The following is a 63168-nucleotide window of genomic DNA, read 5'->3' as shown; positions in this document are numbered from 1 at the left end:
TTTTTTTTTTCTTTTTTTTTTTTTCTTTTTTTTTGCATGGATTTCCAGGCAGCTTCGAGATTTGAGCTACCAAATTAATTGATTTCAGCTCATGAATTTGTGGACAACAATGACTAAAATAGTAGCTACCTTAATTTCTACGAAACTCTACCTCTAAAAACCTCATCTAGGAATAGCTTCAAAGTTTCATGTTGGCTCTGAATCAGAAGGAAACTTTGAAGATCTTCATCTGGATTTGCTTGAATTTAGGTAAGAAATCCCTCAACTCTTTGCTTTATTTCATATAATTTGTTTGGTTTATGAGTTTACATCAAAAAAGTTCAAAACTTTAAAAGGAAAATGAGGAAGCTGATCCACACCAAATGGAGGGTAGGAAGAACAATGGGTTGCCTTCAAATTCTATTAGGAGGCCTTGTAATCACCATCACAACATTGAGCCTCTTCAAGTTCTACTCAGCTGGGTTCATCTTCCACAAGGAGGACGTTTGCCGCTACTTCTACACGCCGCCGACGACGACGACGACGAAACAAGTATACGAGGCAAGTTTCGACGCGAAAGCATTGTCGGATCGAGTCGAAGAAGTGCTAGATCAACTAGAAAGCTTGCAAGATAAACTCGAATCGGCTGTCGAGGAAATGGAAAGGGACAAGCAAGCATTGAGCAATGGTAATATGAGAAGAATTGAGCATAAAAAGTACTTGGAAATGGAAGTGATTAAGCCTCTTTATAATGCTCACATTGCATTGAGACAAATTAGATTACCCAAAGTTGAAAAAGTGAAGGAAAATTTGAGTGTGAAAGAGGAGCCTTTGATCAATAATTTTGTGGTTGAGGAGATAAGGAAGTATATCACTCCAAAGAAGAGTAGAACGGGGAAGGTGAATATGTATATGACTGAGAGTATATACAACACAATTGGACATGCTTGTGTGTTGGTTAGGAAGGAATTGGAAGAGTATATGAGTTATGACATTGGTTCTTATTGTAAAGATGATTGGAACGTGGGTCAGAAACTAATGCTGAATGGGTGCGATCCGTTGCCCCGTCGACGGTGCCTGACGAGAGCGTCGAAGGTGTACCAAAAGCCGTATGCGGTGAACGAATCGCTATGGAAAACGCCCGACGATCGGAACGTAAGATGGAGCAACTATCAATGTAGGAACTTTTCATGCTTGTCAAGCAAGAATCCCAAAAGGGGGTACAACAAGTGTAGTGGTTGCTTTGAAATGGAGAAGGAGAAGGTTAAATGGGTGAGGAATAGTTCGGTTGCGGTGGATTTTAGGATATCGGACGTGTTGGGGATGAAGGCGGGGGAGATTCGGGTCGGGTTGGATTTCGGTATAAGCACGGGGAGTTTTGGTGCAAGAATGAGAGAAGAAAATGTGACAATTGTAACCACAGCTTTGAACCTTGGAGCTCCTTTCAATGAGTTTATTGCTTTAAGAGGGTTGATTCCTTTGTATGTGACACTAAACCAACGCCTTCCTTTGTTTGATAACACAATGGACTTGATTCACACAACTGGTTTCATGGATGGTTGGGTGGACATGCTGCTGTTGGATTTCATTCTTTTCGATTGGGATCGGGTTCTACGCCCGGGAGGATTGCTATGGATCGACCGATTCTTTTGCGATCGCAAGGATCTCGACGACTATATCTACATGTTTCTGCAGTTTAGATACAAGAAACATAAATGGGCTATTGCTCCTAAGTCAAAAAATGAAGTCTACCTATCTGCCGTCTTGGAAAAACCTCCGAGAGCAATATGATATACGTGTGTTATTAATATATTTTAAGATATTTTATTTACTATACTAGCTAATTATGGTCATAAAGTATACGTAGTTGGAGACAATCATCTATTGAATGTTACACTTGATTCACAGTGTCATTGGTGTCGTACTCGTCGGAAAATAACAATCAACCTTTCGCCTTCTCCCTCGTTCTCTCTTTGTTACTCACACTTTCTCTTGCAAGTGCGGTTCTAATGAGTGGCTGAAGGTAGTTTGGCGTATTGTGGACGTTGAGGGAGCGTGTAGGTTGAGCGTGTACATCAATCACGCGAATACAATTAATTAATTATAAAAAATAAAAAATAAAACTCTAAAACCAAATGCTACCACATATTTTAAAATGTATCTATTATGGAGAGGGTTTAGCCCTATCCTGACCAATAACTTTGTTACCATTCTCATCGCTAGCAAATATTTTCCACTTTGCACTAGTAGCACCAGTAGCAGATCTATTATGTATCGGTCAACCTCATAGTTTTAAAATACATCTACTATGGAGAGGGTCTAGCCCTATTCCAACCAATGCCTCGCACCGTCCGATAACTAGCTCGAATACCATTTTGTATTAGTCCAAGCCCACCGCTAGCAGATATTATCTGCTTTTTACCACTATCAAATATTGTCCGCTCTGGCCCATTTCGCATCACTATCAGTCTCACAATTTTAAAATGTGTCTAGTAATGAGAGATTTTCACACCCTTATAAAGAATAATCACGTGACAAAAAATCCTTACATTTATAAAGACTCGCAACCTACAACACAAAACTATATAAAGAGCGCCATAAATTCTAGTCTTTTGAATCAAATTCAATTTGAAGAGAAGAAGGGGTAAGATGAGATACATTCAAACAATGAAACAACACATGATTAAATCATTTCAGGGCAATCAAGCAAGCAACAATCTAATGTCTTCTAAGAAAAAAGAACTGTCCGTGGGGAAAGATGGGGACTCAGTATCTATTTTGAACTGTCCGTCAGAGAGAAGAGGATATTAGTTCACCATGCATGACTGCCGAGTCCATATCCCTCCATGTACCCAGCTCCATGAATGTCGTGGCCGCCGTGATCGTGGTGATGGTGATGCTGGTCGCTGTTCCCCAATTCATCAAACACTTTCTGAGTATGTTCGGGCTCTTCGACAGCTTTCCTGACCGTGGGGGGTAATGAGGACACGAACTGAGCTATACTGTCGGCTACAGCGTTGGCTGCATCTTCCTGAGGTCCAGAAAGATGAACAACTTATCTCAAGTTCAAAGAGGGACGTATATTCATGCTTATTATAACATGGATGCTTCTACCGATGTTCGGCCAATCGTCTCAAGGACATCGAGCAAAATGTGATATCGAGCATCCATGTCCCAGTAAAAATATGACATAAACGTACATTAAACTAGAGAGAGATCATTTAGGCAAGCAAAGATGAAAATCAAGGAGTCAAACCGCAAAGACAGATGAAATCAGCCTGTTACCATGTAAAAGTCAAAGCCAAACTGAGTGCATTACAGGTTCTCTCCTAGCCAAAAAGTGACCATCTCAGGGAGCCTGAGCAATAGGCAAGGCTTAAGAACTCTCGATGCCTCAAATATGGTGTTCATGTAACAGTCTAAGTCTATCGCTAGCAGATATTGTCCTCTTTGGACTTTCCCTTACGAGCTTCCCCCTTAAGGCTTTAAAATGCGTCTGCTAGAGAGAAGTTTCCACACCCCTATAAAGAATGTTTTGTTCTTCTTTCTAACCGATGTGGAATCCTTCAATTCACTCCCCTTCGGGACCCAGCGTCCTTGCTGACACACCGCCTCGTGCCCACCCCCTTCAAGGCTTAGCCTCCTCGCTGGCACATTGCCTGGTGTTTGGCTTTGATACCATCTGTAACAGCCCAAGCCCACCGTTAGCAGATATTGTCCTCTTCGAGCTTTCCCTTTCAGGGGTCTTTAAACCTTGAGGGGAAGCCCGAAAGGGAAAGCCCAAAGAGGACAATATCTATTAACGGTGGGCTTGAACGTATAAGTGAATATTTTTCCTTTCTATCTGTCCTCACTCCTGTATGATCTAAATCCTAAGCCGTGTCTTCCCGACTCTCTTATCTCCGGAACAGCAAACACGACTGAGAGTCTATCCGTCTTTGTAAATCTTTCTGTAAAGCTAGAGATGAAAACTTTTTCCACCATCTCAGACTGCTGGTTGACAGAAACATCATCTCGAACTCCTCATCGACCGAGTCTATGCTTCCTCGCTAAGTTATCCAGTGGCACACCACTCATTTCTCTCCCCTCCCTAGCCTCTCTAAGTTCTAGTTTCACCTAATCTAGCAGAATTAATATCTCGAGCACTCTTTCAAAGTAATGGATTTCTTCTAATTTCCTTAAGCTGCATATTATGTCCCCTAATCCCTACTCGACACGAACTTAACTCGAACGCTGAAACAGATCCTATAGTAATAGGCAGGCCTAACAGTATCATTGATGTTTCATTTAAATGCATACCGCAAACTCACTACATAAAACACAAGCCAAATTCATACAACTTCTCAGTTCAAGTAATGAATTCTTACCTGAGCCCATCGTCCACCGGAATGCTTAACGAAAGCTGCCTGTGGAAGCAGATCAGCAACCCGACTTCCCTCCGCACTCCATTCGTCCGACCAATTGTTCGACCAGATAACCTGAATCGGCACACGTTTCAGATCATCCAAACCACCCCATTCTGCTATATCAAAGCTATGGTTTAACTTCTTTCCCATGCTAACAACCGCTCTCCGCCCGCCCCGACCCTTCAAAAGAACTCTATGAGCCTCCACATCCAAGGCAGCATCATTCCCTTTAGAACAACAGAAGTTGATCAACTTTGAGTATACAAAATTAGATCCCAAAACAATCTCCCTCGCAACAGGTAACTCCAAGAGCCATAAAGGAAGCGAAGGGTTTGATAAGGTATCAATGAGAGTTAAACTCCTCACAGATTGTGAATTCTCTGCAACCCAATATCCCGCCATTGACAAAGCTGAATCATGAAGAACTAAGTGCACAGGAGACAGACCAACAGTATCTATGATTTGCCCCAAAATGCTACCAATTTCTTCAGGACCTAACCCAATTGGCTTCAAAATCTTCCTCTGAGGAACATGTTTTTGAATTTCTTCATAAGGAATCTGCCCTGTTTCAATGATCTGATCAAATGCCCAGAAAATACCCTTTTCATGAATCAAATTATAGACATCCAAAAGCCTCCCAAAAACCCCATTTGAGTTTTCATCGATCTCAGCCGTGGATTTGTCGGAGAAGCCATTGCCGGGCAGATCAAATGCCACAGCATGAACTCCTTTGGAACCTAATGAGTCTAAAACCTTGCGAAAAGAGTAAGAGCTCAGCCCTAGTCCATGAACAACGACGACATTCTCATTCCCTTTTGCGCCATTTTCAACGGCGAAAACTTCTATTGGAGATAAATTGGGGCTAATCTGTACCTTTAGAAGACGGCCCTTTGAGTAATGGTGACGGAGGCTCTTAGGTAAGCTTAAGAACCACGATTTGGGGTCTTGGGGAGAGAGAGAAGGAACAGAGATGAAGAAAAAGGTTATGATAGACACGATCAAAGTGAAGTAGAACCAGAAGGTGAACGGATTCGGGTTCGGCGAGCGAAGGGTTTTTGAGGTTGCGGCGGCGGTGCTTGACGGCGGCGGCTTTGAGGACGAACTTGATTTGTTGGGTTTGGGCTTCGACGCCTTTGGCACTGGCTCGTCTGATTCTTCGGTAATGGTCACCATTGATGGCGATTGGAAAGGTTGTGAAGGGAAGCTCGCGTGAACAGGAAAAATGGATCGGGGGGAGAAGAAATGGGTAATGGAGAAATTGTGAGTGAAGAAGGAAATGGTATGAATTTGGTAAAGTTGAAATCGATCTGGTCCGAGGAAGAAAGATGAATATCTTTTTTCAGAAAAAGTATCATCCACTTTAGGAATTGGGGAAAGTTCTAAGGTTTAAACCTTTGGTTCAACTTGTTTCTTCAATTATACAACGATTTAGCTATGATATAAATTATAAGAACTTTATCGCGTATATTATGTTGCATGTTCATATTATGCTTGATATTAATATGTCAGGTAAGTTAACCATAAATGACATGTTCGGTATATGTATGTATATATCTTAAGAACTTTATGTCATGACAATAAATTAAGGTAACACTTGTATAAAGTATGTATCATGATTTGAAATAATGGGATCTGACGATTTTGTATGTCACGTACATCGAGATATTTCCATGTTATGATTAGTACGGACACGTAGATCATGATATTATACATGCTCCATTCCTTCTATGGCTTCTGGTAGCATGAGCGTACTTTAGCTCATAGTCACGCTAAGAGATGTATACGTGCTCCTTTTTCTAGGATTGTGTCCAGCTAAAAAGATGACATTGTCATCCTCTTCCTTTTCAACTCATTCATTCAAGATAAGGAACCCAACATAGGTGTTATAGATTTACACGATTTTATTTGATTTCATGATAGATATGTCTTTACTATTCTTGTTGTGTCAAATACGAGTGTATGACTAGTCACCTAAATCATGTTACTCCTGTCAAGACTAAAATGCCTCAAAATGTACTCTATGGGATGTGATTAGTGGTCAATTCTTTCTATACACAGTTTATATGGTATCAAAGCAGTGGTCTTTACTTATTCGTTTTTAGCTTATATGATTGATTTCTTTTAAATTATTTTCAACACATTTCCTCGCTCATGTTTTCTAAAAACATCTCTCTCAAACGTGATCTGAGGTTCGAGCATCTCCTATATTGTTTGTGAAGTATGAATCTCACATGGCTGACTTGTTTGTTGGTTTAGAACAAGTGTCGCACATCGTTGTTCTGCTGCTGTAAGAGTGCAATTGTGACAAGTGGTATCAGAGCTAAGTTGACTCCTTGAATCGTAGTACACAAAACATGTCCGCTGTAAAATAACTCGACAAGTCCCAGGCTAACCAATTGGAAGTGATCGAAGATCAGTTACTCTACCTGAGTAAAGTTCCTAATGGAATGGGACTTTTGAAGTCTCGCAGTTAGGTATTTGACCTTATTATAGGCAAATATCTTATATTCATTTATTATTTTTTCCATTCTTTTGTAATTTATTTATTCTATAAATTATTATAAATATAGAATTTCACCCATATAAGTGGGGTGATTTTAGCAAATATTCTCAAAGCCAACAAGATCGACAAGATGGTAGGCCGCCTTGAGGCAATGCATATCTGCAAATTAATGGTTAGTGTCGAGATCCTAGAAGCAAGGGCACAACTGCAGGTGGCTTTGAGGATATGGATAGCTTGATGGGTTGTTGCCCAGATAGAGGACACACATCGATTGCTTAAACAATGCCCAATAAGTGATCCTTCAAATGGTCTAAAAAATGTCTAAGGATTTGAGAGTAATTCTTGGAGTGGTTAGAGCTAAGGTGGTAGTGTCGGACTAAACCTCACTAAGAGAGGGTAGGGAACTAAACCCCAACTCAGGTGTAGTCCTTAGGGTTTGTGATGCCAATACTTTAGAGAACTTTATATTTGACCTCAAATAGTACTTTCGAGCCACAAATACTGTGGTAGAAGAAGCGAATGTCACGTTGGCAACAATACATCTTGTCATCGATGTAAAGTTGTAGTGGAGATCTAAGTACATGAACGTTGAAGATGGTCTATTTTACCATGGAAACTTGAGAGGGATTAATACAAGAACTCTGCTCTTAGTTCTTCGCAAAGAATGTTGACATAATCGCAAGAAGGAAGTTTAACTGAGGCATATTGGGAATATCTGAGACTATGTCAAGTGGTTTTATGAGCTTATGTTGGATATTCGTGACATGTCCGAGAAACTTAAGATCTTTAGTTTTGTTGGGAGGCTGAAGCCGTGAGCAATGGCCAAGCTTACTGAACAAAGGGTCCAAGACCTTTCCACCGCCTATACTATAGCCAAACAACTATTTAACCTTGGCAACAATCAATCCCAAGATGAAATGTGGAACCAGGCTTCCGTAAATGGGGGTAATAGAAATTACCGACTCAACTCTCCCAAAGGTGAAAGAGGTGCAGACTTGAAGACAAAGGAGGAGCGAGTCCCAATAGAGAAGTAGAACTCAATGGTAGAAACCTCACAGCCAAAAGAGTCATAGTCAAGGCTCCTTGTCTTGCTTCATATGCAAAGGGGCCCATCGAGAATCTAAACGCCCGCAGAAGACAACATTATATTCCTTCCAAGCAAAACTTGGAGTCAATTTAGAAGTTGAGTATGAGACGGTAGAAACCGAAACACCGGTAGTTGAGAACGTTGAACACCCCTCCCCCCCACCCCACCCCACCCCACCCCACCCCACCCAATGCTTAATAGTAACGGGGTCCAACCCGAAGACATTAAGAGAAATAGTTATCAACCAAGAGGGATGACAATGATGTCAGAACTACGGTTGATAAGGGATCTTTGCCATGATGAACCTGCGCTTGCTGCCGTTTTTTGTAGTTGAAGAGGGGAGCTTGAGTGAGCTAACCCAACATAAACCTTGCAATCACTATAGAAACATTGTGACACAAGACCAAAAAGTCAGACTAAGTATTTATCTCAGCATGGGCAAATAGATCACGAGATTGATTTTATGTTGGGGGCGAGAATGCTTGCCACAGATGTGTGTCATATAGCTCAACCCGAGTTAACTGAATTCTGCAAACAACTAAATGACTTTGGCAATTAGGTTCATTAGACCCACAAAGACTCTTGTCAATGATCACCCAAATAACCTGAGCTAACTGAGAATAGATCCTAAGCCAATAACTTTATTTGGGGGAGGGGAGAAGTAACTCGTGTTCGCTCATAAAGGCCATCTAGAGGGATGAAAAGAAGGGCCAGTCAAAAGCATCAACCATGACAATTTCAAAATGGAGATTGTCAAAGTTGAGGTGAGATCAACTCCGAGTTCAAAGCAATAAGAACCAACGACTGATGCGAAAATGCTATGAACCAGTCGAAGTGATCTACAAGGTCGAAAATACTATGGATGTGGACTAGCCCTCGTTACTATCCTGACCAAGAAGACACCAAACACAAGGAGAAGATGCAAACAGTTGGCAAACCAAGAAGTGGTTTTCAATCGTTCCTGACAAATTGGAAGAGACTAAGATCAGTTGGAAGCGCAAGTCAACCTCATTCTACATCGCTGAGTTCATGAAGAGTCGATTGATAGAGACATCAACCAATTGAAAAGGGGAAGGATGTCACGGTCATGGTGTCCTATGCATATTGCCTATGGCTGCATGTCGAATGTTCTGATCATACTTGTCCATGGACGCATGCCCATTACAAACCGCTCTTACTTGTTTTATTTTAGATATGACTTTATTATTCTTGTTGTGTCTAACACAAGGGTACTAAAATCGTGTCTACGTCCAGACTAAAATGCCACCCAATCTGAAAAATAGATGGTAATTCTTGCTAAGAAAATAAATGGTAAATTTTGTTTGATTAGAAATGAAAGTGAAGGTAGGTCGGACACTGTAAACATCTGGGTGGACATCTGTACTTTAAAGTGTTACGCTACCGCTCCTTGATGAACTATGATAGGGAACCCTCTTTTCCAATTTCCCCGATCGCCATTTCCATTTCCATTTCCATTTCCAGATTCAACATCTTGGTTTTTCTTTCCATTTCTCCTCTCCTCTAACAATGGCGGAAATCGGCAAGAAGTCGAAGCTCAATTCCGGTTGGCTAGCGGCGAGGTCAACAGAGGTCGAGCTCAGTGGAGCCCAGCTTACTACTACTCACCCCCCCTCGATCGGCCCTTCTTCGCCATGGATGGAGGCCGCAGTACCTGGAACGTAATTCCTTCTTCCTTATACTGTCATTTCTCTGCATTTCGCTTGAAATTGATTTCTAAACCCTCGTGGTTGCTGTGATTTTGAATTGGACTGAAATAGAGATTGTAGGCTTAGACTTTTTACTACGACTAGCCTTTTCTACTAGCAATTTTGACCTCAAGAAAGTCAGAAAAATGGAAATTCTTGCTAGTTTCTTAAAGATTTCCATTTGTGAGTAGCTACATTACAAATTTGTATTTGATCCCCAAACTTCTAAACTTCAATTTACTTCTTTGACCTTTTTGAGTACAACAAAATTAAATATCTAATTGAAAGTTTAATACATAATCCAGTTTCATGGCTGATAGATCGGTTTACTTTTAAAAAATGTTAGTATTCAAGAGATCTATTAGACACAATTAAAAGTTTAAGCACTTGTTAGAAACATTTTAAGAAGTGTTCTTGAACTTTCGAAATTTAGCGATGTATTATATATAAATTTGGAAGTTTAAGAACACTTTTTAAACTCGAAAGTTACTAATTTTGAGTTTTAACCTATGGATATATAAATAAGTTAATCTACATTTGATTACAAGATACAATGTTGATTTATTAATTTACATTTGACAGTGTGTTGGGGACTTTGGTGAAGAATAAAGTTGTTCCCGATCCTTTCTATGGACTACAAAATGAAACGATAATTGATATTGCTGATTCTGGAAGAGAGTACTACACATTCTGGTTCTTCACAACTTTTCAATGTAAACTGGTAAGTGGCTTGAGAATATTTCATGACGCCTGTGCCTTGTGTACTCTTTTTTCCTTCAATGAGGTTTGTTTTCTCTCTTTAGATTACTGGACTTGATGACCTTTACAGCCTACTTGAGCACAAATGTTTATTTATTACATTTTAAATCGCTCCCCTGGTGATTACGTTGTTGTCCTTGGTTGTGAGGGCTCTTTGTCATATGAATAAATTTGATGAGTACTGCTTGACCTGAGATGTTGAATAAAGATCTATTTGACCGGGCAAACTTTTGGCTTTCCCCGTCAATTTTGCTTCTAGGACTAGTTCTGCCTGTTCATAACCTTCTGGGCTTGTCCTCAACTTGCAGTCAGAATCTCAGCACCTGGACCTGAATTTCCGCGCTATAAATTACTCTGCAGAAGTGTATATAAATGGTCACCAAAAGGTCCTGCCGAAAGGGATGTTTAGAAGACACTCCCTTGATGTGTCTGATGTTATGCGTCCAGATGGTACAAATTTACTAGCTGTTCTAGTCCACCCTCCTGATCATCCGGGCAGAATTCCAGCACAAGGAGGTCAGGGTGGTGATCATGAGGTATGTAAGTCCTCCTCCTCAACTCTACATCCGAAGGATTTAGTATTAGATGTTTTAATGCTGCCTGATATCTTATATTTTACATTAGATTGGAAAAGATGTCGCGGCACAATATGTCGAGGGTTGGGATTGGATGGCTCCCATAAGGTGATTTACTTGTGTTTATGAGATTATATATTTAATTCTTGTTCTTTTATCTCTTCACGAATAATATTTCATATGATATCTACGTTTACTGCTACTTTCTTGGAATAATCAGACTAATTATTTTAATAGAAGTCGTGGAACAATTCTACGCATCATCTATTTCTACTCTTAGATACACAATCAGCAAGCTAGATTTGTACAAAAATGTCTCAAGTCTATATACTGATGTTAGAGAAATAATGCTGTTCATTGAAAATGGATCCCCGTAAGAATATGAATATCGAAATTCAAGAGTTCTAACTAGAGAAGCATTGAATTATCAGATTCAATTTATCATGTTCTAGCAGTTAAGTGAGAGCACTAATTCTTTGCATGGTGGGTTGAAGAAAAAAATTTGTTGGAGAGAAGTTTGGAAAATGAGTAAGTAATAAGTGTAAGATATTCGTGATGAACTTACTTGAATAGGTTCTGATCCAAGTTTAGATGTAAGATATTTTGGGTAATAATTAAGGTATAGTATCTCTCTCTCTCTCTCATCATAACAAAGTGTACCATCTTTTAAGAGAGAGCTTTTGTAGTGTAAAGTAAGCAAATTCTTTGAAAGTATAATTCATAAATCAGAAACGCTTTTTCCCCTTACCTTTTCTATTATATATACACGATCATAAATATATGAAGCTTGTCACTAGGTTCTAATATACTGTATGCTTCAATGCTAGAAAATGGTATACTATCATCTGATTGTAGTCAAAAGATGAAAGCATGGAAATGATGCGTATGGTAAATTAACAAAGTGAACAAGTTAATTTGGTTTATCTTCGAACTGAGACACAAAATTTATGACTTTATTTGTCTTTAATGGGTTGCTAAAATTTATATTCTGTTCATGTATGACAAATGTTTCCATTTTCTTGTTTTAAATGCAATATCTGGCTAGACTTCAGACTGTAAATAAACTTAAACGTATATTGTTCAAATACTCATTTACTGGTAGGATTAAAACTGGGAATAATTGAAAATTTCTGTGTATGTAATGCCTTTTGGTTGCTACAGGGATCGAAACACTGGCATATGGGATGAAGTATCAATTTCTAGGACTGGGGTGAGTTTCATTTGAATTATGCCTCTTCTTATCTGATTTGGGTTTTAATCCTACTTTAGTCTCTGAACTTTTGTACTTATTCCCCTCTGGTCTTGAAATTCTCAAAGATTCTATCTTAGCCTTTCGATTTTTATTTTTTCAGTTTTAGTCTCTACACCTTCCATAAGAATACTATTTCTACCCACTCCACTAATTTTTCATTAATAATTTAACAAAACCCTAAATTCATTTGAAAATCCAGCTCATGGCTGTGCCTTTTAAGCGAAATGTTAATGAATATGGTTGTGTCTATTAAGTTACTATACTTCAAAAAGTGATCCCAATACTTCCAAGGTTGTATCAATCAATTTCTTTTATCTCAAAAGACTCAAAAAGTCTTTGCTAGACTCCTAAACTTTCAATTTTGTGTCTAATAGGTCTTTATGTTTCAAATGTTTAACCGATAAAGTTAATAATGGGGACATACTAGACACAAAATATTTCTAATTGGTCCTTAAACTTTCGAGATTTTAAGTCCAACTCTGAAAGTTCAGAGTCAAACTTGTAACTTAACTAATTTTTTAAAGATTAGTGACAATGAGTAAAATGGTTTATTATTTGAAAGTGAGGAAAGAAACAAATTAATTGAACGTTCGGGGAACGAAATAGAGTAAATATGAAAGCTCATAGATCAAAGTAGGAATCATACCAAATATTCTGCTGGCAGCTGGATCAAACCATGGCTTAGTGGTTTACTTTTTGTTCTCTAATAAACTGATATGTTCTATTTATTCTCCATTTTGTATTTTTGTTTCTATTGTGTAGTTTCAATTGTGCATGCATGTTGAATAAAATAATATACACTCAAAGACTTAAAAGGTTTATTTCTTGAGTTCTACATATTTCTAAAGCATCAAACATAGATAGAATTACCAAACAATCTTTCTATTTCGCCTGAGAATTTCTCTGAATGCTCTTACTATGTGGTATATCTGTATGATTGGGTTGTCATTTCATCTCCTTAGTATGTCATTGCTGATTTTCTCCTCTATGAAAAACATTCCTTCCTATTTGTTTCTAACGTTCAAAGGTCGTATGTTAATGATTTCTTTTTGAACAGCCAGTGAAGATTATTGATCCTCACTTGGTATCAACGTTTTTTGACGATTACAAGAGAGTTTACTTGCATGCTACGTTGGAGATGCAAAACAAAAGCTCTTGGGTTGCAGACTGTTCTGTGAACGTTCAAGTGACCACTGAACTAGAAGGTAACATTTGCTTGGTTGAGCATATTCAGTCTCAGAAGGTGTCTGTCCCTGCTGGATCAACTATACAATATACATTTCCTCAGGTTGGTAATTACATCTTTCTTCGACAGAATTTCTGTATTTATCTCTTTATTGGTCCTCAGTATATATATATTTTTTTAAATTGGTATGAGAGGTCCCACTCATCATGCCACTTTGTACACTCCAAAGCTAGCTTCGGGAGACAGATTAACATTTGAAACTTGTAAGTTTTGCACCTCCTCTTGGTGGGGTGCTCAAACCCTTGGAAAACTTCTCTAGTCCTCCGTTATCCTCTTCGATAGATTTCTCCTTTTAGTTGATGTAAGTTTGAGGGGTAATGGCTCTATACCTATATGTGAGTTCCACCGCTGATACTGACCATGTATGGAACTGAATAGAGAAGAAAAAGACGAACTGCTAGGGCAAAAGTGATGTTCACATTCTTAATTAAGAAACAATAAGCTAGTGGTGAAGGAGAAGCTTCGCTTTAGAAGAGAACCACTAGGTAAAACTTGAGATATTCCAAAAAACTGAAAGAATATCATTTACTTCACCTCTTTCTCAAGATATTTGCTGAGACTTTTAGTAATGGAAGTTGGTAATTCTGAATTTACTCTAGGTTACTATGTTATTCTTTATAGTCTGATGGTTAAACTGTAAATAGGTTAGTTAGATACACATTAGTCAGGCTCAAAACTTCTTCTCAAGTAATTTTATGGTGAATGACAGCTCTATTTCTACAAGCCCAACCTGTGGTGGCCGAACGGAATGGGAAAGCAATCCTTATATAATGTTGTTATATCCATAGACGTAGAAGGATTTGGAGAGTCTGATTCCTGGAATCATCATTTTGGTTTCCGTAAAATAGAAAGTGATATTGATACTGCAACTGGTGGAAGGTACTTTTTATGTTAATTTCACATCTATGCTTGATCAAATTTCTTTTGCTCAGATTGTTCTTGTCCTTTATACTATTTCTTCTTTGCAGGCTGTTCAAGGTCAATGGGCAGCCTATATTTATTCGTGGTGGCAATTGGATATTATCTGATGGGTTACTTCGACTTTCAGAAAAGCGTTATCATACAGACATTAAATTTCATGCAGATATGAATTTTAACATGATCCGTTGTTGGGGCGGTGGATTGGCCGAGAGGCCAGAATTTTATCATTATTGTGATATTTATGGCTTGTTGGTAAGTTAAAAAATTTCTTATATGCTTTCTTGATTAATTATTGGCTATTGCATTCTCTTACTCTGTAGTTCTGTTGAACTAAGATCGAAATACGAATGTCAATCACTGTTGCAAATAAATTATTGTAGGTGTGGCAGGAGTTTTGGATTACTGGGGATGTTGATGGGCGTGGTGTGCCAGTATCAAATCCTAATGGCCCTCTGGATCATGATCTTTTCTTGCTTTGTGCTAGAGACACAGTTAAACTTTTACGAAACCATCCTAGTCTTGCTCTTTGGGTCGGTGGAAACGAACAAGTTCCACCACCTGATATCAACGCTGCTTTAAAAAAAGACTTGGAACTTCATCCTCATTTTCAAACGTCAAGTGAAAATGAGAAGTGGATGGTGGATTCATCATCAGTATCAGAGGATCCGAGCCAATATCTCGATGGTACGCGCATTTATGTTCAAGGATCCATGTGGGATGGATTTGCAAATGGGAAGGGAGGCTTTACTGATGGTCCTTATGAGATCCAATACCCCGAAAACTTTTTTAAGGATGATTTTTACAAGTACGGATTTAACCCTGAGGTTGGTTCGGTAGGCATGCCCGTTGTCGCTACCATCCGAGCCACAATGCCTTCAGAAGGATGGGAGATTCCATTGGTTAAGAAACTCCCCGCTGGCTATGTAGAAGAAGTACCAAACCCCATTTGGGATTACCATAAATACATTCCCTATTCCAAACCACATAAGGTTCAAAGTCAGATTGAACTTTACGGTTCTCCGAAAGATCTCGATGATTTTTGTTTGAAGGTAAAATCGAAATTTCTGGTCTTGAAGTAGTGCCATGAATTTTTTTTACAGTTAAGTTCATTCTCTAACACTCAAAACTTTCAGGCTCAACTTGCTAATTATATTCAATATCGAGCTCTAATTGAAGGCTGGAACTGTCGAATGTGGAAGAAGTACACCGGTTTCTTAATCTGGAAAACACAAAATCCATGGACAGGTCTAAGAGGTCAATTCTACGATCATCTCCTCGATCAAACTGCAGGTTTCTTTGGATGTCGTTGTGCTGCGGAACCTATCCATGTCCAGCTGAATCTAAGCACGTGTTGCATCGAGGCAAGTTTTTCGAGTATTGTAACATACTATCTTTTTTTTGGTTTGAAACAAACACAACTTTCTGAGACAGATGGTGAAGTGATATGAACTGCGGAAGTGATATATTTTGTATATTTTATCTCATCATTTCCTATGTCCTTTTAACCATGGGAATCAATGGATTTAGTTTAAATGTTTTCATCTGTATTTCTCAACTAAACAGTGACATGTTTCTGAATCTGTCTTGAACAGGTCGTAAACACTACGTCGGACGAGCTATCTGGCATTGCCATTGAAGCCTCGGTGTGGGATCTTGAAGGGACATGCCCGTATTTTAAAGTGTTTGAGAAACTCTCCCTGCCTCCAAAACAGACATCGTCCATTGTCGAGATGGAGTATCCCAAATCCAAAGATTCCAAGCCTGTTTACTTTCTTCTTCTGAAGCTGTACAACGTCTCGAATTACGGTATTATCTCGAGAAACTTCTACTGGCTACATCAGTCCGGTGGCGATTACAAGCAGTTGGAGCCTTACAGAAAGAGTAACATACCCATTCAAGTTACATCTCAGGTTATAATAAAAGGATCCACCTATGAAGTCAGAGTGAATGTGCAGAACAAGTCAAAAAATGCAGAATCCTCTAGCTTAACCTACAACAACAACTTTATCAACAGGCAAGGCGAGGGCGATTCCGATTCAAATTCTTTGGAAAACAAAGAACAGACCGATAAAAAACGCAGCACTGGTTTCTTTCACAGGATCTGCAGGCGTATCGTTACAGGAAGCAACAGTCCGAGGCTAGTTGAAACGAACGGAAACGCGGTCGGAGTCGCCTTCTTTCTTCACTTTTCGGTCCATAGTTCAAAAGCAGAGGGTAAAGAAGGAGAGGATACAAGAATCCTGCCTGTTCACTACTCAGACAACTACTTTTCCCTGGTTCCAGGTGAGGCTATGCCCATCAAAATCTCTTTTGAGGCCCCTCCTGGTGTTACTCCAAAAATTACCCTTCATGGTTGGAATCTTTCTCAGGGTTTAACTGTCTGTTATTATTAAGGTGAATTTGGTTAACTTTAATTTTAACAGTATTGGGGCTTTGTTGTAACTGAAGATTGATATTTACTTTAACCCTTGGTTTAATTATCCCCATTTATTTTCAATGAACATTGATAGAGTCATTAATAATATTTCTTATGATTTGATTACAACTCCCACAAAGAGATGTGTACAAACTTCTAATAATTTTACCGATACGTAAAAATTACGTACATATTTTTTTCCTGTTCGAATTTGTGTATCAACAGCTGGAACACAATTTGTGGGGATTGAGAGTGTTCAACGAAGCATCTTGTACATCGACATTGAGGATGAGCAAGAAGGTGATGGATATACATCATGCCTTAAATGAAGTCAACTTTTGGTCAAGAATAATACCATTTGAGGAGGAAGAACGAGGATATTTCTCATGCGATAACAAATTTGCCATTGGGAATATCCCAACTCGATCTTTCCCTCGGTAGAGCCAACTCAAGGAATTCGATCATCGAAGAAAAAAATTTATGATAGTTAAGTTTTGTCTGAGAACCTAGAAGAACTTGACTCTAAACGGACATGAATTCGTGACCGTTTGTTCGAATTTGACTAAAATTTTATTTGATTTAAATTATAAATTTAGTTCCTATAAACTAAACTCGACGATAAAGACCCACTTAAGATCTTTAAATCTATGAGACAAAATAAAAAATTTCAACTAAATTTATAATAATAATAATAATAAAAAAAAAAAAACTAAATATGAGGGTAACATTCTTTTTATGGTGAAGTGCGGGCCAAAATTGTAAATAAGGGAAAATAGAGGAGAAAAATGTAATAACGTAGAAGAAAAAAAGGGAAAAAATGAACCAACAAATAATAAATGAAAACTTGATTCAGTCTGGAACACGGAGATAGATCTCTGAGAAGACCCAGACGAAGAGGGAGAGGAAGAAAGAAGACGGAGAAGATGATGTCCGGTGGTAACTATACGACTATAGACAACCAAAATGTTTCAGGAGCTGTGCCTGTAAGCTTCTTCTCCTTTACCTTTCTTTACCGTTTTTGGTTTTGAAGTGAAGATATCGAATCTGCTGCATTTCTTTTCCAATGATATTCCACTGTAGTCGAATCCGATCCATTCGATTGATTTCTCCGTTTTCTGCGTTTTTTTCCTTCCAGGCCGTTCCAGATCAGGGACAAGTAACTGTGAAATTCAATGGTACGTAATTTCTTATTTCTGATACCGTTTTATGGATTCTGAGAAAGTATGGGCGAATAAGTAAAAGGTTTGGAGGTTAGTGTTAAGTTTTGTGTGTGCGCGAGTGGAATTATAAGCCACTTGAAAATTCTTATGTGCTGAATTTTTCCGGTTCGTTGGCTTACCGGACAACTATAGGTAGGAAAAAGAATCTATGCTTCTTGTAGGAGGTTTATGCTCTTTAGGATCCAAATTTTGTGTGTGATTTGAATGAAACTTGAAGACCTAGTGGTTTAAGTTAAGCATTGCAGACTCGCCGGTGCTAGATCTAAAGAATCTTTTAATAGACATTTTGATTTGAAAAATGGAAATGGATTTAATATTAGTTTTAACGTGGCCAGAAGCATTTCTGAAAGAAATCTTGACTAAGATCTGGCATTGCAGGAATGATATAGAATTAAATACTGGAGTGAAATTTTAATTTAATTGTAAATTATGAAGATTGAGGTCAAGTATTAAAGTTTCATCTTGATCCACTGACTCTGTGTTGTTTTTATTTTCTATTTGTTGCAAGAGGATACAATAACTGGTTGATTTATTATTGTAGACTCAAGTCTTCAAACATTTCCTCCTTCTGGAACTCAAGGAAAGATCACTGGTGGTTCCCAGCCTCCTCGTGATGCTGATGGTATTTAAAGATCTTTCTTTTATCTTCTAGTTTAACATTGCATATTCAAATTAGGTATGAGAAGGTGATTTTACTGTAAATCTCCATAGGTTTTCCACCGATCCAGAAAAAAGACCGATGATATCTTGTTCTGGTAGACTTAGATTGAGAGGCATTACAAATGTATCACTTACCCAATATGATGCGCGAGCAGATGAGTAGATGGTTTTGTAAATTAGTGAAGGGTCCTTGGTGGTCTGAGCACTCAAAATTTGTTTACTAAATCATGAAGATAGTTCCTTATTACCTACAGACAACTTTCTTAGTTCGTGTCTAAAGTAGTTGTAGATAATGAACTTCCCATTATATTATTGGTACAATCTTCTGGGACTTGTGTAACCCTTGGCTTTTGCATCTGTATACTTTATGTTAATTTATGTTTCATTTGGCATGGTGGTTAGATTACTTTTTAGTTGAGAAGTTCACGACATGATCTCATCGAGATGCATCTCACTTCAATGGGCTAATGATATCCTCAGTTTGACATAATGCAATCAGAACTTATCAGATTTATGGCCAATTGATAATTATGTTGTAGTTCATTAAGGGGTCATAGGACTTCATTAAACTGGGAAAGACATGGATTTATTTGTGCCATGAAAAGAGAATAAATTGAATGTTTATTTCAATTTTGTTTCTGTTTTGACATACAGGCGATATGTATATAGATATATTTCTAGGGAAACAACATATTTTCTACCAGAGCCGGTGAAGCAGCTGATCGTACCTTGACTTGTATGATATATAATAAGGGTTTTAGTTTGAGCTAATAGGGAAGTTTATCTGATGCAGATACATTTTCAAAACCAATCTCTGGCTCTGATGAAACCCCCCAACAAGGTGGCTGGCTTCGGACCTTTGCAATTTCTTCCTACAAACAATATTTTGATGTCGATACTTCAGATGTTCTAGAGAGGATCAAAGATTCACTTTTTCCATTCAGAGGAACTTTTAATGAGAGGACAGCTGACACTCCAGATCTGTAAGTTCTTTTTGTATAACCGCACTAATGTGTCATCTCACTGAATATTGACTGTTGCTCATTATTGCAGTATGTTACTCAAATATTTACCTTTGAAAAGATAATTTCCGTGGGTTGAGGTCTGAATTTTTTGTAGACAATGTACTTTGTAGAAAATTTCCAAACGATAAAAGAGTTAAATTTTTAATTGTAACTATAAATGGTGGCCTTAAGTTTCATGAGGAAGTTTTCTCTAGATGTTGACTTCACTAATGTTCCGTAAAGAGTTTGGGAAAAGAAATCGTACCAATAGTAAGCTCTTGATGAATGTAGATGTGATCTTTATATCATATACACGTATATTCATGGACTTTAAAGCTTGAAGTTAACTAACGACCTGCTGGTTAATATTAATACTTAAAGAGTCTTCTTGTTTTCTTTTAATAAATGGCCACAAAGGAAGTAGGTACCGAACAAGCTCCAAATTAATATTGATATACATACTTTTATACCTGATAATGTATAGACTTATAAAATTTAAAAGTTAACGACTCGTAAACAATAATAATAAAATCAAAGACGAGTCTTCAGAAATCCAATATTTGTACTCTTAATGTTGCATATTTGAGTAAAACTACAATACAATAATAACAACATAATTAATATTAAAGTATTGTTGTGATTGGAAAAGGCTAAACTTAACTTTTACACTTTAGAATTAGGGTAATTTAACCAATATTAACATGTACAAGTATAAAGGAAAGAAGTAATTGAATGAGTGGGCACCTTTGGTAATTTATATGAAGAGATGGAACAAAATAGTCCAATTATGACTCTGTATCGCAATAAAAAAAAATGTTGAAGGTGACAGAACAGTTAAAAAAGACAAATGAACCTCTTTAAAGAAAGGAATTCAAAATTATGGTGAACTCTTCAGTTTATCAATATAAAAACAATCCTGCAAACACACTTAATATTGCTGTGTATGTCTATAAAACTCTTCTTTCTTTTGCTCCAGAATTTGCTCTTTCTGTAATGCTTTCTTAACTTATGTCATTGTTAAATTTATCTTTAAAGTTCATTAGCCAAAGGTTAGACTTACGCTAAGTAAATATTGACCATTTGCTTGATGACTTTGTTTATAATGGTAATGAGGGAAATTATTTTATCCCGAAGGCTCATGCTCTTTGATTATAATTCATTTTCTCATGCAGATATGGTCCATTTTGGATATGTACTACGTTGATATTTGTGGCTGCTTCTATTGGAACTTTTGTAACATACGTGGCACACAAGATACATAAAAAAGAATGGAACTACGACATAAATTTGGTAACCTGGTCTGCTGGTTTGTTCTATGGCTATGTTACCATTGTTCCTCTTGGACTATATGTAGTCCTCAAGTACTTCTCGGTGCCTTCTGGCCTTGTTCAGCTCTTATGTCTCTATGGCTACTCTTTGTTTGTATTCATCCCGGCACTGGTAAGTTTAATGAGTCCATGATCAATACTATTACTTACTACGAGTTTCATGTTCAAAATTTTGTCTCTCTTGAAATCACCCTTCCTTCCCTTTCCCATTATGAAAAAAAAAAAAAAGTACAGAAAGCAGTAGTTCTCAAATGCATCTTTGTAGTTCAATATGTTCATAGTGCCTCATCTTTTAAGAAAAATGATCATAATTTCTTTATGCTTGTGTTGTTTAATAATTAGGAAACATACAACTCCCTTCATTTTCTCTTACTTTGTTTCTGGTACAACATTTGACACGGTTTCATGTCTGGTGTCACTCTCTCATTTGCTTCTTACATGTTTATTGGGTAAATGAATTTCCTTAGGTTTGTGATGTTTGTCTGTCCCATCAACACAGAAGTTAGAGTAAATAAGGCAGGATTACGTTTTTGTCTATTATCAACCATGTGAGTATGAAGGATCATTTTATAGACTAGGGGTACCTGTATAGAGTTAACCATGATGGATTGGGATGACGGTCAATAAGGGCCCTGTGAATAGGAAGGGCTAAAATGAAATGAGTTTAAATTATCGTAGACATCTACTTAGGATTTAATATCCTACGAGTTTTCTTTGCAACCTAATAGTAGGTTTTGATGGTTACCCATGAGCATAGTCAAGGTCTGTCCAAGTTAGCATGGACATTCACGGATATTGGAATAAATAGGGTACTTGGATTTGTATTTTTCAATTCTCTGCACTTAAGATAAGAATTATATTGGCTATGAAATTTCTTAATGAAATCTCTTTAAACTGTTTGTATGGTTATAGACTTCTTTTTTAATTTATAATTTGAGGGGTATATTATGTTGGCTGATCATGATGGAACTCTTTCTTTCTCTTATACACCTGTTGGCACTGATAGTTCACCTCTTCGCTATCCTATCCTCTGCTTGTAGGATATGTCACCTCTTTTATATCACAAATGTAGGGTTGACAGCAGTAGAAATGAAAGAAAAATTTGTCTTCTGATCATTCTTATAGGGTTGCATAGTTTGACTTCCAGATGTGGGAAGATCACGGTTCATTTCTTTCATTTTCCAAAGAGCATTCCTTGATTTTGTTGTGTTGTAGCTTCAGAATTTAACATGTCACATTGTCTATATTGTGTTGCATCTGCATCCTGTGTCCGTGTTTGTGCAGTCTTAGGTGCCACTCTTATTGGTGTGTCTGTGTAGCTCCTTTCGTATGCAGTTTCGTTTGTCATTCTTTCTTAGAAAATTTGTTTCCTATTCATAACAACAATAATATTAAAGCCTGTGGTGAGTTTACATAACCTTTTTACAGTACCTTTGACCTTTTGTGTTGATCTTCACGATACCATGAAAGATATCAACTAGTTTTTTTGTTACCCAATCGTTGAACTTGATACGTTAATCTCTATTATTTGGTGGCTCAAACGTGTGTTGGGTTTGTTGTATTTGCAGTGTCTCTCCATTGTCCCTCTGGAAATTTTCAGATGGGTTATTGCAGGCGTGGCAGGATTCATGTCTGCATCATTTGTGGCACTCAATCTCCGAGCTCACATAAAGTCAGCTGGTGAAAGGTGGATTTTGATTGTGGCCAGTATCTTCTTGCTGCAGTTAGCTCTTTCTGTCATTCTCAAACTGTATCTGTTTACTGTTACAGTATGAAACTAAACTGCCCCGCCCTCGATAAAACAGAATGTAGATTACAAAGATGAATTTCTTTTGGGGCCATTGGTTTCCAGTACTTACCAATGTTTAGCTAAACCATATCATTCATTGATTGGAGAACATCTATCTTATATATATGTTCCATAAGGTCAATAGATTCTTCTATCTTCATTACAAGAACATGTGTGATTTAATCATCTCTAACCTATCCTATATAGCATTTTCCATTTCATCCGGTTGGTCCCTTTATGGTCGAGAAGGTCTGGACACACCTCCTATCTCTCAAGCGGATGACAGAAGGTACGCTTTATTATCCCTCTACATTAATGATTATACTTTTTCTAGCCTTTAGGCCCCATTTTATAAAGATTTTGTTTTTAGTTTTCTGGATTTTTCCATAAAAGAATTATATGCTTTATTGTCCTACCACGTTAATGATATTATTTTTCTAGGTTTGAGGCCCATGTTGTTTTTTGTTTTCTAGTTTTTTTAGTAAAAATAGTTGTGGTTATTAAGTTATAGATACAAAGACAATTACTCCGATATCTCCAACTATATACAGAGCTAAAAGTAATTAGAAACTGGAGCTACACGAAGAGTTCTTCACATTACTTCTAAAATTTTCAAGCAAAAGCCTGTTTGTAGTAGTATAGTCTCCCAAATCCTTGCTTTTCATGAACGTTTGACTGTCGTTGATTGCATTATCATTATCAGGTGGATTATGAAGATAAAAGAGCCAATGACTTTGTAAGTGCTTTTTTTAAAAAAATAGGTTAGTACTTTTTCCTCTTTTAAAAATTAATAAGTTCAAGCACTTGTGCTACATAATACATATTTTGTGGGTGTAAATGACATTCTTCAGAACAAAACGGTGGGTTTTGTCGGTGTAAATGGCATATTCTTCGGAACAAACTGTGGTTTTTGTTGGTGTAGATGGCATTTTCTCGTTATTATATGGGATTGTTAGAACTTTGAGGGACAGAATTTCTTTTTTTTTTTTCTTTCTTAAAACCAAGAAAGAAAAACGAACTATTAGTGTTTTTGACGTCACTGGGGGCCTCAATTTCTAATAATTTTGGCATTTTTTATATAAACAAATCAAGATCTGTCTGCGCAACTGAGCTCTTTGACACCATCAGGTCTTAGGGTTTTCAATTCTCCTACCATAATTAAATAAATGATTAAATAATAGAATTATTTATTTATTTATGAAATATATGGGATTAAATATATATATATATATATATATATATATATATATATATAAGGATATAAAAGAATTTAAATTGTTTGTTATTTTTTAAAATTATTATTATTAGTGGGTTTTTTAGTACAAATTCGTGTCTTAAATTAAAAAACAAAAGCAAATATGTCGGGGCTGGTGTCTAAAATAGAAAATTCAAATTTAAAAATATTATGAGAGTTGATGAAGGGTACATGAATGAATGAATTGAAGACTACGAAATGAGAGCAATTTTGAAAAGAAAATAAAATGGTTAAGAAAAACTAATAAACTGCACTTTTTTTTTTAATTTTATTTATTTATTTATTTAGCTCAATCATAAGATAATTTCAAAGTTAAGTGTGATTTGTTTGAGTAATTTTGTACCTCTTCGAAATTTTCCTTAGCACGTTAAAAGAGCTCGTGTTGATCTGCGAGATAGTTTTCACTCTTAAAAACGGAGAGTAAATAATGTGACTATTTCGTAGGAGATACAGGAGAATGTCGAAGACTATACTTAATGGCTTTTATTTATTTATCTATGTTTGTGAAAAGAATGGTAATGTTTATTATTATTTAAATAATTTTATTTAATTAAGAGTTTGAATTAATTTCAATTTCGTTCTTATAATTGGTTCAAAAATTCATAATAAATAATTATATTCTTTTATTTTTTATTCAACTCTACACCCTAATACAACTAAAATAGTTGCGCTTAGAAAACTATGAAAAAAAAAGCGATCAGCCAAAGATAGTTTGTGAAGAACCATAAGACTAAATTTGTAATTTAATCTAAAATCGTGTAAAAGATAATCATATCAAATAAATAGATTATCAGTTTGTGAAGAACCATAAAACTAAATTTTTAATTTAATCTAAAATCGTGTAAAAAAGATAAGCATACCATATAAATTGACTATGAGTTTGTGAAAAACCATAAGACTAAATTTGTAATTTAATCTAAAATCGTGTAAAAGATAAACGTATTCTAAAATCGTGTAAAAGATAAACGTATCAAATAAATAAACGTATCAAATAAATAGATTATCGCCTACCATTGGAATATAACTCAATAAAAGTTTGAATCTCTAAAAAACAGAAGCTTCTTTTGACATGGCAATAAAAGTTTGAATCTCTACTCATCCACATCCAACTAAAAATGAAGCTTCTTGTGACATGGCCATGGCAATGAATCGGTTCGCTTTCTTTGTTCATGAAAATGGGGCGAGTGAACTCAAATTCAATACAGAAGGAAGAGATGTATTATAAAAGATGATAACTTAGTTGGAATGAAATTCAACTGCATGATAGGATGGGAAATTAAAAGAACATAACTTGATTGATGGCATTCAATTTTCCCAATGGAATTCAATCAAATAATACTGATAATAATAAGATTTGCCAAAAAACAGAAACTCCAAAATGGTAAAATTGCATAAAACTAATGTTGACTTCCAATTTTTCCCAAGAAAACTATTGAAAACGCTTCCCATGTATCAAACGATAACGATAGAGCTATAAAGTTATAATATACCAAAACAGCGTTGAATAGCAATATCTCATCTCAAACCTAATAATCTGAATTTTCTAAATAAGAGTTTCCAGACCATGTGGGAGTGGTCCATGAATTTCATTACTGGACTCAGCTTTGGGCTTGCTTGACAGGGTTGATGAAAACGATTGGCAGCCCTGCAAAAGCCCAAGAAAATTAGTTTAGAATCCGAACATGTTCTCTCAAATTAGCTTCGAAAACACTCGTTGTTTCAGTCTGAATAAAATCAATTAAGAACCCAAGTCAATCTCAGAAACGATTGCCAAGCTTCTCTAAATCAGAAAATTCAATCTACAACTCTTTTATAGAGAGAGTACCCACAATTGAAGCATATAAATAAGAACAGCCATCTGTTATTAGTGTAATATAACTCCATGCCCACCAAAAAGATAATTTGAAGTTCCAACAATACTGTGAGTAATATATCCTTTCCTTGAGTCAGAAATTTTATAAATCAAATGGGAGAGAAGAAAATTATGCAATCAGGCCTTCGATTTCTTCCCTTTGGCATCGCTTGTTGTTGGTTTCGCCTTGAAGGGCATAAAAGTTTTTCCACCCATAAATGGTTGTAGAACTTCTGGTATCTCCACCCCATCTTCTTTCTGGTAGTTCTCAAGAATGCAGCACAAAGTCCTTTCTGTTGCTGTGAGCGTGGAATTCAGCATGTGCACATATTGCTTTGTCTGCTCGTTGCTCTGCAAATATTGGAACGGAAAAGAAAGATTATTGGTTTCTTCCTTGCACTCGTAAGATTGCATCCATGTTGTTTGTATACTTTTAATCTTCTCAATGTTGTCTATCGTCTATGTGCTTTTACAATGTTCATAGTTAATCCCTAAACTTTCAAGGTTGTATCTATCTAATTCTTGTAATTGAAAAGGTTTCTAATAGTTTTCTCTACCAAGTTACTCTCATTTTGTGTCTAATGGATCACTAGTAGGTTGGCCACTGATGTTAAAACAGTCAATTTCGTGCATATGAGGCACGTTGACTGTAATATCTAAGTGTGTAGTGCTGAGTTGATTTCAGGCTGGTTTAGATCTTGTGTGGCCTAAGCATTAAAACTTAAATCAGATCAGATACGGTGTGGCATAGGCATTAAAGTATAGAATTATAGATAGAGATTAAACACAGAATTAAAAACTCAAAGGGCATATCAGAATCTTTTGAAAATATAAGGACTAAAAGAGACAAGTCAAATATTTAAACTCCTACGAACTTTTTAAAACAATAAAAAACTTGACTAAACACAAAGAATGGACACAAGACCTGAAAATTCAATACTAAACTTGCAAGAATGCAAGAATCATATACTTTGTAAAAAGGGGGAAATGAAAGAATGTACAAAAGCATTAAAAAAAAAAAACCGAACAAAAAGCATCATAGTCACAGACGTAATTAGCTATAAGAATCAATTCCTCCCTATTAGAAGCCTATTAAAACGTTAGTACCACCGGGTTTAATTTTAATGACAGAAATAAATCCTCCAATAATTCAGAAGTAAGAAATGAACTAACCTTTTTCTGACCAAATCGGGTCTCTAATCTTCTGGACTGATAATCAGTGCAATTTGAACAGGATACTAACTCCCTGTAAGTCTGGGATGCAGGAAACCATGCTTCCAGATCGTATTTCTTGGCAGCCGCATCATTTAATGCACCAGAAACTATAGCCACAACTTGGTATGGGAGATTTAACTGCCAAAACATTGGATTTCACATCAGACAGAATATAACTAACCTCTTCCTAAGATCTCTCGACCCCTCTAAAAATAACAATATTTCTCGTTTCAGCAAATGTTTCACAAAATAGCCAAATAAACCAGCTTGCAAACATGGAAATTGTAATTATGTAAAAAAGAAATCACTAACATAAGGAATAGAAGTTAGATACCGTCTTGTAGAAGTCCTCAGAATTCTTAATCATCTCTTCATGCATGTCCCACGAATCATTGCCATTTGGGCTGGTGACACAAAATTGCTCTATTTTCTCGAATTGGTGAACTCGGAAAATTCCAAGAGTATCTCGACCATGGGAACCCGCTTCTTTGCGGAAGCAAGTTGAATACCCAGCATATCTGTGTAGATCATAAACAATGGTAAATTTTATTTTTGTAAAAAATGCTTTCTTACGGTGTCAGAGGGTGGACAGGCTTTCAATGAGACGTAAGAACCTTATAGGCAACTGGGAAGGATGAATCCAATCTTCAAGATGATATGAACAAATTGGTTGTTCAGCAGTGGCAATTAGATACTTATCATCCCCCTCACCAGTTACCTAATTAACATCAATTAATTCAGTCACATTTTGTCACGTTTCCACAGTCCAACAAAGCAAAAAACTTCATTGCTAATTTGTTCTGAAATACAGTTGAAAAACTATACTTTCCAAAGAAGGAAATCAGTATGGTTATGTTTGGAATAAAAAAACATATAAGAAAAGATTTTATATCACATGATATGAGAAACTAGAAATGATTTTAAAATTGTTGTGTGGTTTAATATGAGAATGATTTGAAATGAATTTGAATTCGTTTTTTCAAGTGTTTATTGGAAATGAAAAAGAAAATTCATAATTGGCAATTGACATTGAAATCCTGTAAAATCCTTCGTGTTAAAATTCTTGAAAAACAGGATTTTAAATCAAGATTTAATTTCAAGAAATAATGGATTCATTTCAAATTCATTAGAATTTAAAATTCCTTAAAATCCCATTGAAACAAGACGAGGGTAATAACAAACTTTATAAAGTTCTTCATCAAATTGTGCTAGTTGAGCACATCTAGCCATGATATCTTTTCTCATGAAGAAAGGAGTCTGCATTGCTGTGTAACCCCTTTTCTCTAAAAAGTCGAGGCCATAATTGATCAAAGCTTGGTTCAAACGCACACCATCTCCTTTGAGGTAGTAGCCTCTACCACCTGCTATTTCAGAACCTACATATTTCCATCAAGCTGGAATTAGCATAAAAGTGAACAACCAGAGCTGAAAAAAGCTACATAAAATCCTTCCAATTAACTAAAAGATAATTCTGTCTATTCAATCTGTAATTTGTAACCAGAGTAAAATTAAAACCAACTTAGAGCATGTATAAGAACCGTATCTCTGAAACTATCAAAAGAGACAAATTTCATTGAAAGTGTGGTTGTTCCATTTGATTCAATAATGTCCCAAAAAAGGCTCTAATAGTCGGCAACCATAATATCTCCTTCTACATGGCTAACTTGAAACATTTATAATGCAGATAGCATATGATTCTTGTTACTCTTCATTTTATCATTTTTTTTTTTCCTGTAGATATAAGGATATCAAATACAGCATCTAGTCAAAACAAAGAGATTTCAGTTAACACAGATTAGAAGCAAGACCATAAGATCGAAACACCTAATGCCACAGCAAAATTAATAGAAGACATAAAAGATGAATCTTGTATCCATAGAAGCCTGTAAATCTCACTACCTTTTTTGCTATCTGCAATTCCAAGAAGCTCAACAAGATCAACATGATTCTTTAGTTTTGGTTTTACCAGTTTCTCACCCCACGATCTGATTACAGCATTATTAGCCTACAAAATGTCGCTAAGTACAATATTAAAAATTTAAATAAAAAAAAAAGGATGGCGCTACTAAGAATAGAACAAAGGCAGATATCCCAAATACCACACCTCATCATTGCTGACGGGAACGGAATCGTGCACAAGGTTTCCAATTATTTCCAATTTTGAATTCAACTGTTTTAACACATCCTTAGCTTCAACGTCTTTCTCAGCAGACAACTTTTTGTTTTCTTCAGTGTCTTTAATCTTCTCCGACGCATCCTCACCAGCCTTCATTCCCAAAATTTTCAAAGTAAATGATGGAAAGTATTAAATCCCCAAATCGGAAACTGACAACGTCCTAGACTTTCAAATTAATGCTAGTTCCAAAACTAATTTGTCTTGCAACCAATACAGAGAAGATAAGATGTGGAATCTAAACCCGCAGAAAAGAAAGCACAAATAGCTTTGAAGAAAAAAGATAGATGCGTTACTATTCTGAGCTGAGCAATTTGCTTGTTGATCTTATTGAACTCCTTCCTGAGATTCTCAAGCTCAAATTGGCCTAAACAAAATCGAATTCCAAACAGAAAATAAGAAAAAAGTAACAAATAACGGTAGAAATGAAAGCGATGGAAAAGATTGAGGGGATTACGTTGACGCCATTCCTTGTCAAGCCTAATTACTTCATCAACGAGTTCAACGCTGGCAAATCGGCGGCGTTGAGACTCACGAATGATTTCAGGATTGTTGCCCTTCTCTTCCCTGAACAAATTGATGTCCAACATCTCTCACTATCCGCCTCTGAGATTCCCCCTTCCACAGCACGACAAATAAATTCCAAAAACTGCAATCTTGAGAGAGGGAGAGACAGAGAAAACGCTTTAACCTGCAAAAACCCTAAACCTGAGAGTGAGATTATAACATTGGCCAAAATTAGGGCTGAGGACCAATCCGGTCCAACCGAGCCGGTCCTTCTTTGGACAAACCGGATTCCAACGGTTGGCTCTCATCTATATATAGGCCTGCAGTTTAATTTAAAAATAAAAAATAAAAAATAAAAAAGTTTTAATTTTAATGAGATAAATTGAAATAAGTTATTTGTTTATTGCTATTGGAAGTGACTCCTGACTATGATGCCATTAATAGCTCCAAATTAAGCCTACTTTAGATAGCATATTTGTATATTTAGCTATGCCGAGTTATATTTGAGTATACTTCTTGTAAGTTCGAGGTTGGGTATGAGTTCGTTCTTCGACAAATCAAGCAACAGAGTGTATCTGATGTTCCCGTCACTCTTAGAAAACCTTGAAATTTTGGACTACTTTAGACCCAACTTGATACGTGCTTATTGAAATTGAACTTATATAGTTTACTCTCTAATAATCGTCTATACCTTCCTGTGTTAGATGATTTAAAGTCTCCATTCCTGCGAAATTCTCCATTTATTTTAGTGGAGATTGGGTTCTCTACAGGAAATTTTTCTCCGTTATTATTCTTATAGAAAAATATGAAGAAAAAAAACGTTTTAATGTATACTTTTCAACACATTGAAAATTGTAATGGAATTTTTTGGGTGGGGACGGGATGGGGACGGAGAATATAATTCTCACCCCCAACCCCATTTGTCTATCGGCCCCATAGAAAAATTTTCTCACTCCCTCCCCCAATCTCCTTATAAACAAGGAATCTCTGACTAGTTCGAATGGGTCCCACAAGGCCCAGTCCCGTGTCATGGTTGAACTTTTTCAACCAGGTAGCGTCGTGATCTTAATATGCTCACAATACACCTTGATAAAAACTCAAGCCCGACTTTGTGGCTCTGTCGAACCTTATGCGATGTTTGTCTTTGCCAACCTAAAATCACTTGTGCGACACCCAAGCTTATTCAACCACACCCCCAGTCCTATGTCATGGTCGTACTTTTTCAACCATGTAGCGTCGTGATCTAACATGTTCACAATAGACCTTGAGAAAAACTCAAGCCCGACTTTGTGGCTCTGTCAAACCTTATGCAATGTTTGTCTTCGCCAAGCTTTATTCGACCGCAAACCTTATGCAATGTTTGTCTTCGCCAAGCTTTATTCGACCGCAAACCTTATGCAATGTTTGTCTTCGCCAAGCTTTATTCGACCGCAAACAGTATGCAATGTTTGTCTTCGCCAAGCTTTATTCGACCACAAACCTTATGCAATGTTTGTCTTCACCAAGCTTATTCCCGCATGCATATTTAATTGTTTTGCAACACAACCGACTTGCCTCTAGAAAACCACATGTCCAAATTTCCTTCGAAACCAGACTTTCGCGATCAAGGCTTTTACTTGCGATCATCATTCCAATGTATATATGATCACACAAAAGGGTTGTCGAGAATTGTTTCCTATTGGAACATCCATCTTTCAATGAACTAGACTTTAAAAGTGCCAATAATAGGTCTCCCGAGTGAAAGCCAAATATCCTAACTGCTGAACGACAACCAAACTTGTTGAATCATTTTAAGTAAGAGAAAAAGAGGAAATTCTGAATAACGGGAGTTAGCGAGTGTAAGTAATGTTGCAAAAATACTTTTACGAATGGACTTGGAATGTTTGAATACATTCAAAGTGGTTGAGCATGACCCTAAATTATGCATGGATTGTAACTATGAACACTTGGAATGAAATTAACTTAAAGAGCAAATGAACACATTAATTGCATTAATGGAAGTTAACGAGGGTAAGTAACCATTTGAATCTTTTTTATTAATATTTCTGGATTAGATAAAATTAAATATTTTTTATTAATATTTATTTGAATCTTTCAACAATTACTATAATTATCCTTTAAAATATTAATATTAATTATTAATATTTCTCAATTAATTGTATAATTAAGGGATTATAAAGAATAAATATTTTATTTTTCGATTTAGTTTTATATAAATTATTGGATAATAATATCTCCATTTAGCCATATGTCTGAATGAAATTATATTATTTTATAATAGCTAAAAATTAGATAGATGTGGATAGCTAAGTCACATATGCACGTAAGCTCATGTTTTCACACTCATAGTACATTATGTTAGTTTAAATCCATATTTCTTTTCGACTAAAGCCGACATTTTTACGAGTTCAAAATCAAAATTATATGATCTACCTAACAAATATATATTAAATTACCTGTTTTTCTTTAAAATTAAATCTAATAAGATTATATTAGACTGAACTAAAAGAGACTAAAAAAATTCACCCTTAGATCCCACCCACCTCGATTCAAATTTACCCATTCACAATGCTCCCACCTGCATATATTCATACATATGAATATCATTTCTAATAAATTAAGATGTTTATAGTCATGTGGTTGCATGGAAACTCACCGTTGGGATGGAGGATTTGGCCAGTGAAGTAGGAAGAGCAGTGGTTGCAGGCGAGGAACACATACGACGGACCAACCTCAATTGGCTGCCCAGCTCGCTTCATTGGAACTTCACTTCCAAAGCTTTCAATCTCTTCCTTGTCGAAGGAAGCTGGAATCAATGGCGTCCATATCGGACCCGGCACCACTCCGTTCACTCTTATCCCTCTGCTAGCCAGCTGATGGGCCAGACCTCGTGTGAACGCCACGATCGCGCCTTTCGTCGCTGCGTAGTCTAGCAGCTGGGGGCTGCCCTTGTACGCCACTACTGATGTTGTGTTTATGATTGAGCTGCCTTCTTTCATGTGCTTCAATGCATGTCTGATTCAAATTCAAAACGAATTACGACTCTCTCTTCAATAGTATGATATTATCTACTAGTATGATGTGGTCCACTGTGAGTATAAGCTCTCATAACTTTTACTTTGGGCTTTCCCGGTAGGCCTCACACCAATTTAGGGGATGATCATGAGTTTATAGGTAAAAAATAAACATCTCCATTGTTATAGGTTTTTTGGGAAGCCCGGACCATGAGAGCTTATACCGTAGAGCCATGAAAGCTTATGCAGTAGAGAGTCGTAATTTCTAACATGGTATCAGTGTTATGCCATTAACTTAGCCATGTCAATAGAATCTTCAAATATTGAAAAAAGAAGTTGTGAGCCACGGAGGGGTAGTCATTGAACATTGAACAATATCATACCATTGTAGAGTGTCGTGAGTCGTGATTTCTAACATTCTTTACTTATAAAGACGTGATCATTTCTTAAATTAGCCGAGATAGAACCGTCCTCAACAAAAACTTTACCTTATAATCTAGCCAATTTGTATTAAAAAAAATTAACTTTCTTACTTGACCATGAAGAATTGAGAGAATATGTTAGTTCTGAAAACTCTCTCGAGCCTTTGCTCATCAATCTCCTCCACGGAGTGCGTCTTGTGCTGCTCAGCTGCAGCGTTGACTAAAACATCAATCCGACCGTACGCTGCCACAACCTCGTCGATCGCCTGTTTACAGTTCTCGTCGAACCCCAAGTCGGTGCCAACAGCAATCGGCGGCTTAGCATCAGCGGCCTGACATTCCCGGAGAATCCCAAGCATATCTCGGGCGTCCTTCTCCTCTTGATTCTTCACATAGGTGAACGCCACAGTGGCTCCCTCAAGCGCGAAGCAATGGCACACCGCTCGGCCGATCCCAGAATCGCCACCGGTCACGAGCGCCACCCTGCCGAGAAGCTTGTTGGAGGGCTTGTATTGAAAGCTTGTGAATTGAGGAGGAGGGTCCATGACATGCTCTTTCCCTGGCTGGGTTGGTTGCTTTTGGGGAGGAAACTTATGCCCTTCACTAGCCATTGAAGCAATTGATATTGAAAGAAAGCTCAAGAGCTCTTGCAGATGATGAGAGAGTGTTAAAATGGAAGATAATGGAATGTTTGAATGAGAATAGGGAGGGTTTATAAAGGGGATTGGGAGAGTGACACGTGGAAGATGTGTGGAAGAATAGTGTACAAAGTGTCCACGTCATCTCATGCAATGGACACGTAGGACAAGTTTGGTGAAATTAAGGTGATGGAGAGAGAACATGAAGACACGTATGTTGGATAAAGTGAGGAAGTTAAGGTTGTAGTCGTCGCCTAGGATCATCATCATGTAGGAGGTGAAGGGATAAAGATGTTCAACTTAGATAGAGTGGAATTGAATGGATAAATTTTTTTTTTTATCCTTTTAAAAGGGTTCGATTTAATGCTTAATAGCTTAAAAAAGTGTTAACGAGACCAAATGATAACGAGTTGAGTAGGAACGTAGATAGAGAATTTTTCAACTCTGTTCTTGTTTCATTCTCTATTTTGAAGAAACGGGGTTAGAGTCGAGAATTTCAATTCAATGATCAGATCCTTATATTAAAAATTCTTATTTTTGTTTTGTATATCCGGGACGAATTTGGAGGCTAGGTGGAAATATTTTCGACTGAAAATTCGAGATGGATCTCCAATTTGACTTTATAATTAATCAAATTAGGGATACCACACTCGATTAGGAATAGAGCCCTACAAAGACTCGATCTTGTGAGTATTTTTGCCATCGTCCCAACTATAAATACACCAATAGTAAGTATAATTATATCATTTCATGTGACATTGTGCACATCAATCATATTCAACTTTAAAGAATAAATGTTGGTTAATGTATGACATTAAAAGTCAATGCTCATCCTTAAAAAAAACATCTACTATCGGAGAGCCACGTTTTAATGTCAGTCAATGTATAACATTAAAATTGACACTTATCAATAAAAAAAACATTTGTATTGCTCGACATTAAAAGTTGACTCTGCAATGTGATATTAAAAATCAATGCCCGACATTAATCAGTGTGACATCATATTGATTTGGCTACAACTATCTCAACTACGTAAGTAAACTTAGTACCAACCTCTCCGCATAATTTAAACTTTCATCTAACTATTGAGGCTCATAGTCAATCACGAGTCATATTTGCTATGTAGCATGGAGAGTATAGCACATAATGGTCTCTAAAGAGAGTTGTAGCGAATGCTCGCAAGTATGCTTCGGACCTAGTCTGCTTCCGTATCTCAGATTAATCAATGTAATATGAACATAGATTCTCCTTATGCCCAAAACTTTATAACGCCTTTCGTAGGAGCTATCTTCAGTCACCCTCTAAACTCTAAATCCCTACATTGCACATCAATGTAACTCTTTTGTCTGTCTTAGGTTATATGCTTGCATGTTTTGATCGTCTACATAGCCTCATTCTTAACTTGAATTAACTCTGGTCTTAGTAGTTTCCGCTTGCCAACTTCATATCAATATACAAAGGACTATACCTCTTTTCGTAGAGGACTTCAAATGATGTCATATCGATGGTTACTTGGTAATTGTTACTGTAAGCAAACTCGAAGAGATGTCAGTTGAAATCTAAACTACTTGCAAAATCCAACTACATGCGTAAAACATGTTCTCTAGAGTTTGATTTAGACGTTCTGGTCGTTTGTTTGGGGATGAAAGGTTGTACTAAACTTCAATCATGTACCCAACACCTTCTGAAGTCTCCACCAAAAGTTCAACGTGATTCACGAATCTTATCTAATACGCTACACACTGACAATCCATATAACCTAACAATTCTTTCAAGTATAGTTGTGCCCAACCGTCCAAGGAATAAGGGGATTTTCCTGATACGATGTGAAACGATTTTGTAAGTCAACCAATAATAACCCACATCATGTTTAGCCTTTAATCATATAGGAATTCCTTCGATAAAGTTTACGGTTATATCCTCTTTAATAAGCGCCAATAATGCTGAATTTGCAAAATTAGAGATCCTTCTAGGATCCATACAAACTCTAAAGTCGGCCAATGAACGTCTACCAAATGTTTTGATATCAAATGATAACAATTTAATATTGTTTTCTTTTTCTTTTTCTTTTTTTACTAACAATTTTTTCATATAATATATATATATATTGATAATCCATGACTCAGAAAAATTGACAGAAAAAAATAACATAAAGTAAAGAAATTTCATCTCTAGAGTCGGCCAAAGAACAAGAACCAAATACTCTGATACCAAATGATAAGCGCCAATAACGCTGGATTTGCAAAACTAGAGGTCATTCTAGGATCTTTACAACAGAATCTTTGAAAACTCTAGAGTCGGCCAAAGAACGTCGACCAAATACTCTGATACAAATGATAATCACCAACAATGTTGGATTTGCAAAGCTAGAGGTCCTTCTAGGATACTTGCAAACTCTAGAGCTGACCAAAGAACCAAATGCTCTGATACCAAATGATAAGAGCCAACAATACTAGATTTGCAAATCTAGAAATCCTTGCAAACTTTCACAAATAAACCTAACGTAAGGAATGATTCCAACCAAGAGCTAGTTAGAAAAATGAATAATTCTTAGATCGAACTTGGAACATATGATGGTCACTCTTAGATATCAAGACGACTCACTCCAAAATTTGATTGATTAATCAAGATTAATCCCAACAGTGCCTTCAACAATAAGCAAACAAAGCAAACTAGATACTTGTTCACAAATTCACAAATTCCACTATCCTTTTTATACATCGCCACTGAAAATAGTGCTTTATGTCTTGATAGATGTATAAAAAAGGCAAACCATGGGCCTACATTAGTACCTGATCCTCCTTGAGCTTTAATGCTTTCAGGCATGCACAATTGTCCTTGCCACAAGAGTCCCTTGTCTAATTCCAAAGAGAACCCTTCCCTAATTCTATCCCCAGCAAATGCCATCATTCAATCAAATACCATGTTTTTGTTCTTCTACTTTAAAATGACATTTAACAGACATGAAAACGAACATGAGTTGGCCTTGGGTTTTGAAAGTTAGGTCAAAAATAAAAAACATATATATATATATATATATATATATATATATATATATATATTGTTAACGGTGTTTAAAGAAAAGCTAGCCATAGAAATCCAACCAAATAAATGAAAACGAAAGATCCTTTGGAAGGCTATTCTTAATACTTTAGGAAGGAAACAACAGAGGATTTCTCTGACAGCTGAAGATAGAACCAAACTTCAGTACAGGCTTCGCGGCAACAACATTCATTCAGTCATGTTGGAAGGCCATATTGCAATCTCTGAATAACCATCTTCAGTTGCGCAAGCTCGGAACATTCCAGTCGTGTTGAAAGGCATAGCAACATCGCCCGAGGCTGATACTGCAATCAACCCAACATTGCCTTTCGGAACACTTTCGACAGCACAAGCTGCTGCTTCTTCAAGAGATAGATCCTTGAACTCCATTAGAGCTGCCACATCCCTTGCCACAGTACCACGTATGATGGCTTCGCCCTTTCCAGTTGCAGAAACTGCACAGAGATGGTTAGCATACGTCCCGGCCCCTATTAATGGAGTGTCGCCGATCCTACCGACCATTTTGTTTACTAATCCACCAGTGGAAGTTGCAGCAGCTAAATTCCCATGGTTATCAACAGCCACACATCCAACAGTCCCGATTTGACTGTCACCATTTCCAATCTCAGTTTCTTGTACTGTGGCTTGGGGACTTGGTTGAGTATAATCAATCTATAAGTGTTCATGACAACAGCTATCAATGTGCAGAAACAAAAAGTACCATAGAAATCAACCGATGCTAAAACATAAAAATCTCATGGAAACTCCATAATGTGATTTTTTCAACCCTATTAGACGGATATCTAGACCTATAAACTTTCGGTTCATAAAGAGAGCAGTCAAAGTCATGTTTGGGATAGAAGATTGTTAGGAATAACGACTCTCCACAACGGTATGATAATGTCCACTTTGAGTATAAGCTCTAATGACTTTGAATATAAGCTCTAATGGCTTTGCTTTAGACTTCCCCAAAATACCTCATACCAATGGAGATGTATTCCTTACTTATAAACCCATGATCATTCCCTAAATTAGCCAATGTGGGACTCTCTCCCAACAATTTTCAACAATCCTCCTCTCGAATAAAGTACACCATAGAGCCCCTGAGTTCTATATAGCCCTCGAATATCCTCCCCTTAATCGAGGTTGACTCCTTTTCTCGGGAGCCCTCGAACAAAGTACACCCTTTGTTCGACACATGAGTCACTTTTGACTACACCTTCAAGGCTCACAACTTCTTTGTTCGACATTTGACGATTTTATTGACATGGCTAAATTAAGGGCATGACTCTGTTATCATGTTAGGAATAACGACCCACCACAATGGTATGATAATGTCCACTTTGAGTATAAGCTCTAATAGCTTTGCTTTGGGCTTCCCCAAAAAACCTCATACCAATGGAGATGTATTCCTTACTTATAGATCCATGATCATTCCCTAAATTAGCTAATGTGAGACTATCTCCCAACAATCTTCAACAAAGATAAGAAGCAAACCTGCACACTGTTTGCCTCTTTAGCTTGTTTTAGCCTTTCAATGTTCTGTGGGGTGATAAAGTAGCTTGGATCAGTGGTCTCCACTCCCTTGACAATTTTAAGAAAATTGAACAGATAAGAAATTGGTGCACAAATAAAACAGTCATGAATCGCAAAGCATCTATCTGTGTACATAGGAACGGGGTAGAAATTCTAACTTGTTCCCTTGCAAAAGCCTCAGCTCCATCAAATGCTAGATATATATGAGGTGTTTTCTCCATAACAAGCCTTGCTAGAGATATGGCATTAACAACAGTGGTGAGCCCAGAAACGGCTCCACATCTCTTCTTACCATCCATGATGCTAGCTTCCATTTCGACGGTGCCATTGGTTGTTAAGACAGAGCCCCTACCTGCATTGAAATGTGGACAGTTTTCGAGCTCTCGTACCTGTACAAGAACAAATTCAACAGCACGGGAAAGTGTAAGAGAACCTACAGTTCAAAAGCTGACCATCTTACCATGGAAAAGAAGCCATATATAACCATGAATTGATCGTCAAGTCGAGATAATCTGTACTACAGTACTTGTAATCACGATGTTTATTTTTTGTATGTCGTTGAGAATTTCATTTTGGTTTCTTACAAAAATGAAATACACATTTGTTCTCCAAGCAATTCATCCATCTATACACACAGAAATTCCATTACAACCTATTGGAATTTTTTACATTACAGATCAATCATTACAAATTTTAAACAACATTGTGAAAGAAATCGTTATGCACACAAATCAATAGACAAAATCGTTACGAACTCTAAGATTACACAAACTTAATCGAACCAATTTTATATTAAACCAGAGTGGTAGAAAAACAGAGAGAGGGAGTAAATAATATTCACCACAAGTTCAACAACATCCAATGGAGGTTTCTGCTCTTTGAGAGCTTGAACGCCGATCTGCAGGCAACGACGGAGGGTTTCCTCGCGGGGTTGGCGGCGGTCCAGTGACAAAGAGAGAGGGATGTCGCCGGCGCCGCCGTGAAGAGCAATTGCCCAACCCATTTAGGTCCCGCGCCAATGGATCAAACCACCAACCCTAGGTAATTTAGAAGATCGATCGCCGACGATTTACGGGAGGGTTCATGCAATTGCTCCAATCTGTCGATGATGGAGGCAGAGAGAGCCGCTTAGTCGTCTTGATGACATGACGTGAGATTATTAGAAGGCTTGCTTTGTTCGATGTAACCAAGGTAGGTATTGATTTTTGTTTTATTATTAAATAACTTTTTAATTTTTCATTTATTTAATGCCAATTGCATATACTAACTACACAAAATAGTATCAAATCTAATCCACTAAAAAGTATTTTTGTAAATATTATAATCTAACGTGCTCCAAATGAGGCGGCCGAGAATTGTTTACAAGAGGGTTAAATACCGACAAATATGAGAGCTTTCACGGTCATCTCAACATGGTGCGACAAACAAGAACTAGTGTTGAGGGAGAGTGTTAAAATATCATCACTAGCCCAATAGAAATAAGTCGGTTAGAAAAAATAATTTATGTATTTTAAGAATAAGATATCAATATATTTTAACAAAATGATTTATGTATTTTAGGAATAAATTATTGGTCTTTTTTGTAAATACCCCTCCAACCTACCAAGTTTTTAATATCGAGCAGTACAAGTAAAACAAGTTGGAATAGTATTTTACAGTGTCTTGTAATCTCTTCTCGATTGGTCTTAAGAAAGAGTGCGAGTGTTTCTCACAAAGAGTTGTGTGTTCAACATCTTGGTCTACTAAAAACGTACTAACCTAGGTTAACACGAAAACTGCTCTAGTCTAGTGCCCTAATCTTAACCTAGTTCTCTCTCGTGCATGCTTAGTTAGAGAGATTATGTCATCAATCACCAAATCATGGAATTCATGATCTAAACGTTTATGCAAGCTCAATGGAGAGATAACATCCATCAACAACTGGAGATCACAATATCACACCATCTTTTCTAGTACAATGGAAATCATTAAAATCAACATACACTTCAATTCTCATCCTCAGGCATTTCGGTAATTTCTATAATATATGTACCATTTTCATCCATTGTCTACGGCTGGAGATCTAAATTTTCTGAAATTTTTCTTGGAGGAGCAATTGTGCTTTCAATGTGACAAGTGGCACACGCATATAGATGCTTCCTAGTCAGGTCGGGTTGGATCGTAGTAGAGGCAAGCGATTCAAGTCGACGGTCGGTGAATCAGGTTGCAGATAGGCACTTCCTAGTCAGGTCGGGTTTGAAATAAATATATTTTTTATATCTAATATATCTAATTATTGAGATTTTTGTGCATAAGGTCTCGTACTTAATTATTAATTTTGTTTTATTATTTTATGTACAGTGTAATATTATCCACCGTATGAAAATCTAACATTAATAATGTAATATTGAATAGTAGGTGGTGACATATAATATGAAACTAGGGTAAATGAGGGTACATGAATGAACCAAAATCACAACTAAATGAGAGCCATCTCGAGGATAGGATGACTGAGAAAGATTTAAAAGAATTGAAAGTCACTACCTATACCAACAAGGTGCACCTTCCTTTTCGTTGGCTCAATAATAGGAACCTCATGGTTAAGCGTGCTTCACTTAGAACAATTCTATGTTGGGACGTAGGTGCCAAATTCAAATTTCGAATCTTAATCCAAATCTTGGACATGAGTTGATTCAAATGGTATAAGAGCGATACCTGTCCTAGTAAGATGTGGTTCAAGGAAGAACCAAAGTAGAAATTATTGGGCATGTGAGATCCGAGTTAGAAATGTCCATTTTACCCGCAGGACTTGACCCAAATGAGGAGGGGATGACAAAAAATCGGAGAGGAAGTGAGGGAACATTTTTTTTTTTTTTTTCCATTAGGTGTGTGTGCGCGCATGTGTGTGTGGAGAATTTTGATGGGGATGGAGAATGAATTAGGTGCCGGAATGGGGACGAGGAAGACTTCCCCATCCCCACCCTGCCCATTGGACATCTCTAACTCGAGTAAGGAAGGGTACATGAATGACTGAGAATACATCCAAATAAGAGCGATCCTAAGGATAAGATAGCTAATAAATATATAAAAGAATTGAAAGTCACTGCCTATACCAACAAGTTGCACATTCATTTGTTTGTGGCTCAACCATAGGAACTTCATGATTAAGCGTGCTTTATATGGAGCAATTCTATGTTGGGTGTAACGCCCCTAATTTTCTTCTCTAAACTAGTGACGTCACCACATGCATGCTTTAAATAACATAGGGGGAAATTCATAATAAACATTTTAAAATGAAGTCATTGACTTACACATTTAATTTAAAATAAGAAAATAAAAGTAACATGGTCTTTAGACATGAATAATGAAATAAACAATCTATCAACTACTAAATGAGATTTAATGCATGTTATTGCTCTATCTTGACTTCTATGGCCTTTCCCGCATTCACCAAATATGTGCAGGTACGCTTTACCTTTACCTAAAAAATAAGGGTTGATTTATATGGTAAAGAGGAAAGAGGAATATATTCGACGGTAACGAGGGTAAGTAACCACTTTGGACGACTTGGACGGGTTGAAAGAGGAAAGAGGAATATATTCGACGATAACGAGGGTAAGTAACCATACCTTTACCTTTACCTAAAAAATAAGGGTTGATTTATATGGTAAAGAGGAAAGAGGAATATATTCAACGGTAAAGAGGGTAAATAACCACTTTGGACTGTTTGAAGTAGCTGAGCATGACCCTCAAAATTAAGTCGTTCATACTTCAACGAAGAATACTTAAAAGAGTGACATAAATTTCCATTGCCGGGAATTGAACCCGAGTCTTATGGGTGAAAGCCAAATATCCTAACCGCTAGACGACAATGGAACTTGAATCACTTTAAAATAATAGAAGAAAATTCTCGATTAAATGGAATAATGGATTGTTTGAAGTAGCTGAGCATGACCCTCAAAATTAAGCATGCTTACATCGAGTATGCTTTACTTGTCCATACTTCAACGAAGAATACTGAAGAGTGACATAAATTTCCATTGCCGGGAATTGAACCCGAGTCTCCTAGGTGAAAGCCAAATATCCTAACCAGACAACAATGGGACTTTTTGAATCACTTCAAGTAAGATAATAGAAGAAAATTCTCGATTAAATGGAATAATGGACTGTTTGAAGTAGTCCTTCTTTCAATTGGGACATAAAATTTCCATTGTCGGAAATTGAACCCGGGTCTCCTGGGTGAAAGCTAGATATCCTAACCGCTAGACAACAATAGAACTTTTTGAATCATGGTAAGTAAGATAATAGGAGGAAATTCTCGATTAAATGGAATAATGGAAGTTAAAAGAGGGTAAGTAACCACTTTGGACTCTTACAATAAACACATATGCTAAACCATCATGTACGAAGGACTCTTGCAATAACCACTTTGGACTGTTTGAGGTGGTTGAGCATGACCCCCAAAACTAAGCATGCTAAACCATCATGTATGAACTTGGGTACGTCGAAAACACCTAGTAAGATGAAATTGAACCTCGAGTATGTTTTACATACCAAATGCTAAATAAGTTCATTCAAGCATGTTGAGAGGAAAATACGCATGCTTATGATCATATGAACTTCAATTAGTTGATTTGGAACTTTTTGAGTCATTGTAGGTAAGATAATAGCAGTGTTAAGGGATTCAAACCATCATGTATGAACTTCGGTTGGTCGAAAACATCTAGTAGGATGAAATTACCATATCCATACTTCAATAAATTTCTTAAGGGTAAAGTCAAATATCCTAACGCTAGACGAAAGCACAACTTGTTGAATCATTGCAAGTAAGATAACCGGAGAAATTTTTTGATTAGATGAAACAATGGGAGTTAACGAGAGGAAGTAATAAATACGTGGACTTGGAAGGTTTGAAGTGGTTGAGTATGATAAGGTAACAGCAGCAATATACAAGAATGAATTCATTATCGTGGCTCGACACGATCGTATTTACGACATCATACGACAAAACGAAGAATTTCTTTTACAAAATGCAGCAGATTTGTTCAAGTTGAGAATGAAGCAAAGCCAATGTTCATCTTAGCACTATTGAACCCTAAACAGACGATTTTCCTCACACTAGCAAAGTTTTTCTTGTAATTGAAACCTTTCTTTACTTGACCTTCAAGCTTTGTCTTGCACATCTGAATATCATTGAGCTGCCCTTTCATTGTCTCAACCTCCCTTTTCATCCTACTTATCTCCTTCTGTGAACTCATCATCCAACTCGACCCTCCCCTACTTTCACCCATCACAACTCGGCTTTTCGTTTGACCGTTACTCATTCCAAATTCGGCTCGAGGCCTCGTCATGACTTGTTCCAAAAGAATAAAACTCGTCGTGTATTTCAATGGTAACCGATCGTTTCTCATTATGTGTTCCCTTGCTGCTTGTGATAGTTTATGGTATTTCAATGAGCTACATAGACATGTCCTTTCTTCTTCTGTTAACTCAGGATGTGCCTGCAAAACCAAGACTTCTTTCATCATTCAAGTTCAAACTTTGCATTTCCCAAATGAGATGTATATGAAAGTTGCTTACCTTCAGGTACATATCAATTGCTCGATACAGATTGTCGAAACAAACCCGAGCGTTTTGCGGCAATGCCTCGACAAGGACTTGGAAACAATCCGCCCTGAGGTTTTGATCTCGTGCAACAAGCATAAGATAATCGTCCACTAATCGACCAACAACTAGTAGATTGGTTTGAGAGTTATCTGTTATGTGAGCTGCATAAGATTTCACCACCCGAGTAACAATGGCAACGTCGTAAACACTATCGCCTTCTCCGTAGTTCTTGACAAGTAAATCCGAGGCGTCACATTTTTCCAACATCATGGCCAATCTACTTTCTAGTATGGTTAACAATTCAGAGTCAATCTTCATTACAGATCCCAGCTTCAAAATATGAAGCAGAAAACTAGAGGTAACCGAGTTTTCCTCGAACGGAAGTATCCGAATCAAACTTTCAACCGTAACTGATCTCAACTTGTTGTTGAGATGCTGCAACGTCGAATTCTCGAGTCCGTTCACTGCAGAAGAAAACCATCTCATTGTCCAATGAGCTATACAAGATCCTATAACCTCGGACCTCATTCCTCTTCGTTTACCCGATTCAATCACTTCAATGAAATGATCAATCCTAAGAAATGAAACATCCGCAAACCACCAGTTGTCAGCGACAACCTCGAGCTTTACGTTATCAACATTATAGTCATTGTTACAGAACGCCTCTGGATTCATACAAGCCTTAAAAGCAATTGCTTCAGAACAACGTTTCGGGATGTGAAGCCGATTTGCGCATCGAGAAATGGATTCACAACTTTTGAGAACTTTGAATGTATCATTCCATGATGATGATATTACAAAGCTCATGAAGGCTTCTGCTTTGGAAGTTAAATTCCCTTGTGTAAGATCATCAGTCATTTCTAGGAAATGTGCAGCACAGTAAAGAGGAGCAACATTTTTAGCAGTTAAATCAACCTTCCATCCATAGCAGAATTTCATCACTAACTCAAAAGCCATAGCCCCACCTGGAAGATTGTCAAGTTCTATGGTACTCACACTGTTGTTCTTTTGCACTTCATGGCTACTGTTTTGGATTATCATTCTATTCAGGTATTTGCTTCTTGCTACCATTGGGAGCTGAAAACATCCATCACAATCCAACTCAAGAATTTCAAATTTTATATAAGATAAACCGTCCATGTTTCAAATCGAAAATAGACGACATAGGATAACTGTAACAACCCAGGCCCACCGCTAACAGATATTGTCCTCTTTGGGCTTTCCCTTTCGGGCTTCCCCTCAAGGCTTTAAAACGCGTCTGTTAGGGGAAGGTTTCCACACCCTTATAAATGGTGATTTGTTCTCCTCCCCAACCAATGTGGGACATCACAATAACAATACTTGAAAAACAGGGATTAATGAAGAACATGAATCGAACTCGAATCAATGAACTCGAAAAGGCTGCATCTCTTAAAGATTCGTATTGAAATAGCTAAAACTGATACCTTGTGCAAGTTAAATCTGAAATCCCCAACTCGAACAATTAAGTCGCTTTCGTATGCTGGTTTTGTCTGAACAATCCTTCATTGAGAAGATTTTAAGTTAAGACGTGCTCAAAGAGAGGAGAGGTATATGTTAGTGTATCAGGAGTTTACCAGTTCTTGTTACTTCTGTCCATAGACTCAGCAACCAGGCTTGATTTGACTGGAAAAATGACACATTTGTTCCGCTTCCCGCCGATCACGGATCCACACGTCGGGATTTCCCTATTTAGATTCCTCCTTCCTTCTGTCATCTCAACAGGAACAATGGTGGCAATTCTGTACTCTAGTTTTTCCTTAAAGTTTCAGAAGAACAGCAGAAAGTGTTCTGTTTTCACTTTTTGTGTTTTTTGTTTCTGCTATGGTCAGATGAATAGTACACATCTCCTTAAATAGGACTTTTCATAACCAAAAAGGTCATTCTTCATCCAAAAAGTGAAAGAAAAAACATTAAATGCTTCATTACAGAGTTCTAGACAAAAGGAATGTCTGTTAGCTAATGAAGTAATTACACATTAATGGAGTTAGTTGGCTTCTACTGTCGGATGTCATTGTCAGAAAATGTCCAGAAGACAAAATTAGAAACAACAATCAGCACTCATTTGTTCTTCATTCTTATCCACAAACAAGAAGTTGATGACCTCACCCGTCTCTTTCAATGTCTGCTACAATGTAGCCATAATCACAACCCAATCCTTATAGCATTAGTTGTATTATCATGAAACTGAGTGCTTAATCCTCAGCCATGAATGTTTCAAATAGTGCATGTGGTCGATACTGTGACACGTTCTAAGTTGTGGAAAATTTGTTTTGTCGAAAAGTTTTCTAAAAAATGTATGGTCTATAATGTTCGGCAACAATTAAAGAAACGAATCTATGTTTATATTTTGTAAGGAATGAATATACGTTGAATCTATAGGTACTACTTAAAAGTCTTTTGCTATCGTATAAAGAAAAAAGAAATAAAGTGCCTTACAAGTTGGGATACTGTCTTCTAAGCTCATGATCTTCCTCATTTCCAAATAGACTTTTAGCTGCATTCCAGACAAAAGTAATAACATGATACCCATAAGTGCAACAAAATGATACGTGCAACCGAATGAAAAACTACGACCGATAAAAGAAACACTACGAAAGGGTTTAAGATGTTTAGAAAGACCCTACAATGTTCTAGGCCCCATATCCTAGTTACCTTTCTATGAGCTCTCCACTTTCCGAGCTCGCTCGCAAAGCCAAAACTTCCATGACTTGCTCGGGTTTATATAAGTAAGCATTCTTTTTTTCTCCAATACGTCATGCTTTTAACCAGATATTCAACCAACGTATTCATTCGATGGAGTTCGGCCAACTTAAAACTGTTCTAAACTTTGTCCCAAAAACAGAGCAGAAAAACAAGGAAAAAGAAAATTCGATCTTAGAAATCATCTGCACTTAAATGATTATTATGAATATAACAAAGAGATTTCAAATTTTGATTCCGATTTTCTTCGGGTTCTCATCAACCGAAGACGTCGCCATGGAATATTTACACGAAATTTTGAAGATCTTCAAAAGCTACTTCGTGCAGCTATGGTTGGGTGAGTTATTAAAGACAGATAGATAGATAAGTTGTTTTATAACATTAAGTTCAACTAAACAGAATAAGGAAACTACAGTTTCTTTATATGGGAATGTGAAGAAAAGCATCAAATATTTTCAGGTATGATATAAAGTTACACATTTTTTTACTGTCATTACCAACAATGCAGAGAATAGTAAAGCATAAATAGAGAAAGAGGAGTAACTTTTTATAGCTCAATCAAGATATCTACTCTTGTCAAGCAAAATATCTACAGGAAGTATTATGAAGGGCTTCAGATCAAATCTTCGGTGTAAATTCTCCGATCGGACTGTTGTGTGTGTGTGTGTGTGGTTTGGCATCGACATGAGCTTGCTCGGAGGAGACTCCGTCTGCAACAAGTGACAGGAAATGGTGTGAGTATAGGCCAAACAAAAATCTTAAATCTAACTATGAAGGTGTTTGGTTCACGAGTTTGAAACGATCGAGTTTCGAGAAGCTCAAGTCGGGATGATCTTAATTCGTGGGTTTGTGATTGTAAAATACCATTCATAGTCTAAGATAAGCAAACAACACATATACCAATACAAACACGACTTCTCAACTACAGTCCGTACAGACGAAATATACTGCCAAACATAGACTCGGTTTTGGCTATACGAACCAGACGTATTATCGAAACGCCCCTTCAAAATATTCAATGGAATGGGAGTTGAAACAAAAAAATTTGAGTTTATTAAAGTTCCAACTCAAATGGAAAGTGTAAGCTGCATGTATGATTGATGATAATATATACTTCAAATGCACTTGAAAGGCAATGTTTTTCAACAAAAACATGCAACATTACAGAACGAAACGAAATTTGAAATATGCACAAACTCGAAAACAAGAAATCTTCTCGAAGATAGTATAGACCATATGAAACATTATATATATACCACCACAGAACTAACTTTTCGATTTGAATAAAAAGAGATCACACGGAAAGAACAAAGTGAAACATACGGTTCTCCTTCGTTTATGTGTGGCAAGCTACTATTGATCAGGAGGGGCTTGATCTTGTGTGTGTTGCCACATTTGTGGAGGCATGTAAGGGTGTGATTGTTGAGCATATATAGCCGGGTCCATCACAGGCTTGCCCATAATCATTCCGGGTGCTCCGACCTGAGGTGCATGCTGAGACGGCATATAGCAGTAAGGAAGTGCATCTCCAGGTCCTCCAACTGTTATCGATCCTCTTGGAATTGATGTGAGTACTTCGTCTTTCAGATCCTCCCTAGGCACGATATCAACCAGAAAATCGAAAATGTCAGTTCTGGTGATAGCTGCAGCAATATCATTCTTTTGAAGCGTTCTGCGCTTGTTCTCTTCAGTATGATTCCAAGAGCGTAAAGTCAATTCAAGGATGAACATTTCACATGCCCTAGCGAATAAAACAGGTGCCTCAGCTGATATCATTCGTACGTCCTCGTCAGCCTTCATGATCTTCTTGATCCTTGCTAAGGGAAGACTATGGTTCTTGAAGTCCGTTACCTTCTCAATCTCTTGGTACTGATTAGCCCAGAAAGTCTGGAGCTGTTGTTGAAGCTGTTGTTGCTGCTGCTGGTGGATATGCTGATAAGCAAGTTGATGTTGACCAAGCTGCGCTCCACCAGGTTGACTCGTAGACTGAATACCTCCAACCGATGTAACAACAGATCCAGAAGTCGAGCCTACAGTTATTTGGCCGGGATGGTACAAGTTACTGCCATATGCTATCTGACCACCACTGCCAACCGCTCCCATGGATTGAGGCTGGCCATGCCCTTGCTGATCCATCAAGGTCTAAATAAACTTGACAACTTCTAAAAAGAACAAAAAAGGGAATAATCAAAATATAAACACTACACAGATAGATCTCAGGAGGGAGGAAAAGGAACAACTTTTATAACCAGGAAGAAACCCGAAAGTTGTCAAAATTCTACGACAAGTAATAGGAATCTACCACAGAGAACGTTTACAAGACAGAGACCATGATATATGAACCTTTCACTTCATTATCAACGATTCAACCCATCAGAACGACTGGGCCTTAAAAACTGAATCGCTCGAAGTAAAATCAATGCACACTTCGAGAGTGATCATTGATTACAGTAAAATTTCTCCGAAATCAATAGATCTCATATCAAAACATATCAATAAGGCTTTTCCATGAAGAAAATTCACAGCACAGAACTCGTACAAGTCGACTACCAGTCAGTATTATGCTAAGATATTGGACTCCTCACCTTCTTTCTTTATTATAGATCTTACATCTTCGTACTGGTTCGAGTAATTTCCAAACATGTCAATGATATATTTCGAACTGGTTCGAGGTCCAAATGTGCAAAAATCTATATCTACATGCTTCCTAACCTATATTTCATTGTACAGGCTAAGCAAAACAGCTACATCAATCCTTAAATGACACGAAAAACATCACAACCAAGCCCCAATTCCATGTCGATCATGATTAAACACGCGGCGAAAACAAATCCTACAAACAACCAACAAGCTACAAGAAACTCCCCTGCTTTACTGTTGATTTCACTCAGATGCAATTCATCAAACAGGTAGAGATCACACAAAATTAAACGAGGAAATTGATATATTGATCTTATCCTAATCCAACATACGACTCATTCATGTTCATACCAAAAGAAAACCTAACGAGCAGTCGATAGAGAACCAATCTTCCTTCACATTGATTTCAGCTATTTTCATATCAAAAGATCATCAACATCCGGCAATCACAGAACCCAAAAAGCTATTTCAAGAACAATTAATGATTTCCACAACAAACCCAGAAAGGAAATCATAAAATTTACAGACAAAAAGGATCAAGCAGAGGGAGAGAGAGAGAGAGAGGAGAGTAGAATTACCTTTTTGAGAGACCCCAATTGAGCAAGATCTTGAAGACCCTGAAAGCGAAAAAGGAAAATCGATGAGAAAAAGCTTGAAAAAGAGATCTACGGCGAAGAACGGAGGATGACCCATGATGTTATATTTGAGACTTTTTGTTCTGTTTGTTGGGGTTTGGAAATTCTCCGTACAGTGCAATGGAGATCTCCAAATTGGATGAAAACTTTTTTTTTTTTTTTTTTTTTTCCCTCTTCTCTGGGGGTTGCGGAAGAGAAAATCAGAGAGATTCTGAAGGTCTTAATTCCAAAAGATTAATTTTTTTTTTTTTTTTTAGGGTTAAAAACCTGACCTTTAAAAAGGAAGGAAAGGAATAGCTGAGAGTGTATATATATGTCTTCGATTTCGACTTACAATTGTCATAGCCAAAAGGTCCTTTTTATAGTCCATCATTTGGTTTCTTATTTTCCTTTTCTTTTTCTCTTTCCCAAAACCCAATCCATTCAATTCAACTTAAAATTTATTTAAATTAAGTTCGATTTAGTTAAACAAACGAAGATTTTATGGATCGAATATTTTATATTTATTGTTAATTTTAAAATATATATTTTTTATTTAATTTCAGGACAACTTTTGAAAATAATTTTTAACGGTAATTTTTTTCACAAATATATATTCAAATTGAGTGAGAATTTATTAAAGGTTTTAAAATAAGTAAATAGAGGTAACTGAAGTTTTGTTTTTATTAAAATAAAAAATATTTTTTTTACTGAAATTTTGAATAAATTATCTTAACAAACTTGAATCAAATTAAGTTAAAAAAATTTTATAGTTGGATTGAGTTGATTAGATTTGTTATTTAATAAATGTTGTTTGGGTTGGAAATGTAACGACCGAAGATTTCTATTACCTAAAGTTGTTATTGTCATCTTATCCTAAGCTCTTACGTGGAATTTAACTCTTAAAACATCATCTATAAAGAATTCGTAGAACTAGAATCAAATATTGTAAAAGCGTAATGACTTGAAATTGGTAGTGTACCTGTCACCACGATCACCACGATGTCGGACCTCCCAGTGTTTCTACTGGTGGACGCATATTGATAAGAATCACGGTGTTCCAAATGAACCTATTGCCAAGAAGATTCAAAAAATTATGTCAACAACAGAATTCGAATCTATGTGAGCTCAATTGATTTCAAACCTGTCGCATTAGTCACTCAAGTACATTAATATTTGTTAGAAAAAAAACTATTTATAATTTCATAAATTATGTAAAAGTCAAATGTCAATTTGCCTTATTCTTTTGCGGAGATTAAAAGGGATCGGGAATAAATCCCGTCCACAAACGTCTTTTATCGGGAGACTATAAATACCCACAATATGTTATGTAAAATTTAAATTCGTGGATGAATGTAATTCAGATCTCAAATTGAGACGTTTCCCTTAGAAATTCGAGCATCATATTTGTCATTTCCAAGTTTCAATCAATTCTTGGGGTAGAATTGCACCCGAGCCATTCAATCAAGCATTGATCAAGTTAGATTGTAGAGCGACTCAATTTAGAACAAGGTTCCAAATCTTGCTTCTAGATCTTTGATTGTAAGAGGTAATCTAATTCTAGCATTATCTCTTGGTTGATCCAAATTTCGTATAAGAAGGTGTTAATTACTTTGATTCGAGGGTTTTTACTAAAACAAAAGCTTGGATCGTTGGGCTGAGGATTAGGGTTGCCTTATCAGTTTGGTATCAGAGCGTAGGTTGCATCTTTGTGGCCGACTCTAGAATTGATTTTATCTTTAATTTCCGCTATTGTTTATCGTTTCTTTAAATCTGTTCATTTATTTTCTTGCTGCCATTCATACCGTTCTTCATTATCTTTCCTCTGAAATTGTTGTGTTCAATATTTTTTTTTCCATCATTTAAAACCGAAGATAACTTCTAAATTTTTCCAAATTCTGTAAAAAGGAAAGTTAGATCGTTCTCAAATCTTCACAACCATTCTCTTTGGAATTCATTTTTTCCAGTGTGCAATTCTATCCCAAAATATCTTTGTGTCTCTTATTTGTTTGTTCACTTCTTGTTTTATTTGGTTGATATTTCATAATTAACTTATCTTGATTGCTTTGAATAGCTTGCTACTATCAGAATTGCTTTACCCATATATTAGCCTACCTTGATCATAATTTAGTCACTTTCCCAAACAGCCTACCTTTGTGTGTATAAACACGAGTGTCCCTGAGTGTAAAATCAGTGAGTTGAGTATTTGAGGTCCTAAACATATTTCACTATTATTTGTACAATCATGAACCAAGACGAGGAAAATGGAGGGGAGATTAATGATCTAGTTGAAGAAGTCCAGAAGAATGAGGAGGAACTGGAAGATGGGATTCATTTGGCACTTATAACAAGAAGACTTGTTAAAACTCAAGTTACGGAGAATGATGTTGATGATCAAAGAGACAACCTGTTCCACACGTGGTGTTTAGTCAAGGGGACTGCTTGTAGTCTTGTCATTGATAGTGGAAGTTGCACCAATGTTGTAAGTACCATGTTGATCAAAAGATTGCAAATTCCAACCCAAGATCATCCTAAACCTTACAAGATCCAATGACTCAATGATAATGGAACAATGAAGGTAGTTTCTCAAGCTTTAATATCTTTACTTTGGGAAAATATAAAGATGAAGTCCTTTGTGATGTGTTACCAATGCAAGTTGGAGATATGTTGCTTGGCCGACCATGGCAATTTGATAGGAGGGTTATGTATGATGGCTATATGAATAGGAATTCTTTTGTAAAAGATGGTAGAAAAACCACTCTTGTACCTTTGAGTTTTCTTTGAGTTCTGCAAATGTATTTGCTGATAAATTTAAGTTTGAGGAAAGAAAGAAAGAGTTTGAGGAAAAAGAGTTGAAAGAAAAACAAGAGTTTAGTGAAAAAACATAGAGAAAAATCAAAGAGAAAAAAAGAAGAATGAAAAAAAGAGATGAAATTGAAGAAAAGAAGGGAAATAGATGAAATTGAAGAAAAGAAGGGAGAGAAAGAGTTATTTTGCTACAGTTGGAGAGGTGAGAAGGTTTTCACAAAAATCGATCTTTGTACTTATGTACAATCGAGGATTTTTGGTATCTAACTATAACAACTTGACTTTGCCTAGTGTTTTTCAATCTCTTTTACAGGAAGTTGAAGACATGTTTCAAGATAAAGAAATATCTCTCATTAGAGGTACTAAACATAAAATAGACTTCATTCCAAGGACTGTCATTCCTTATACACCAGCTTATCGAGTCAATCCATCTGAGACAAAAGAAATTCAAAGAAAAGTGGAGGAGCTCATGAAGAAGGGCTATATACTAGAAAGTGGAGGAGCTTATCGAGTCCATGTTCTATACGAAACTTCTTGGTGCCAAAGAAAGATGAAACTTGGCGCATATGCATGGATAATCGAGTAATCAACAAAATCACGGTAAAGTATTTACATCCTATTCCTAAGTTAGACGATATGCTTGATTTATTGCATGATTCATGTCTATTTATAAAAATTATTTTGAAATTTGGATATCATCAAATTAGAATGCATGTAGGAGATGAATGGAAAACAACTTTCAATATTAAGTTTGGATTGTATGAATGGCTTGCTATGCCTTTTAGGTTAACTAATGCTCCTAGTACACCTATGTGCTTAATATATAATGTTTTGAGAAAATATATGGAAAACATGTTGTTGTTTATATTGATGATATTATAATTTATTTGAAGATTTTGTCTGAGGACCTTGTTAAATTATTGATTACACATAGAAAAGAGAAATTTAATTTTAATAAGGGTAGTTTTTGCATGGAAAAAATTCAGTCTATTGGCTTCATAGTTAGTAAAAGTAGAGTAGCATTAGATAGAGACAAAGTTAAATTCATTATGGATTTGACAACACCAAAAAGTGCACGTAAAGTTCGAAGTTTTCATGAGTTAGCTAACCTCTCTAAGAGATTTATAAATGATTTTAGAACCATAACTGAACTATTGAATGACTTAGTGAAAAAGAATGTTGTTTTTAAATGGGGAGAAATGCAAGATAAAGCATTCAATTTGCTTAGGAAGAAATTAAGCAATGCATCATTATTTGTTTTGCCTAGCTTTTATAAAACTTTTAAAATTGGATGTGATGTATGTGGTTTGGTCATAAGTGCTATTTTAATTCAAGATGGAAAGCCGTTAGTGTATTTTAGTGAAAAACTAAATGGGGCAACATTGAAACACCCTACCTATGATAAAGAATTGTTTGTAATTCATATATTTCATGTGCCGCAACACTACTTATGGCCTAGAGAATTTGTGATCCACTTTGATCATGAAAACTTGAAGTATGTGAAGGGTCAAAGCAAACTGAACCGTAGACATGCAAAGTGGATGGAATTTATTGAAACATTTTCGTATGTCATCAAGTATAAGTAAGGTAAAGATAATATGGTAGCTCATGTGCTATCTAAAAGGTACGATCTCTTTACTCATCTTACTACAAAAATTCTTGGATTTGAGCCTATTACAGAATTATATACAGATGACCAGGACTTCAGAACTATTTATGCATTTTGTCTTGCAAAAAAAGCGATGAATGATTATTATGTGTTTCCTAAATTTTTAATTAAGAAAAGTATGCTTTGTATTCGTAAATGCTCTATAAAAGATTTGTTTTTGAGAGGAGCATATAGTGTTGCCTTAATGGGACATCTCAGGATTAATAAAGTTTATAAGATGTTGCATAAATACTTCTTTTGGCCAAAGACGAAGCACGATGTCTATAAGTTTTGTAGCAAAGGTTTGAAACGCAAAGAAACTAAATCTAGATCACAACTAAACGGATTTTATACTCTTTTGAATATACCTAACAAATCTATAAAATTTGTTCTTGGTTTACTGCACACTAAAAAGAGTAAAGATTGTATTTTTGTTGTGGAAGATATATTTATTAAAATGAGTCGAAATGGATGATGCAAAGCATACTGCTGACTTATTCTTTAAGAAAGTAGTTTATGGATTTAATACACTTCACTTGCTTCCTATTCCTTCTAATATTTTTGTGAGTGAAGCATGCATCAAAACATTTCCTTTGATTTAATGTTGACTTATTCTTTAAGAAAGTAGTTTATGGATTTAATACACTCACTTACTTCCTATTCCTCCTAATATTTTTGTGAGTGAAGCATGCAGATTTGATCAAAACATTTTCTTTTATTTAATTACACTTCATTTGCTTCCTATTCCTTCTAATATTTTTCCGAGTGAAGCATGCAGATTTGATCAAAACATTTCAAAAGGAGGCGAAGGTGACGATTTTTCTGATCCTTCTAATATTTTTGTGAGTGAAGCATGCAGATTTAATCAAAACATTTCCTTTGATTTAATACACTTCATTTGCTCCCTATTCTTTCTAATATTTTTGTGAGTGAAGCATGCAGATTTGATCAAAACATTTCAAAAGGAAGCGAAGGTGACGATTTTTCTGATCCTTCTAATATTTTTGTGAGTGAAGCATGTAGATTTGATCAAAACATTTCCTTTGATTTAATACACTTCATTTGCTTCCTATTCCTTCTAATATTTTTGTGAGTGAAGCATGCAGATTTGATCAAGACATTTCAAAAGGAAGCGAAGGTGCGAAGGTTCTAATATTTTTGTGAGTGAAGCATGCAGATTTGATCAAGACATTTCAAAAGGAGGCGAAGGTTATTTTTGTGAGTGAAGCATGTAGATTTGATCAAGACATTTCAAAAGGAGGCGAAGGTGACTACTTTGCTGATTCGAGGACGAATCCTTTTGAATAGGGGGAAGATTATAAGAATCACGGTGTTCCAAATGGACCTATTGCCAAGAAGATTCAAAAAAATATGTCAACAACAGAATTCGAACCTACTTGCAAAGAGCTCAATTGATGTCAAACCTATCGCATTAGCCACTCAAGCACATCAACATTTGTTAGAAAGAACTATTTTTAATTTTATAAATTATGTAAAAGTCAAATGGTCAATTTGCCTTATTCGTTTGTGAAGATTAAAAGGGATCGGGAATAAATCCCGTTCACAAACGTCTTTTGTCGGGAGACTATAAATACCCACAATATGTTATGTAAAATTCATATTCGTGGATGAATGTAATTCAGATCTCAAATTGAAACGTTTCCCTTAGAAATCTGAGCATTATATTTGCCATTTCTAAGTTTCAAGCAATTCTTGTGGTAGAATTGCACCTGAGCCATTCAATCAAGCATTGATCAAGTTAGATTGTGGAGTAACTCAATTTAGAACAAGGTTCCAAATCTTTCTTCTAATTCTAGTCTTATCTCTTGATTGATCCAAATTTCGTATAAGGAGGTGTTAATTACTTTGATTCAAGGGTTCTTGCTAAAACAAAAGCTTCGATCGTTGGGCTGCGGATTAGGGTTGCCTTATCAGATATGCTCTAGCTTGAGCACAAGTTTGCACCAAGTTGTCTGCCTCTTCCAATGCTCTAGGTGGATTAGGTGGGTTTTCGATGTTTTTGGTCGTGCAGTTGATGGTGATATAACCCTTTTTGCCACATCGAAAAAAAATCTCATCCTGGCCATACATCTTCCTCCGTGCAACTTCCCACAGATCTCGCACCCAAATTCCCCCCTTCATCTAGCCCCATCTTGGTTCTTGGGGTGTTTGTCCGTATGTCGGGGAGGGTGCCTCTCAACTTGTCGAGGGTCAGATCGGTCGGTGTAGTGGGGTTTATGCACTGGTGGCCGATGGATTGAGTCTCTCGAGTCAAAGGGACGTTTGTGTCCAATAGTAACTGACTTCTCTAGCCTTACCTCACTTTGGGCTTCTCTAGGGCCTTGGCAATTTTCAAAACTTCTTCATATGTGTCTATGGAGTCCCACTGTGCAGCAGATCTTCGAGTCCAGACCCAAAACATATTTCTCGGTCATGTTTTGTTCAGTGTCGACCAATGATAGCGCAAATCTTTTTAATCTCATAAACTCTCTGTCATATCTATCCAACGAATGTCCACCCCAGGTCAAATGGGTGAATTCCTGCTGTTTCTTGGGTCGCTCTGCTTTAGGATAATACTGCTTTGGGAAAGACTCCTTAAACTGATCCCATGCCCTCATGGGTTAATACTATCTTAATTATTCGTCCACCATACGTCTGCGTCTTTTTGCAGCATAAATGAAGCACACGGTACTATCTGATTGTTCGAATATTCTATTGATAGGAATGTGGTTTCTATGGACGAAATCCACATCTGAGCTACTATCGGGTCTCTCATAGTACCAATGATGGGCAGGGATCGTACCGCTTGAAGTCCTGTAACTAGTTTGCTCCTTTGGTAGTTTGCGAACTGTTGGCTTGTTGGGTGACCATCATGGCGTGCATCATAGCCTGAAATGACTCTCACTTCAAATTAGTAGTGGGGTCTGTTCCAACTACTGGTGCGGCTTGGGGTGGTGCGGCTTGGGGTGGTGCAGCTTGGGGCGGCACAGCTTGAGGCGGTGCAACTACATTCGTCCTTGTTACTAATCCTTCTCGAGGTGGGCTCTCTTCAGCCTCACCTCTTCCTCTACCTATAATAGGGGGTCATCCCCTTCTCCATAGTCCTCTTTCACGTCCTCTAGGGAGCATGTTTCTAGAAACCAAGATAATATTTCTTAAGCCTAAGGCTGCTAATATGAGTAACAATAGATCGCATAACACAAAATCATACAATAGCGCAAACATAGCACACGGTATTAATTCAATTAACATGCTATAATCAACAACATATTCTTAATTCATTGTATGTAATATCATATCATATTCAAGAACATCACATAAAATTAAGTGTAGTGATTTAAGGACGTTTCTTTTTCTTATCTTATGCAAGGCATACCTAACGGTGACAAAATATCGATGGTGGGACCATGAAATGTGCCAAGCCTACCTCGTAGGCTAGTGTATAGAATCTATAACCTAGAGCTCTAATGCCAACAATAACGACCCTAGACTTCTGTTACCCAAGGTCGCTACTGTCATCTTACTCTAAACTCTTATGCGAAATTTAACTCGTAAAACATCATATTTAAAATGATAATTTCATCTTAAGCATAACATCATCATTGAAAGCACCATCATGGTCTTACGTGTTCGAAAACATAATTCAGAAAAAAAATTTAAAACAAATAATGATAAATAATTCAAAAACATGAAATGCATAACAACCTATTCTAACCAAAGTCTAGGAATTTAAAATGTTGCAAGCCTATGCTCGTGTCATGGTCTCTGATTGCGATGTTGTTGTTAGCCATATAGGAACGTCTTACCTTTACCTGAAAATGATGTAGCACCGACCCAAGTATTTTGAAGAATACTTAGTAAGTAACCCAACTATAGGGGTCGTGAAAATGCAAACACATGCAAGTCATGCTCTAGGGATCTATCGTTAAAATCATCCTAGAGGTGGCCTCCAGTCCAGACTAAATTGGATGTGCAGTACTTTCTTACACACGACCCACATGTGCGAGTGTGAATCTCTATGCGGTTTGCACCCCCCTAGACCCATCATAGTCGAGCTAGTTGTCTATAGCGACGTCCAGAGGTTAGCATACCCTTGAGTGGGCACTATCGTCATCGTAGCGTACGCATCCATACTCATTATCGTAAAAAGGGGTAGTATCTAGATGTTTATATAGACACAAATACATGAGGTCCTTATGATTTCTCGTCTTTAAAACATCTTTATGACACAACCCTAATTTCATCATTATATTACTATCACTAATATATGTGCATTAACTTCAACCTTTTCATGACATTAAATAAGATTGTGTCCTAGGCAAAATTATCGTCATAATGTAATATGTCATTCATAACATGCTTCTCAACTTAATATTAAAAATAACGTCATAATAAGAAAATAACATCATTCTACGCCATTTTGTTAGCATGCATAGTCATGGTCAAGTAACATCATCATAAACATATCATAGTCATTGTAAACATCATCAAGCCTCATCGTATACTTATACACGTCATCATATATTATACATCATATGTCGTACATTAGAATTCATCATCAAGGCATCATAAACATAAAGCATAAATGACACGTCCGTGAGCCACTAGACATCGTCATGATCCTTCTAGTCATCCTTCCTACCAGATCTGCGGCAAAGTGGGGCATACTGTCGTTCGCTGCTGATATAGGATGGATGAATCCTATCAGGATGAACCTCCTTCTACGACACTGGCGAGTACTTCCTCCTACAAGATTGATCTAAATTGGTACAACGACACAGGCGCCACTAATCGTAATATCAGTGACTTGGATTGTCTCACTGTGCATGAACGCTATCATGGAGGTGAACAAGTTCAAGTCAGCAATGGAGCAGGATTGCAAATTTTGCATACCGGTCATTCTTCAATTAATATTGGTTTTCGTCCTCTTGAATTGTGTAATCTTTTGCATGTGCTTGAAATTTTCAAACATCTTCTTTCCGTTTATAAATTTTCTCATGATAATGACGTATTCTTTGAATACCATCCTCGGTCATTTTCTATTAAGGATCGATGGTCAAAGAAAAGTTTTCTAGATGGGAGGTGTGAGTCTGGTCTCTATCCTATCAAGCCATCTGATGTCGATGATCTTAGGCGTGCGCACGTCTTGGACATCCTTCATCTCAAGAAGTGAAGTCAATTTTGCGTCTCAATAATATTTCGTGTGCTATTGAGTCACTTTTGCTAGTTTGTAATGCGTGTCAATTAGCAAAAAGTCATCAGTTACCATACACTAGTTCTTTTCATCAATTTTCATCTTCTTTGGAATTGATTTTTTCTAATGTTTGGGGTCCTGCACCTCCATGTGTTGGGGGCCTTAAATATTATATCAGTTTCATTAATGATTTCAGTCAATTTTCGTGGATCTATTTGATGCATGATTGTACAGAAGCTCCTTAATACGAATCCAACAACTGATCATTTGCATGTACTCGAAGGAGTAATTACAAGAAGTAATGCAAAGAAGATTTAAGTATCAAATCAAGAAAAAGCATGGAGTGGCAATAAATATCACTTGACTTTGGAAAGTGATTTGAAGACTTTATGTATTTGGTAGTTTAATTACATGTAAGACTATTTATGTCATTTCTTATTTTCTTCCATTTATATTTAATAGCTTCTATTTGTAGTTTGTAGTCGGTAGTTGAACTACATTCTGTTTGAATTAAAATTTTGGCTCAAAGGCATGTGATATTTAATTTTGAAATCATGGTGGAATACAAAAACCTTGTGTTTGAAACCTTTTGGGTGTCATGTTTCTTTCAAACCTCACTTTACATTTGATGTTTAAACCGATTCATTGGATTAGTTTTGATCGAGCTAATTCTGGAGTGAGTCGTCTTGGAATCTAGGAGTGAACATCATAGATTTCAAGTTCGATCTAAGAGTTATTCATCTTCTAACCAACTTTTGGTTGGAACCAATTCGTTAAGTTAGCTTTTTTTTGTGAAAGTTTGCAAAGATTCTAGAAGAACCTCTAGCTTTGCAAAATCCAGAAATTGTTATCCGTTAAGTTAGCTCTTGGTTGGAATCAATTGGTTAAGTTAGCCCAATGGCATAAGTCAATTTTGCGTCTCAATAATATTCCGTGTGCTAATGAGTCACTTTTGCCCGTTTGTAATGCGTGTCAATTAGCAAAAATTCATCAATTACCATACACTAGTTCTTTTCATCAGTCTCCGTCTCCTTTGGAATTGAGTTTTTATAATGTTTTGGGTCCTGCGCCTCCATCTGTTGGGGACGTTAAATATTATATTAGTTTCATTGATGATTTCAGTAAATTTTCGTGGATCTATTTGATGCATGATCATACAGAAGCTCCTCATATACTTTTGTAGTTCCAAGCTCATGTTGAGCGTCTCCTAGATACTAAAATGAAGTGTGTCCAGTCTGATTGAGGTGGAGAATATAAAAAAATTCATAACACATTTTTTTCATCCCCTTGAAATTTCTCATCGTGTTTTGTGCCCTTACATGCATCAACAAAATGGATCTGCTAAAGCAAGCACCGTCATATTGTTGAAACTAGCCCAGTCCTTCTAGCTCATGTTGATGTACCTATTAAATTTTGGGATGACACGTTTCTTACAGCCACATATCTCATCAATCGTCTTCCTACTCGTATCATTGATAAAAAAATGCTCCTTAGAGTGTCTTTTTCATACCCCACCAAATTACTCAGTTTTTTTGGTGTGCTTGTTGGCCTCATCTTCGCCCTTATAACAAACAAAAGCTCTCTTTTCGATCCAAGGAATGTGTCTTTCTAGGCTACGGTTCTTTACATAAAGAGTATATGTGCCTTGACATCGATTCTGGTCGTGTCTATATTTCTAGAGACGTCATATTTGATGAGAATGTTTTTCAGTTCAAGAGAGCCCCACCCAGTTCTTCCTCAACCTTGTAACCGACACACAATGCCTTTGATTTGTGCACCTTGTATTTGGGTAACAGTAATACTAATTTGGAAAATGATCATAGAAATTCTGGTGCCCACATCAGCTTTAGAATTTTCGCCGCAATCCTTCGCATCACTGCCGCGTAAATCGGCATCAATTGTTCCGCTAATGATTTGAGCCTCGAATGCTTTGAGCAGATGCTATTCTCGCATCACCTAGGCCCCACCTGGATTCTCTAGGTTCTAATCCTAGGGAACGATCTTCTGTCTGGTGTCTCTGATTGAGTGTCTGGTGAGGAAATCCTAGACGAAGGAAAAATTGCTGAAGAAATTGTTGGGAGAAGAAAAAACAGAAAAGCGAAACAAAATAACATAGAGAGAAAGAATATGAAGATTTTGGATTTAACTTTACTGCAAAAATACGGTATACTTATTTCTCATTTAATTGACCTATTTAAAACAAATTACATTCTAGGTCACTGAAAAACACGGTACACTTATTTCTCATTTAATTGACCTATTTAAAAGAAATTACATTCTAGGCCGAAGTGGCCAACAAATCTTGCTCCTAAAGTTGGCCCAAATGACCAACTAAAAATTGTTCCCGGATGTAGTGGGATCTGATTTCTATGTGCTTGCTCCAGTCGTGCAAAACTAGATTTTTTATCCGGGAGATCGTAGCTTTGTTGTCCATGTATAGCATTGGTGGATCGCCTTCTCTTTCTCATCAGTTAGCTTTGGACATACACTTATTTCTCATTTAATTGACCTATTTAAAACAAATTGCATTCAAGGCCGAAGTGGCCAACATATCTTGCTCCTAAAGTTGGCCCAAATGACCAACTAATAATTGTTCCCGGATGTAGTGGGATCTGATTTCTATGTTCTTGCTCCAGTCGTGCAAAACTGGATTTTTGATCAGGGAGTTCCCGGATGTAGTGGGATTTGATTTCTATGTTGTCCATGTATAGCATTGGTGGATCGCATTCTCTATTTTTGATCAGGGGGTTCCGGATGTAGTGGGATCTGATTTCTATGTTATCCATGTATAACATTGGTGGATCGTATTCTCTTTCCCATCAGTTAGCTTTGTTGTCCATGTATAGCATTGATTTCTATGTGTTTGCTCTAGTCGTGCAAAACTGGATTTTTTATCAGGGAGATCGTAGCTTTGTTGTCCATGTATAGCATTGGTGGATCGCCTTCTCTTTCTCATCAGTTAGCTTTGGACATACACTTATTTCTCATTTAATTGACCTATTTAAAACAAATTACATTCTAGGTCGAAGTGGCCAACATATCTTGCTCCTAAAGTTGGCCCAAATGACCAACTAAAAGTTGTTCCCGGATGTATTGGGATCTGATTTCTATTTGCTTCTAAAGTTGGCCCAAATGACCAACTAAAAATTGTTCCCGGATGTAGTGAGATCTGATTTCTATGTGCTTGCTCCAGTCGTGCAAAACTGGATTTTTTATCAGGGGGTTCTCGGATGTAGTGGGATCTGATTTCTATGTTGTCCATGTATAGCATTGGCTTTGTTGTCCATGTATAGCATTGGTGGATCGCATTCTCTATTTTTTATCAGGGGGTTCCCGGATGTAGTGGGATCTGATTTCTATGTTGTCCATGTATAGGATTGGTGGATCGCATTCTCTTTCCCATCAGTTAGCTTTGTTGTCCATGTATAGCATTGGTGGATCGCATTCTCTTT

At 36.8% G+C, this 63168-nt stretch overlaps 9 protein-coding genes, 1 long non-coding RNA gene and 1 other non-coding gene across 16 annotated transcripts in view; 4 read left to right on the top strand and 7 right to left on the bottom strand.

The window, feature by feature from the left end:
• The first annotated feature begins 177 nt into the window (after positions 1 to 177).
• On the top strand, positions 178 to 1937 carry LOC111440913. The gene is made up of 2 exons (XM_023077744.1): positions 178 to 249; positions 336 to 1937. Exon 2 carries the CDS (start codon positions 340 to 342, stop codon positions 1768 to 1770), a length of 1431 nt encoding a protein of 476 aa, XP_022933512.1. The 5' UTR covers positions 178 to 249; positions 336 to 339; the 3' UTR covers positions 1771 to 1937.
• Positions 1938 to 2511: 574 nt separating this feature from the next.
• On the bottom strand, positions 2512 to 5779 carry LOC111440912 (protein AUXIN RESPONSE 4). Its single transcript, XM_023077743.1, has 2 exons — positions 4347 to 5779; positions 2512 to 3010 (listed from the first exon to the last, which is right to left on the bottom strand). Exons 1-2 carry the CDS (start codon positions 5556 to 5558, stop codon positions 2792 to 2794), a joined length of 1431 nt encoding a protein of 476 aa, XP_022933511.1. The 5' UTR covers positions 5559 to 5779; the 3' UTR covers positions 2512 to 2791.
• A 3576-nt stretch (positions 5780 to 9355) lies between these two features.
• LOC111433409 (mannosylglycoprotein endo-beta-mannosidase) lies at positions 9356 to 34669 on the top strand. 3 transcript variants are annotated; one of them, XM_023070467.1, is made up of 13 exons: positions 9356 to 9654; positions 10264 to 10402; positions 10749 to 10976; positions 11065 to 11123; positions 12177 to 12225; positions 13325 to 13555; positions 14223 to 14392; positions 14482 to 14686; positions 14815 to 15483; positions 15568 to 15795; positions 16027 to 16869; positions 17116 to 17121; positions 34657 to 34669. In XM_023070467.1, the coding sequence occupies exons 1-11, from the start codon at positions 9503 to 9505 to the stop codon at positions 16825 to 16827; spliced, it is 2931 nt and encodes a 976-aa protein (XP_022926235.1). In that variant the 5' UTR covers positions 9356 to 9502; the 3' UTR covers positions 16828 to 16869; positions 17116 to 17121; positions 34657 to 34669. The 3 variants fall into 3 exon arrangements, with proteins under 3 accessions (XP_022926235.1, XP_022926231.1, XP_022926241.1); XM_023070463.1 differs by lacking the exons at positions 17116 to 17121; positions 34657 to 34669 and having other exon boundaries at positions 16027 to 16979; XM_023070473.1 differs by lacking the exons at positions 9356 to 9654; positions 10264 to 10402; positions 17116 to 17121; positions 34657 to 34669 and having other exon boundaries at positions 10888 to 10980; positions 16027 to 16979.
• LOC111433440 (protein YIPF1 homolog) lies at positions 17686 to 23017 on the top strand. The gene is made up of 6 exons (XM_023070497.1): positions 17686 to 17833; positions 17986 to 18025; positions 18612 to 18692; positions 19524 to 19713; positions 20907 to 21174; positions 22631 to 23017. The coding sequence occupies exons 1-6, from the start codon at positions 17774 to 17776 to the stop codon at positions 22835 to 22837; spliced, it is 846 nt and encodes a 281-aa protein (XP_022926265.1). The 5' UTR covers positions 17686 to 17773; the 3' UTR covers positions 22838 to 23017.
• On the bottom strand, positions 25474 to 30060 carry LOC111433427 (serine--tRNA ligase). Of its 2 annotated transcripts, XR_002708815.1 has the most exons (10): positions 29804 to 30060; positions 29643 to 29713; positions 29278 to 29439; positions 29073 to 29178; positions 28356 to 28549; positions 27788 to 27891; positions 27508 to 27691; positions 27132 to 27311; positions 25936 to 26309; positions 25474 to 25751 (listed from the first exon to the last, which is right to left on the bottom strand). XR_002708815.1 is itself a non-coding variant. In XM_023070482.1 (9 exons), the coding sequence occupies exons 1-9, from the start codon at positions 29934 to 29936 to the stop codon at positions 26097 to 26099; spliced, it is 1347 nt and encodes a 448-aa protein (XP_022926250.1). In that variant the 5' UTR covers positions 29937 to 30060; the 3' UTR covers positions 25862 to 26096. The 2 variants fall into 2 exon arrangements, 1 of the variants encoding a protein (XP_022926250.1); XM_023070482.1 differs by lacking the exon at positions 25474 to 25751 and having other exon boundaries at positions 25862 to 26309.
• Positions 32368 to 33984, bottom strand: LOC111433449 (NADPH-dependent aldehyde reductase 1, chloroplastic-like). The gene is made up of 3 exons (XM_023070507.1): positions 33401 to 33984; positions 32510 to 32868; positions 32368 to 32431 (listed from the first exon to the last, which is right to left on the bottom strand). The coding sequence occupies exons 1-3, from the start codon at positions 33898 to 33900 to the stop codon at positions 32409 to 32411; spliced, it is 882 nt and encodes a 293-aa protein (XP_022926275.1). The 5' UTR covers positions 33901 to 33984; the 3' UTR covers positions 32368 to 32408.
• A 2319-nt stretch (positions 34670 to 36988) lies between the features above and the next one.
• LOC111441019 (isoaspartyl peptidase/L-asparaginase 1) lies at positions 36989 to 39700 on the bottom strand. The gene is made up of 4 exons (XM_023077911.1): positions 39347 to 39700; positions 38664 to 38894; positions 38467 to 38553; positions 36989 to 37641 (listed from the first exon to the last, which is right to left on the bottom strand). Exons 1-4 carry the CDS (start codon positions 39506 to 39508, stop codon positions 37159 to 37161), a joined length of 963 nt encoding a protein of 320 aa, XP_022933679.1. The 5' UTR covers positions 39509 to 39700; the 3' UTR covers positions 36989 to 37158.
• Positions 39701 to 42288: 2588 nt separating this feature from the next.
• Positions 42289 to 42360, bottom strand: TRNAE-UUC. The gene has a single exon. It is a non-coding gene; the product is annotated as a tRNA-Glu (tRNA).
• A 1073-nt stretch (positions 42361 to 43433) lies between these two features.
• Positions 43434 to 45970, bottom strand: LOC111440866 (coleoptile phototropism protein 1-like). 2 transcript variants are annotated; one of them, XM_023077691.1, is made up of 4 exons: positions 45687 to 45970; positions 45537 to 45612; positions 44065 to 45168; positions 43434 to 43985 (listed from the first exon to the last, which is right to left on the bottom strand). In XM_023077691.1, the coding sequence occupies exons 1-4, from the start codon at positions 45824 to 45826 to the stop codon at positions 43530 to 43532; spliced, it is 1776 nt and encodes a 591-aa protein (XP_022933459.1). In that variant the 5' UTR covers positions 45827 to 45970; the 3' UTR covers positions 43434 to 43529. The 2 variants fall into 2 exon arrangements, with proteins under 2 accessions (XP_022933459.1, XP_022933460.1); XM_023077692.1 differs by having other exon boundaries at positions 45537 to 45602; positions 45687 to 45775.
• Positions 45971 to 47210: 1240 nt separating this feature from the next.
• On the bottom strand, positions 47211 to 50385 carry LOC111440924 (nuclear transcription factor Y subunit C-9-like). Of its 2 annotated transcripts, XM_023077755.1 has the most exons (4): positions 50360 to 50385; positions 50031 to 50069; positions 48136 to 48974; positions 47211 to 47522 (listed from the first exon to the last, which is right to left on the bottom strand). In XM_023077755.1, exon 3 carries the CDS (start codon positions 48946 to 48948, stop codon positions 48166 to 48168), a length of 783 nt encoding a protein of 260 aa, XP_022933523.1. In that variant the 5' UTR covers positions 48949 to 48974; positions 50031 to 50069; positions 50360 to 50385; the 3' UTR covers positions 47211 to 47522; positions 48136 to 48165. The 2 variants fall into 2 exon arrangements, with proteins under 2 accessions (XP_022933523.1, XP_022933524.1); XM_023077756.1 differs by lacking the exons at positions 50031 to 50069; positions 50360 to 50385 and adding an exon at positions 49815 to 50000.
• A 6207-nt stretch (positions 50386 to 56592) lies between these two features.
• The window catches only part of LOC111440920, a 14270-nt gene continuing 7694 nt past the window's right edge, over positions 56593 to 63168 (top strand). The window contains exons 1-2 of the long non-coding RNA XR_002710052.1: positions 56593 to 57067; positions 57957 to 57960. This is a non-coding gene — a long non-coding RNA (uncharacterized LOC111440920). The remainder of the gene's footprint in view (positions 57068 to 57956; positions 57961 to 63168) is intronic.

This window comes from Cucurbita moschata, unplaced genomic scaffold, assembly GCF_002738365.1.
Source record: "Cucurbita moschata cultivar Rifu unplaced genomic scaffold, Cmos_1.0 Cmo_Scf00003, whole genome shotgun sequence".
NCBI lineage: Eukaryota > Viridiplantae > Streptophyta > Magnoliopsida > Cucurbitales > Cucurbitaceae > Cucurbita > Cucurbita moschata.
This window is presented reverse-complemented; position numbering and strand designations above follow the sequence as displayed.

Excerpts from the sequence above, each read along its gene's own strand:
- LOC111440913 (XM_023077744.1), top strand. The coding sequence starts at position 340 with ATGAGGAAGCTGATCCACACCAAATGGAGGGTAGGAAGAACAATGGGT.
- LOC111433440 (XM_023070497.1), top strand. The coding sequence starts at position 17,774 with ATGATGTCCGGTGGTAACTATACGACTATAGACAACCAAAATGTTTCA. Across the intron at positions 18,026-18,611 it reads AGTAACTGTGAAATTCAATG|ACTCAAGTCTTCAAACATTT; the intron begins GTACGTAATTTC and ends TTATTATTGTAG. Across the intron at positions 19,714-20,906 it reads ACAGCTGACACTCCAGATCT|ATATGGTCCATTTTGGATAT; the intron begins GTAAGTTCTTTT and ends TTTCTCATGCAG.
- LOC111433409 (XM_023070467.1), top strand. The coding sequence starts at position 9,503 with ATGGCGGAAATCGGCAAGAAGTCGAAGCTCAATTCCGGTTGGCTAGCG. Across the intron at positions 13,556-14,222 it reads TACAATATACATTTCCTCAG|CTCTATTTCTACAAGCCCAA; the intron begins GTTGGTAATTAC and ends GGTGAATGACAG. Across the intron at positions 14,393-14,481 it reads GATACTGCAACTGGTGGAAG|GCTGTTCAAGGTCAATGGGC; the intron begins GTACTTTTTATG and ends TCTTCTTTGCAG.
- LOC111440924 (XM_023077755.1), bottom strand. The coding sequence starts at position 48,948 with ATGGATCAGCAAGGGCATGGCCAGCCTCAATCCATGGGAGCGGTTGGC.
- LOC111433427 (XM_023070482.1), bottom strand. The coding sequence starts at position 29,936 with ATGTTGGACATCAATTTGTTCAGGGAAGAGAAGGGCAACAATCCTGAA. Across the intron at positions 27,692-27,787 it reads CCTTCCCAGTTGCCTATAAG|ATATGCTGGGTATTCAACTT; the intron begins GTTCTTACGTCT and ends TGATCTACACAG. Across the intron at positions 27,312-27,507 it reads CTGAGGACTTCTACAAGACG|TTAAATCTCCCATACCAAGT; the intron begins GTATCTAACTTC and ends ATGTTTTGGCAG.
- LOC111440866 (XM_023077691.1), bottom strand. The coding sequence starts at position 45,826 with ATGACAGAAGGAAGGAGGAATCTAAATAGGGAAATCCCGACGTGTGGA. Across the intron at positions 45,613-45,686 it reads GACAGAAGTAACAAGAACTG|GATTGTTCAGACAAAACCAG; the intron begins GTAAACTCCTGA and ends TTCTCAATGAAG. Across the intron at positions 43,986-44,064 it reads CAATTGATATGTACCTGAAG|GCACATCCTGAGTTAACAGA; the intron begins GTAAGCAACTTT and ends TTGGTTTTGCAG.
- LOC111441019 (XM_023077911.1), bottom strand. The coding sequence starts at position 39,508 with ATGGGTTGGGCAATTGCTCTTCACGGCGGCGCCGGCGACATCCCTCTC. Across the intron at positions 38,895-39,346 it reads TGGATGTTGTTGAACTTGTG|GTACGAGAGCTCGAAAACTG; the intron begins GTGAATATTATT and ends GTTCTTGTACAG. Across the intron at positions 38,554-38,663 it reads AGGCTTTTGCAAGGGAACAA|GGAGTGGAGACCACTGATCC; the intron begins GTTAGAATTTCT and ends AAAATTGTCAAG.
- LOC111440912 (XM_023077743.1), bottom strand. The coding sequence starts at position 5,558 with ATGGTGACCATTACCGAAGAATCAGACGAGCCAGTGCCAAAGGCGTCG. Across the intron at positions 3,011-4,346 it reads CCGGTGGACGATGGGCTCAG|GAAGATGCAGCCAACGCTGT; the intron begins GTAAGAATTCAT and ends TCTGGACCTCAG.
- LOC111433449 (XM_023070507.1), bottom strand. The coding sequence starts at position 33,900 with ATGGCTAGTGAAGGGCATAAGTTTCCTCCCCAAAAGCAACCAACCCAG. Across the intron at positions 32,869-33,400 it reads TCTCAATTCTTCATGGTCAA|ACATGCATTGAAGCACATGA; the intron begins GTAAGAAAGTTA and ends AATTTGAATCAG. Across the intron at positions 32,432-32,509 it reads CCAAATCCTCCATCCCAACG|GTGGGAGCATTGTGAATGGG; the intron begins GTGAGTTTCCAT and ends GAATATATGCAG.